General features: G+C 36.6%; 3 protein-coding genes across 3 annotated transcripts; all 3 read left to right on the top strand.

Moving 5' to 3' along the window:
• The first annotated feature begins 41,733 nt into the window (after positions 1-41,733).
• Positions 41,734-42,561, top strand: LOC133780067 (protein FAR-RED ELONGATED HYPOCOTYL 3-like). Its single transcript, XM_062219947.1, has one exon. It carries the CDS (start codon positions 41,734-41,736, stop codon positions 42,559-42,561), a length of 828 nt encoding a protein of 275 aa, XP_062075931.1.
• Positions 42,562-64,656: 22,095 nt separating this feature from the next.
• LOC133778380 (remorin-like) lies at positions 64,657-67,676 on the top strand. Its single transcript, XM_062218277.1, has 5 exons — positions 64,657-65,101; positions 66,346-66,396; positions 66,533-66,620; positions 66,756-66,837; positions 67,295-67,676. Exons 1-5 carry the CDS (start codon positions 64,903-64,905, stop codon positions 67,493-67,495), a joined length of 621 nt encoding a protein of 206 aa, XP_062074261.1. The 5' UTR covers positions 64,657-64,902; the 3' UTR covers positions 67,496-67,676.
• A 545-nt stretch (positions 67,677-68,221) lies between these two features.
• LOC133778379 (LIM domain-containing protein WLIM2a-like) lies at positions 68,222-70,512 on the top strand. The gene is made up of 5 exons (XM_062218276.1): positions 68,222-69,229; positions 69,496-69,592; positions 69,682-69,707; positions 69,837-69,926; positions 70,070-70,512. The coding sequence occupies exons 1-5, from the start codon at positions 69,095-69,097 to the stop codon at positions 70,349-70,351; spliced, it is 630 nt and encodes a 209-aa protein (XP_062074260.1). The 5' UTR covers positions 68,222-69,094; the 3' UTR covers positions 70,352-70,512.
• Positions 70,513-72,089: the final 1,577 nt, after the last annotated feature.

The raw sequence follows: 72,089 nt of genomic DNA, 5'->3' as shown, positions 1-72,089 counted from the left end.
CAGCAGAAGGCATAACGAGTCAGGCTCTGCGGTCAGGGGCCCCCCACGGAAAAATAATGCACATGGACCCAACGACCAACGCAGGCCTCCCCCTGACGCTCGGGAGATGCCAGCCCGAGGAGGAAACAACGTGATTAGCTGGTCGCACCATAGTCGACCACAGTTTAGAGACGGCCCTGACTATAATGAGGCCGATTCTGGCCGAAAGAATGCTGATCGGGGAATGAAGAAAGAGGTGGAGACAGAAACCCCCCACCTAGAGAAAATAGGCCTGCAAGCCATAACGCTGGGGGGGGACCCCGGCAACACAACGTCTTTGATCGGCTCGGTGCCAGCAAGCAAAGGCGCAGGGATGATGACTTGAGGGACGCACTCAACGACCGACGTGAAAGGCATGATGAGTACGCTCCTCCGGCACCGGCTGCCCCAGCAATCCCAGATGCGGTTCAGGCTCCAATTGATGCTCTGAACCAGGCAGTACAACAGCTAGTTGGGAGTCAAACATCCCACATAGAGTACGACCGAAGGAGAGGCACTTCGTTTGTGCAGAGGATTGTTGTGGTAGAAACCCCCAGCAAATTCAAAATGCCAGTACTGCCAAAATTTGATGGGTACGGAGACTCAGTATCTTATGTCAACAAATTTCAGATACAAATGGATATTCAGAAGGTGTCGGGCGATGCCTGCTGCAGGATCTTCCTCGCCACACTATCTGACACCGCCCAGGAGTGGTTCTTTAAATACCCTCCTGCTAGTATAGTATCCTCGGAATTTTTTGTGAAGGAATTTTACGGACAATTCTATGCGGGTCGCGTACACCCCACTAAGACCAACCAGCTGGTCGAGATACGCCAAAAGGAGGGAGAGCCCTTAAATGAGTATGTCTAGCGCTTTATGCGAGCCACAGCTGGAGCCAAAACAGTAGGCGATGAGGGAAATATGATGGCCCTAACTGCCGGGGTCAGACGCCATTCTTCCCTCTGGAACAACCTAAGAAAGAACGGAGTAAATAGTACCCAGGAGTTTTTGGATCGAGTTGATCGATACATCAAGCTGTAGGACGAGATTGCCAACGAGAGGAAATCGCCTACGAAAGATAAGGGATCGAAGGAAGAACCCGCCAAGGCCGCCAACGGGTTGGATAAAACCAATGGCAATGCTAAAGGCAACGGGAATGGAAATGGCAGGAATGGTGGGAAAAGGGCGGGTAATGAGCCGTCAACGTCTGACAATAAATGCCCCAAAGGCAATATATATGAGTTGAGATTCACCAACTATACGACCTTTGTCGAAAGTCGAGCAGAGGTCTACCAGACAACCAATGCCAATGTCCTTTATAAGCGACCAACGCTTATAAGGAAGGATATCTCCAAGAGGGATACCTCAAAATTCTATCGATTTCACAACGACTACGGGAATGACACCAATGAGTGCAACCAGTTGAAGGACAAGATTGAGTTAATAATCAGGCAGGGACATCTAAGGAGATACGTGCGAGTCGCAAGAGGGTCTCAGCGAAAGGCTTAAGGTGGCAACGAGCAGGCACCTGCACGCCAACGCTCGCCACCTTTACAGCCAGCTACTGTGGCAAGTACATTACTCACCATCTGTGGCGGCCCACACCTTGCAGGGGACAGTGGGAAGGCAAGGGAGCAATATGCTCGAACCTTATGCCACAACCAAGACATCGAGATGATGAGTGTGGAGAATCGAGCACCAAAGAAATCTCGAACAGAGGAGGAATTGATAACTTTCTCTGAGGACGATGCCTAGCACGTACGATTCCCACACTCCGATCCGCTGGTCGTTGACATTCAAATCGCCAACATGATTATTAAGAGGGTGTTGGCTGACACAGGAAGCTCGGTCAACATCTTATACAAGTCTTCACTGGAAAGAATGAAATTGTCTGTCAAAGACTTGGAGCCATGCAGCCAAACCATTTATGGTTTTTCTAGCAAAGGGCTCGCCCTAACTGGGTCGATTAGGCTCCCAGTTACAGCAGGGACTGCACCTACAAACAAGACATTACTCACTACTTTCATAGTAGTTGATTGTCCTTCAGTGTATAATGCTGTAATTGGAAGGCCAATTTTGGTCGACCTGCGAGCCGTTACCACGATATGGCACATTGCCATGAAATTCCCAACCGACGCAGGGGTAGGATGCATGTTGGGAAATCAACGGGAAGTGAGGGAGTGCTACAATGCCTCGATATCTAAGGCAAAGAAAGGTGTATCGAGGGAAGTTGCCAGAAAAGAGTTGCAAACGACTATTGATGTACAAGCCCAATCAGGTGATTGTGTCACCAAATAGGGTGTTGCCCAAAGTGAGGACATGGATTTGGATCCTCACTTTGGGGATTTTGATGAAGAGATATGACCCATTGAGGACCTTGAGGAGGTCCAACTTGATGAAGAAGATCCAACCAGGGTTGTGAAAGTCGGTAAAAACTTAGAGACAAAAATGAAGTAAGCACTGATGGAATTTTTGAGGAAAAACCAGGAAGTCCTTGCCTGGTCGCATAAAGACATGGTTGGAATAGACCCTCTAGTCATTATCCATGTCCTGAACATAGATAAGAGTTTTCCACCAGTACAACAGAAAAGGAGGTTGCTCGACAAAGACAGATCAAAAGCTCTAAAGGAAGAAGTCGAGAAGCTAAAGGAGAATGGATTCGTCAGGGTAGCGTTTTATCCATCATGGGTCTCTAATCCCATGTTTGTTCCCAAGCGAAATGGCAAGTGGCGAACATGCGTGGATTTCACAGACCTTAATAAAGCTTGCCCTAAAGATTGTTTCCCACTCCCTAGAATCGACCAGCTGGTCAATGCCACTGCAGGGCATGAGATTCTTTCATTCATGGATGCATACTCAGATCAGTATGCATCCCCCTGATGAGGATCACACCAGCTTTCAGACTGATACAAGGCTCTACTGTTACAAGGTAATGCCCTTCGGTTTGAAAAACGCTGGTGCGACTTACCAGCATCTAGTCAATCACATGTTCAGGGAACTGATCGGAACTAACATGGAGGTATACGTCGATGACATGCTGGTTAAGTCGAAGAAGGAAAAAGGACACATAGGGGATTTGCAAGAGTGCTTCAATGTCTTGAACAAATATCAGATGAAGCTGAATCCCCTAAAGTGCTCCTTCGGAGTTGGATCAGGGAAATTCTTGGGATTTATAGTAAACTCGCGAGGAATTGATGCCAATCCCGAGAAGATCAAAGCCCCGGTCGATATGAAATCGCCAACAAATATTAAAGATGTTCAAAGCCTGACCAGAAGAATTGCTGCTCTCAGTAAATTTATTTCCAAATCGACAAACAAATGCGTCCCATATTTTAATATACTCAGAGGCAACAAGAAATTCGAATGGACAGAGGAGTGCGAACAGGCTTTTCAAGCCTTAAAGACTCACATGTTGCAACCACCGATTCTATCAAAGTCAGTTGATAAAGAAACTTTGTTCATCTACTTGGCGATCACATAATACGTTGCTAGTGTTGTCCTAGTAAGAGAAGAGGAAGGCGTGCAAAAGGTTGTTTACTATGTAAGCAAGAGGCTAATAGGAGCGGAGCAACGCTGTCCACCTATTGAAAAATTAGCTTATTGACTGATCTTGGCCTCCAGAAAATTGCGGCCATACTTCCAAGCTCACCCAATCACAGTTTTGACCGACCAACCTCTACGGCAAGTTTTGTAGAAACCAGAAGCCGCTCGACGATTATTAAAGTGGGCGGTCAAACTTGGATAGTTTGATATCTCTTACTTGCCACGAGCAGCAATAAAAGGACAGGCTCTGGCCGATTTCGTTGCAGAACTTACTCGGCTTCCAGACAGCGAGCATCCAGAAGGGCCTAAAGAGCCCGAGTCTCAAAGCCAAACTCATTCTTGGAAGTTGTTTACAGATGGTTCTTCTAATGAGCACCATGCAGGAGCAGGAGTGATTTTGATAACGCCTGAGGGGCATCAATTTCACTGCGCTATCAATTTGACTTCACTGCCTCTAACAACAAAGCCGAATATGAAGAACTGCTCGCAAGATTATGGTTAGCCAGAAGCATGAACATAAAGTCACTTAAAATCTACAGTGACTCTCAGCTAGTGGTCAATCAAATTATTGGATAATATCAGACCTGATGCTTAAAAATGGTTGTTTACTTAAATAAAGCAAAGGATCTATTGGTGCAGTTTGATAAGTACACCCTCCAGCAAGTACCTCGCGACCAAAATTCAAACGCTGATGCTTTGGCCAAGTTAGCAAGTGTTAGAGAATATATATTATTGCTCAATGGAATTATGGAAAAACCAAATACAACTCTATGCAAAAATACAATGGACAATATAATATTGATTAAATAAATATTACAACTCAATTGCTCAAAATACAAGTAAGTAGAAAGATGTAGAAGAAGAAGATTACAAACTCAATACTATAACAATACAAGTAAATAAGATCAACAAGATCAAAAGAATGAAAACACAAACAAACTCTCACACAACCAAAGTGTAGAGTAGTGGGGATCACCAACTTGAACAAGGTTCAAGACCTTTGTCCAAAAGCTTATTTCCCCCTATTCTCTAAGCACTAAGGGATCTCTCTAGGAAATAGCTCTCTGGAATTATCAAGCCTTTTAGTGTATTTTCCAGCCAAGTGCTTTGTGGATGGAAAATGGTGTGTCATACAAGTGAGTATTAGGCTCCTATTTATAGAGTTTGAGATACCCCTTTGAATTTCAAATTCCACCAACCCCCATGGCTGTTACCAATGTTTAATTGGATGTTTATGGAATTAAAATGGAGATTTGGGAGTTATTTGGGATGTTAGAACCGTTCAATTTGGAAAAAACTAAAAATTCACATAGGCTGTCAGCCTCACTGGCCGCGGCCACTGGCTTCTGTCCCCCAGGCCGTGGCCACTGAAAGCCAGTGGCCGCGGCCACAGGCCATTTTCAGCACAAAAAAGTCATTTTTCCAAAACGTCCCAAATCATTTCCCACATGATTTTGTAACTTCCAAACACCTATTGGGAGTTAAAAACATGTCTCCAACAGTCATATATCATCATGACTTTGTGAAATCCAATCTGAAATGTGTAACATATAATATACACATTATTGGGTAATATTTGGGAGTTACAAATTTGTAATTGATTTTGTAACTCCAAAATATGTCACATTTGGGCACACACATGTGTCTAATTTTGTGACTCTCAATAATATGTTACAAGGTGTGACAAATCACATTGGTGTGACAAATCACATTTTGTCACATTATTTAATCTAATATTATATTATATGAAATAATATAACAGCAAGTATCAAGGATGCTGACACCCTAAACATAGTTCCAGTTGAACGACTACCTGCACCAAGCATCCGAGCAGAAAATACCTCTTTGGTGATTCAGGTGGCAGATACATGGATGGCACCTTACATAGAGTACCTAACGAAGGGTGTGTTGCCAACAGACAGAAACAAAGCCTGGACACTTCAGCGGCAGGCTGCTAGGTATATCCTGGCGGATGTAATTTTGTACCGAAGGGGATACTCAATGCCACTCCTCAGGTGTATTTCAAAAGAGAAGGCCAAAGAATTGATGAGAGAGGTCCACGATGGTTTTTGTGAGGACCATGCTGGGGGGGGGGGGGGGTGGGGGCAGAGTTTATCAAAAAAGATCCTAAGGCAAGGATACTTCTGGCCAACAATGAATGAAGACTCGATGGAATTTGTACGGAGGTGTGACAAATGCCAGAGGTTCTCCAAAATTCCATGAGCAGCCCCCAATGAGCTAAAATAGATGCAGAGTCAGTGGTCGTTCGCAGTCTTGGGTATAGATCTAATCGGATCTCTGCCCACAGGAAAGGGCGGTGTCAAGTACGCTGTAGTGGTCATCGATTACTTCACTAAGTGGGCCGAAGCTGAACCACTTGCAACCATAACGACCAAGAAAGTGCTAGATTTCGTAGTCAAAAACATCGTGTGTCGCTATGGATTGCAGAAAAAAATTGTCTAAGACAACGGCACCCAGTTTGATAGTGATATGTTCACAGATTTTTGCGAGCGGCATGGAATTATCAAGAGTTTTTCTTCATTTGCTCACCCTCAAGCAAACAGACAAGTCGAGGCAGTCAATAAAATGTGAAAAGATACTTTGAAGAAAATACTTGAAGAAGCAAAAGGGGCATGGCCAGAGCAATTTCCTGAAGTCTTTTGGTCATACAAAACGTCCCATCGCACAGCAACAGGCCATACCCCATTTTTTTTAGCTTATGGATATGAGGCTATGTTGCATGTTAAGTTAGATCTGCCATCACATCGAAGAATAATGTACGATCAAGGCTCTAATAGCCAGCTATTGATGGAATCTCTAGATTTGGTCGATGAAAAGCGAGAGCAATCCCAACTTCGAGTAGCAGCTTACCAGCAAATGGTTGCCCGGTATTTCAATTCTAAAGTACGCGAAAGGAAATTCAATGTTGGAGTTCTAGTACTTCGAAGGATTTTCCTCAACACCCGCGACCAGGCTGTTGGAGTACTAGGACTTAATAGGGAAAGATCGTACCAAATGGAAGAATTCCTCCATCCAGGCACTTACAAACTTGCTCGCTTAAATGGAGATCTCATTCCTCAATATTGGAATGGAGAACACCTGCGCAAGTACTATCAATAAACAATTCTTCTTAAAGAATTGGCATGTATTAATTTTACTTTTTACAAGTTATGAAAAAGGGTTGGTCATTTTATGTGACTGATCACTTATAAGTGTAAGATCATTTTGTTGATCACTAGTACATACATGTTTTGTCCATTTATTACGAGAAATAAAAGGGATTGTGCGCAGCCAGTCATTCTTGCCAACTATTGTATTTATTACAAGTATATGCTCATTACGTGTGTTATTTTGCTGTATTATCATTTTTACAAGTCTTTATTACGAGCAGAAATGTTCGAACAGGTTTTGGTCAAGGCAAGTGACCGAGGACCTAAAGCTCCCCAATCACTTGGGGGGCATATAAGGCATCTAGTAAGCAAAACATATCAACAGGTATGTAAACACACGAGCAAAATAAGTGAAAGCATGCTACGGTACTTAGAGTATTTTTCAAAAACTTTGTATTTTGTTAAATCAAACCAAAGTACTATGCTAAGTTCGGTCATGCAAATAGATGTTATTATAAAATATGAGTATTATAATATCAAAAAGGAAACCTTTTACATCGCGAGCAGTTACTGCTCGAATGTAATTGTCTGATTAAAAATTAAAGATGCCCGTGCAGCAATAAATATAATTGTCTTGAAATACAAATATATATATAATCATGCGGCAGGAGGGTCTTGTGGATTTTCCTGGTCGACTGCAGCTTCAGCTTCGTTCTCTGCGCCTTCAACGCCAGTAGCCAAGGAGATATCGGACGAGGCTGGGTTTTCGCTCTCTCTTCTTCTTCCAAGCGAGCAACGCACCGGGCTATTTATGTTTGCCTCATGCGCTCCGAGAGATAGCTAAAATTGGCCCCTTGGTTGTGTTTCCAAAAATCATAGAAGCACTTGAACGTGGCACCCTTGTACCTCTCTAGATTGCTGGCGTTGGTTTTTTTGAGATCCTTGATGCGAGCCTCCAACATATCAGCCTCTTGCCTGCTCTCAATCAGGTTCACCTCAAGTCTTTTGGCTTCACGAAAATTGATGAGGTAGGACTCCTTGTACTTCTCCTTTGCCTCAAGGGATTTGTTCAGAGTAGCTTGCTTTTGCTCCACTTCCTCGACCAATTTATTTTTCTCCTCGAGCAATGCCGTGTTTGCCTTCTGAGCCGCCTCAAGATACTCTTTATATTTCGCTTCAACGACCTAACTCTCCTCAGCGTGTTGTTGCTCGGACGCCTTGGATTGCTCGGTGATGACCCCCGAGCGGAGCCGGCTGGTAGTCACGGTCAGCATTGCCTGCGATCAGAACAAAAGTTAAAATGATTATAATAGATAAAAAGATTGAGTCTTAACAAGAAGAGACAACTTACACTGGCAAGCTCATTTAATGCACGGTTCAAGATCTGGTCGACATCCATCGACTTTGTCCCAGCCATGGCTTCTCGGCTGCACTCGTGCCTCAGGATCCTTGTCGTCTTGTCCTTGGTTAATCTTAGAGCGCGGCTTGATAAGTCATCCCCTGTTTGAACAGGGGTTGCTGGTTGTGTTTGATCGACAGAAGCCGGTGGAGAAAGGGTCGACTCGACCGGTGCAGGTGGAGTTTGCGGCTTGTGGGGAGATGGAGGTGGTGTTGTATTTTTCGAAAGACCTGCTGCTGTAGGGTCCTCAATGCGGGTTTTCTTGGCCGGAGGCTCTTCGCTGCACTCCCCGCTATGCCGCCTACTCGCTTTCTTCTTGCTCGCAGGAGCGTCAGGGGCACTGTAAAGATCGAACATCTCTTCGGATGGCATGTCTGCAAGAAGGAAAATACACAAACAGTTAGACAGTATAAATAAGTGAGCGTGCTATGTCAAAAAAGGAAACATAGGCGATTGTAAGTAAAATACCCGAGCTATAATTACTGGTCGCTACATTATATACTTTACTAGTGTTACACTCACTCTCTGGCATGAAGAAGTCTGAATCTAAAGTGGGAGTGTACTTAAAGTTGTCGCCCCCGTCAAATAAGTGGCAGGGAATAAGCAAACTATCTAAAAGTGATAGATCGGTACCGTTCTCATCCGAAGACTCGTCGATAGGTGTAAGGGATTCGGAAGCTTTCTTTTTTCCCTTTCCCGAAGGGGCAGGGGGCACAACCGCTCGCGGGGTGCTGGAGGGTTCCCTGATTGTCACTCCAATTGGTCTCCTCCTTTGAGGTTGCGACACATTTGGGTGGTGCTCAGGAATTTCCTCGCTAGTGGCACTCCCCGCCTTTGACTCCCTCACGTCCTGGTGAGGTGCCAGAAGCCCAACCAGTCTTAGGTTGGCTTCATTAACCAGCTGTTTGACACTCTTCTGTACGTCATTCATGCTGGCCAGTAGTGCTGCTCGGACCCCCATTTCTGGAGTAAGATCCGGTCGCAGCCATGGACCTGAAATATGCTAATTCTCTAAGGGGAATGTGGATAAAATACAAGGAAAATAAACGACCAGAAAAACGAAGAAGTTACCTGCTTGGGTGAAGGCTAGGTTGTTGGCGACCATGTCGGTAGTCAAAAAGTACTCTAGATGGTACTTCCCCACATTGGATTTGAAGGTGGTCTCACTCAGGAAAGTGTGGGTCGTTTCCTGGTGTCAAAGATGAAAAAAATCCCATATTTTCTTGGTTGGGGTTGGATTTGAGGTTGAACAGGTAGTTGACCTCGTATGGCGTAGGAACAGGCCACTTTTTATGACTGTAAATGATATATAGTGCGGAGAGCATTCTATACCCATTTGGGGTTATTTAGAAAGGAGTGACCCCAAAATAATTGGCCACTCCTTGGAAGAAAGGATGGAGAGGCAGGATCGCTCCTGCCTCAATATGATACCTCGACTAGGCACTGAAGGCGCCTCCAGGCAGGTTTGCCTGCTAGTCTCTGGTGGGTTGGACTAAGGTTACCCCAGGAAGTCCGTACTTCCTGATATTATTGGCTATCATCCTAACTGGGATTTGGCTATGAGGAACAACATACCATTCGACATCTGGTCGATGGACGTTTCGGAGTTGGGCTTGATTTTGGATTTCTGGATCAGGGGTATTTTCATCTCGACCACTGGTCGAAGGAATTTCAACCCAAGGAGCAGGCTGATTTGAAGGAGGATTGGGTGATTTCTTTTTCTGGGCTGTAGACTTTACTCGACCCATGTTTTGAGGTGAGGTCGAAGGATTATTTGGGGTGTTTCGAGAAAAAGGGATCTCTGGAACTAGCAGCAACTGTTGTTCTTTGTCCTCGAGCAGTTGGGCCAGCAGATCATCTTCAATTGGCCTCACCTCCCCACGGATCTTGCATGAAAGTCTGCGAATAGAAAAGGGGATATGAGAATCTAATGGCCAAGAGGATCAAGATGTTTAAAAGTTGGAATAATGTTGCTCATGTATAAAAGTTAAGCTTTTATACGACCAACAACCTTCTGACAAAAAGCACTACATTTCAAGCGAGCAGTTTGGTAAATGGATTAAAAAGCAGAAGTGAGAAGTTTTTCAGAAAAAACTTTTCGACTCTGAAAGGGCGGGAAAAACCCAGTTTTCTACAAGCTTAGAAATCAAATTTTCACTTCGATTTCGCGCCCTAAAGTTATAATCCTAACTACCCAACTAATTCATCATCCTAGAAAAATGTCATTTTCCTACCAAACTTAGTGCAAATCAATATGCCCATTTACCCCAAACAAGTTCCTTTCAAGAACATTCAAGAACTCAGGATATGAAACAGATATAAAATAGATATTGTATGGCATTTCAACGACTGAAAAGGTCGATAAACTTACTTGAATAAAGGTTGGAGCAAGTTTCTGAGACACTAAGTTGGTTGGCTGGGCAGAAATTCCGTGAATCGTCAAGGTTGCCTGGGTTTTTGAGTTTTCTACGCCTTGTTCTTCAGTGTTCTTGAGGAGAAAGTGAAAAGTAAAAAGTAAAAAGTAAAAAATGATCCTGAGGGGTTATTTATATTAATCGAGGATCAGTTACCAAGGTAATCATAAGAGGTAATAATGAGATTAACTTTTCAAGGCATGGGGAAACACAATAGCCGTCAGACAACTTTTGGGAAGCTGAAAAGACATGATTGGTTGCCTTTTTCGAGAAAGCATGGGCGGCTCTGACAAATTCGATGGGGTATGTGAAGGGTCAGTCTCTTAAGTTTACTTTATGCTGGTCGCAATAAAATAAACTTGGGGGGCAAATGTTTACCTAAAAATGGCTCCTGATGACATGGCAAGAATTTATTACACATGGTTGGCACGTGGCAATGTCATAATGAAAGAATGTTGTTCGCCTATCGACCAGGTGTCTGTTGCCTCATCAAAATTTCACGATTAGATGCAACCAATATGGTCGCATGCTTTGGTTTATTTCCTTTAAAGATATGCAATCATGTAATAACTACATTTATTATATTTTCTCTTTATTGCCTTAATACATTGATATTAAGGATAATTAAGGCCCATTGGCCCATGTAACCCCCTTGAGCCTATAAATATGAATGCGAAGGCTCAAGGAAGGGACTTTTGAACCTTGAATCTGAATACTCGTAGAAAGAGCATAGTGTGATTATCCACTGAAAAGTTGTAATTCTCCTAAGGCTGGTGAAACTCAAGAACCTTAGTTCTTTGATCACGACATTAGGATTCAACATCAATAATAACACTAAGTGGACATAGGTTATTACCACACTGTTGGGGCCGAACCCCTATAAATCATTTGTGTCACCTCTTTACTGTTTGATTTTACTATTGATTTCTGTTAGTTTCATTGTCGTTATTTTGACTCCGTGTCATTGGCCAAATCAAGGGTCAACAGTTGGCAGCATCCTCGTACCTGGATCGGGCAACCAGTTGCGCATAAGTTACATAAACACAGTGTACAATTCTTGTAGAATTCCTTATCAGAACTAGGCCACCCATAGCATCTGATGCCTTATGAAATCTATTAGAAAGTACCAAGCCGGTAACTTGTTCCACTTGAATGGATGCACTGCTTTCCTTCAGGTACTTATTCTTTCTGTTACTTTAAATTTGTTTAAAGGATTATTTTAATATGAAAGGGACAAATAAATTGTTGTTTTGTTTTATACTATGGCAGTTCATGTAATTTAACCACATACAAGTCCCCAGCACGTATGTTGACTGATTTGTTCCAACCATCACCTTTTGGACTGATGAACAGTGTAAAAAAGTAAAGGGCTACATATGCCAACGTGGAGGTTTTAGTAACTACAAAACTATATGTGAATTATTTATTTTTATGTAAGTTGTACATTACACACCTTTCTTGGTGGACTAATTAGTAGCTTGTCGATTCTTATCTTTTTTAATAGGTTCGCGTTGTCACTGAACTTAGTATTGGCCCTCAGCAAGGATGATCTGGCCATAGTGGGGACTATAAGGAAAGTAACATACTGATGGAGAAGCTTACAAAAGTTGGCCATCAAGTGGAGGGGTTGATGGCCCTAGTTGTTGCTTTACCAAATAAGTTGAGGGTTATGGTCACTCAGGAGGTAACTAAACTATAAGGGCAAAAATCTGTTGGAGAGGAGAATGTCAATCAGGGAGGAGGGGATCCAGTTGATGGAGAAAAACACAATGATGTTGCAATGAATTTTTCACAAGAGTTGCTAGATGTGGTTGTTGAGGCAAGGAAGTCAATTGCTAAACCTAAAGAGCCAAATCCTTGGGGTGACACTGGGCTGGAACATTTTCGTTCTAGTGAAGGGATTGTAGTAGACTCATTCATACTTGCAAACCCTACATCCCTACAGACATACAAGATGACAAATTATATTTTCAACCATGACTTTGAATATTAGTATGTATAAGTTATTTAAGTATACTATTCAGCTATGATTTTAAGATTTATTAATGTTAATTAATTTTTTATGCAGCGCTCTGATTTGTGAATATGATAGATTGGTTATTGATCGCGAGTGCATGCGGTCATTGGAACCTAGGAGATGGGTTCGGGGAGAGGCAAGTATTAAATTTAACTGGCTGGCATTTTTAATATGAAATCCAATTTATCTAACTCGGATAATGAACTTGTTATGCAGATTGTTTCCGCATATGCCAGGATATTGACTAAAGCTGAGCGTAAGAAACAACTAGACGAAAATGCAGCCGTATGGTTTATACCTATGAATGTATCAATGAGTTGGATTTGTATAAACTTTTGATCATGTTTATTTATATTCACCGCGTTGAAATTACAATGTTATATGACTGGTTTAGTGAAGTGTTTTTATATTAAAACTATTTGCAGGAAAAACAGTTTGGTAAAGGGTATTCAATTAATTGTGCTGCACGAGAAAACAAATGGAGAAAATACCATTTTTCTGATTTTGGGAAGTGCCAAGAGGTGATTTATATTGCAATTTGTTTAGTTAGACTTATTTATTGACTATGTGTTTCATTACCAATACAACCTTGTATGAGTTTTTCATAATTATTCTTTGTATATTTTAGATGGTGGTTCGGATAATGAAAGATGGAGATCCGGGAGCTAGACACATGTTCGTGGTTCGATTAAATCTTCTATGCAGAACCGTTGTGCTCTGGGATTCTTTTGTAGCAAATGGGGATATGGATGATAAATTCGGTTTTACTACAGAAATGGTATGAGATTTAGTTTATTCAAAATGGATTGCATGATTGACTGCCCAATACTTTGTCATATGTGGATATAGTTGGAGACCTTGGACACTGTATTTGCATTTGATATTAATTCCATTCAAGAAAGCGGATGGAAATTTGCTGGGTTTGAGATTTCTGTAGAAAAAAGTTTGCCTCAGCAAGCTAATAGCTACGACTGCGAAGTGTTTGTTTTGAAATACATGGAGGTCCTTAGTGATGGAACTGCCACTGCGTACGAGGTATGTAAACTTTAGTTTAAGGGATGTGTGGTTCTATTTATTTTTTCCATCGTACTGTTATTTATGAAATTGACACAAAAATTATATACATAGTTTGATGTAATTGCGGAGCGTTTTCAATTTGGATTTGGTATGTGATGAATTCAACAAAGGCGAAATTGAGGATAATTATAATATATTAATCAGCGTGGATGACAGTGGTGAAATTGTTCAAAATTGGGAATAACAATGGTGAAAGTTCCCAGCCACTTCTGAGCCCTGTTAAGCCATAGTCTGATAGTCGTTTTTCAACCATGAATGCTAAACGTGCAAACATGATTCCAACTGTGTCTTCTCGAACTAGGAGTGCTAGTCATAATGCAATTGCTCGAAAGCTTCAAGCTTAGGTTGTTAGAAGTCTTGGCTATCATATCTAGCTTTATACATTTTCAATTGCATCTTAAACAGTTGAATTTTAATTTTGAGTCTTCCTCTTTGTGGTAATCTTCAATGTTTTGATGATGGAAGAATGAACTATGTCTATATACGTTCTTGATGGGTTGGTTTACTAAAAACCAATACATGTAAGATGACTACCTTTTTTATGCCAGGCCAATGGACATTGTTCCACTTTGGATCATAGACTTGGACATTAATGGTAAATACTTTGGTTATGCTAGATGGATTGGAGGTATGAAGAAGCAGATAATATCATTTCCTATTTTTGAATTGGATTTTACTTTGAATCTATAATTTTAAAAAAGAACCTCTAAATTTGACAAAACTTGGTATTTGTAATGTTAAGCCATTGAGGAATGTTAAAATTTTGTATTTCAATGGCCAAGTACATGAGTTATAGTTTAAGATTACTTGAAAAAAAAAATAGTAGCAGTAAAACACATATTGGTATTTATAAACAATATCTTCAAACCATTACTATACTTATCGACTAAGTGATCACCAAAAGGCTTGATCAAATTCTTTAATCTTAAAAATAAAACCCAATATTTATTTCAAACAGTACTTATTTGATTGACAAAAACGAGCATAGTTTATGGTTTTGATTGGAACCAAGTTTTAGCAAAGCTTGTGCACAAATTAGAACATAACCATTACACAAAAGAATACAATAGACAAACATATAATAAATAGTCTAAGCCTCATGCATTCTTTCTTATTGTTTGCATAATTTTCCTCTACCACTTTCAGACGCTCGATTAAGATGCACATTGCTTCGGTCGACCTGTTAGAAAATTTAGGTTCACACCAACTGAAGTGGCCACAACCAACTTGATCCAGGGTGGTCTGTTCAGACCATCATAATTTGTAGAAGATTGTGTTAAAACCGAAGAAACAAAAAATATAAACTTGTAACAAATAAAAGAGAAAGATAGCAAAAGGAAAGCTTACATAATTGGGACAACCATAGAACCGTCTGCCTGGATTTTTCGTGGTCCATGATACTCGGATCACAGAATCCTCTCAACAACGACATTTTCTTACATTATCTGAGAAGTTTCTAGATCCCATACTAAGTGAGCCTTCAATGTTCATCTCGCTGTGATATTTCACATTATTTTCATATTGCACACCTCCCTGGTGGCCAACACATCGTAAGTTTAAAGGGTCAATGTTTTTTGAATGTTCGATGATATTTTGAAGGAGAACCACTACAAGTTAAAGTTGCGAATGGTAAATTTATAAGTGGTGAATTCATATAAATTCATAGGCAGAGTTTGATGGAGGGAAATTGAAATTTTGGAGGGGTTGTCGATAAATGTGCATCTCAGACTAGGGAGTAGGGATTTGGTAGGAGTAGTCAATTGTTATAGTTTGGTAATTGATTGGACTGCATAGTAAAACTTTATCTCTTTTGGTACTTTGAATCTAATGCACTATGTAAACCCATTGGTCAAGAAGCAGAGATATAAAAAAAATTCACATTATAAAAATGTATAGCCATAATCTTAGGGATATCACACATTTTATCCCATGATGATAAGTCCTCACCTACCTCTCGCATAAAGTAAGGCCTTTTGCGAAATACTCGTTAAAACTATACTGCTACCATTTCAATAAATAACATTGTTAATGTTTAATTAATTTAATTCATTTGGATGATAAAGTTTTTAATACTTTTACGTTATGATTTAAATTTTATTCTATTCTAACATTTTTAATAATTCAAAATTACCTCTTGACTCATAAAAGTGTGTGTGATTTGGATAATTTTTATTTCAGTGACCAATATATGGTAATTTTTCATATCAATACATGAGGCCCATCATTGGAGGCCCAGTCCACTATATAGATGGAAGAACTGAGCCATCTTATTAAAAATCAGGCACTTCGAAAACAACGTTTGAATACTGTTCATGTCAGACGCATGGGGTATGCTGGAAGTACCTCTCTACTATGACCCATTCCCCAAGAATTAAGAATGACTACTTTGGATACTTCACGCCTACCCTACCATGTTTACGTCTGCCATTTGCATGTCATTTTTTTGCAAATAGGTTGTCATTATTCAAACTACGTGTCAGCTCCATACAACCATGCAAGATACAAACCAGCTAATAAAACTCATAGCTCTGAGTCTTGTTATATCATTTTTTAAAAAGTGAAATAATCGAATTAAAAAATAATACTTTGACCAAGGTATATAAAGTTGACAGTGTCATGGTATCACGTGAATATGATGAACTATGAACAACATATACAAATTTAATTGGACCATGATGCCACTATATAAGACCACAAACTACATCACTCTTAAATTTTTGGAAGAGGGTAGGCAAGTTCATGCCTCGCTGTTAGTTTGAACCATCAAGATGGAAACCACTAATGGAAGTGGGTATGACCAACCATGTGGAGTAATTAACATATTAATTAAATTATATGAAGGTAAGGGAGAAGCACGTCAACTTCCAAGGTACGTGAAGGAGACCGAGAGAAAGGTTAAAGAACTTGGGAAAATCATTGATGATGTAACTAAATATCTCGACCAGGTTGGTTCCACTAAACTAGGCGAATATAAAGGTCCTCGTGATTCAAATCTTGATGGCAATCATTGTGAAACTTGCAAAGATATGGCTGCTAAATTAAAGAAGGCAGAGAGATATATAATGGAGACTAGGAAACTATAATAAATTTTTAAGATAAAGGAAATGGGTGTTCTAAGACATGTTGATGGTTTCAAGGAGACATTTAATGCTTTTCTTTCTAGTTTCAGGGTCTTAGAGGAAGTTGTGATAGCCACTAGCAATGGAGTTGACTGTACTGAGTAATTATCAGAACTTTGGCCTGGTCGTATACACAATCTTATAATGTCTTTGTGATTGGTGTTTTTTGTAATGGGCATGCTTTTTTAATTTTTATTAAATCATGCGATATATTTTGTTTTGGTTTGATTGTTCCTACACATAATACACGATATTATTGGTGACATGCAATAATCTTCCAATAATGTAAATGCATGATACAAACATGGATCCTCGAGTCGCGTTGTAATTCCCCAAAATCCTTAATGCGGTTTAGTGGTTGGATTAGTAGGTCAGGAGGGCCATAATTTATTTATTATGCCATTAGATGATTAAGTGCATGTTTATGTGAATTATATTATAATATGATGTTAAATGCATGCATATGGGCCCACATTTAATTATAGGGGCATTTTGGTAATTTGGCTCGTTGAGGGTGTAATTGTATATCTTCATGCATGTTGGTGAATTATTGATAAGGCCACATTATAATGTGGATTTGTTCGAGCCATTTGGCATGAGATGATCTTTGAGTGCAAGTTAGCGATTTGGTCATAACGGGATTAAGTTCGAAGCTCGGGGTGAGTCTCGAGGTAATTTGGTGATTAGAGCGTTGCCGGGAATTAAAGAGTAACGGGATATGAATTATTGATATTTGAGAATTTTGGGAATAACGGGAATCGGAGAGTGTTAATTATGATTAACAAAATAGGCAAAAAATGACGATTTTACCCTTGGGAACCTTTAGAAAAATTTATTTGACCTAGGGGCAAGAAGGTCTTTTAACCTTAAGTCATATTTAAGCCATTTAAGGAAGTAGAAGTTGGCCAAAACAGATCATAAGCACTTCTCTCTCCCGTACATCTTTCCTTCTCTTTTTCCTTTGGATTTTTGAGCTTTTCTTGAGGATTCAAGCTAGGAAAGTGGATCTTGAGGGCTTAGGATTGTGTTCCACCATTGAAGAGGATCCAAAACTGAGCTTGAGGTAAGATTCTAGCCATTAAAACTCTGGTTTGCTCTGTTTTTGTTTTGAAATTCAGCTTGGATTTCTAGGTTGGTTAAAGGGAATTGATGGGAGTTTTTGGCTAGGGTTACTTGGGTTATGATGCCTAGGACATATGTAGATGGATTTTGGGTTCAGTTGGGACTTAAAATGAGGTTTGGAAGCTTTTGGTTCAGGTTGGAAATGGTGGTGTCGAAGGGGGAAAGATTCAGGGAAAATCTACCTGGTTGTAGCGCTACAGCGCTACTCAGGGGGCATCCTTCTCTGCATAGGGCGATGGGGTGCTAGGGGAGTAGCGCTACAGCGCTACCCTGCTCTTTCAAAATCATGTTTTGGGCATTTTTAAGGGTTTTTTGCTTGAGGTTTCAATTCCTAAGGCTTGGGATCGAATCTACTCACCGTTTGGGTACAATTCGGGGTCCCAGGAGTGAGGTTTAGGTCAAGACCCTTTTATTGTTGATTTTCATTATTGGAAGTTATAATTGGTTATGACTAGGTAACCGCTAAGGAATCAAAAGGTCAATCGTTCCCAAGGGTTGTTCTTTTACTATTTCTCGCTCTAACCGGAGGTAAGAAAACTACACCCCATATGTGACATGCATGGTTATTATTGAGGCATGTTGAGTGTTTAAATGTGGTCATTGATTGCATATCAAATGCTTAGAAAATCTTGCTTACTTGTGAATGGTACTGACTCATTAGTCAGAATCGGCAATGGTGTCAGAACTGACTGTGAAGTTGTGACTTACTAGTCAAGTTCGACAGTAATACTGAGCACTGGTCATATGTTATTGACCTATGACTCAGGAGCAGCATAAGCATCATGAACGCAAAGCCAAAAAGAATGGATCTAATTGATACCAGCATTGAATTACTCACCATCAGCATTAATGCCGGACCGACCCCAAGTTCAATGAAAACTAAAAGCGCTTGCCTAGTTCCATGACTAGTCACTTAGAGCCAGGGCCAGATGGCCTAGGTGACTCCATCGTCACATGGCTAAGGGTACGAAACCCACACTAGTGACTCCATGGTCACTCAATTGGTTCACATTAGTGACTCGTTCATCAGTCACTCATTCGGTTTAAGCTAGTGACTCATTCACTCATTTGTAAAGGGTACGGAACCCACAATAGTGACTTACAACATCAGTCACTCATTTGTTTGGGGCTATAAGCTCTGGATGATTATCATGATCATCATTTGATATTATATAAATGCAGTAATGAGTTTTCTTACTGGGCTTTGGCTCATGGGTGCTATGTGGTGCAAGTAAAGGGAAAGAAAAGCTCACCCAACCTTGAGTGGAGAGCTTAGGTGGTGATGTATACATATGCGGCCGCTTGACCACTACGGCCAAGGAGTTTCTCAGAGGAACTAGGGGGTTAACCCTATTTTTGCTGCTTACGTAAGCGGGTTGTAAATTTTGTACTGTAATGACCATTTTGTATTGTAAATAACTTGTAAACGTTTTTATTGGCCCATGAACACTTTTATGTTTTAAATAAAATATATCCTTTCATTTTTTATTGGTTTTTCACCTTAACCTATTAATAACATCTAGATGCACGTTTATAACCAAATAACTCGATTAGCGAGTTAAGCACGATTCAAAGTTCACAGTAACAGTCTTGGAATAACCAGGGCTTTACAACTTGGTATCAGAGCGTGCCAAGGTTTAGGGTTCCTATATACTGGCTCGGCATGTACACTCACCACTGAAGACAAGCTCGACTCATGGTTTGGTAATTATTTATGTAGTTATATATTTAACTGCTTAAATAAAGTATAAATGCTTTACCTGTTTACATGAGATACCTTGATAAGGATGTGCCTTGAATACTGCATCATCAGCAAGAACATGCTTATTAGTACTGATATTGCTAGAACATGCTTATTAGTATTGTTCATTGTGAATTATTATTTGATACATATCAATGCTAAATGCTATAATCATGTATCCATCTGTATATTTGTATAACTGTGGAATATGATAATTATCTGCTTGTTCTTGGACCGTGAAGCGGCAAGAGGTTTAGTTATCACTGCCTGACTGGCCGTATTGACTATTGCAGCAAGGTTTAAGTTGATAAGAATGATTCCAAGAAAGACAAATTCATCAGCTGGCCAGGGTGATCAATGCCAGAATAACAATCAGGGTCAAAAGAATTAACCAGAATCAGATTCTACAGCATGCTCTTGAGAACTGGCAGTAATTATTTAATGATCTGTAGGCTACAGTATTGAGGCAGGGAGAAGAACTTTGCCTCCTGAGACAACAGCAGGTTCCTGCAGTAGCCAGTGTACCTGAGGCACCTCCTGTTGGGAAGAGTTTCAGACTCCGTTCAACGAGAAGTACTATAACAATGCCATCAGGGCGGCAAAAGCTGAGGAATTTATCAGGTTACTTCAAGGGAGTTTATCAGTGACTGAGTATGCCCTGAAGTTTGATCGATTGGCAAAGTTTTCCATGGAGCTGGTACCCGCTGACGGGACCAGAAGGGAGAGGTTTCTCCAGGGGCTACAACCTAGATTAGCCTGGGATATTCACATTGTTATATTATTTTATAATATAATGCAATATTATATTATATTATAATATAATATTTTAGATTAAATAAATGTGACAACGAGTGTCACATATTGTAACATATTATAGAGAGTTACAATATTTAGATATATGAGAAATATCCAAATATGTAACATATTTGGTGTTACAAATTCAGCTACAAATTTGTAACTTCCAAATATTACCCTTTATTGTGTAAATTTGGTGTTACACAATATTTAGATGAATTTCATAAAGCCATATGTGAAATGACTGTTAGAGATATGATTTTAACCACAATAATGTGTTTTGGGGGTTACAAAATCATTTGGGAGGGTTTGGAACCGTTTGGAAAAACAGCACAAAATTTTGGGATGAAAATGGTCAGTGGTCGCAGCCTATGGGACAGAGAGCAGTGGCCGCGGCCACTAATGTCCCTGGTCGCGGCCACATGCAAAAAACTGACCATTTTTCAGATTTTTCAATCTTTGTTGAACGGCTCAAAAAACCCGAATAACTCCCAAGTCTCATTTTTAATTCCATAATAATATAATTAATCATTGTTAACAACCATGGGGGTTGATGGAATTTGAAATTCAAAGGGTGTCTCCAAACTTTATAAATAGGAGCCTATTGCTCACTCTAAAGACACAATTTTTCTATCCATTAGAGCACTTGGCTAGAAACACCTTAAGGCTTGATTATTCCATAAAGAATTTCCTATAATCTGTGAGAGATCCCTTAGTGCTTGAGTTAGGGAGAAATAAGCTTTTGGACAAAGATTTTTGTAACACCCTGGTTACCCCAGAACAGTTACGGTGAACCAAAAATTTGACCCACTACCCGAGTCCTTTGGTTAAAAACGTTCATCTAAGTGTTATTACAAGGCTAAGGTGAAAAACCAATAAAAAGGAAAGGATATATTTTATTAAATACATACAACTGCTCATGGGCCCATCAAAAACTTTTACAAGTTATTTACAACTCAAAATGGTCACTACTATTTCAAATTTACAAACCTGCCGACATAAGTGACAAACATAGGGTAAACCCCTAGTTCCTCTGAGAACTCCTTGGCCGTGGTGGTCAAGCGGCCGCATATGTACACATCACCACCTAAGCTCTCCACTCAAGGTTGGGTGAGCTTTTCTTTCCCTTTACCTGCACCACATAGCACCCATGAGCCAAGGCCCAACAAGAAAACACAATAATGCATATAGATATTATCAATTGATTATCATTATAATCACACGGAGCTTAGAGCTCTTAAACAGATGAATGAATATCACTTGAGGTTCTGGTAAACCATAATGAGTAACTGACAAGCAAATCACTAATTTAAACAGATGAGTGACTGTTGGGTAAGTCACTAGCTTAAACAGTTGAGTGATTGTTGGGTAAGTCACTAGCTTAACAGATGAGAGACTGATGGGTAAGTCTGTAACTTAACAGATGAGTGACTGATGGGTAAGTCACACAAGCGCTTTTAGTTTTCATCGGTCTTGAGGTCGGTCCAGCATTAACGCTCTTCTGAGTCATTTAATGTAGATGACAATTAGATCTAATCTTTATTGGCTTGCGTTGAACACGCTAAGACCATCCTGACTTATAAGTCAGCACTGTGTGAACAGTGCCCAATACCACTGCTGAACTTGACTAATAAGTCCCAGCTTCACAGTTGATACTAACACATTTGCCAATTCTGACTAATTAGTCAGTGCCATGCACAAGTGAGCAAGATTTTGTAAGCATTCAATAATCAATCCATGTCCACATTTACACATTCAAAATGCCTCATGAATAACCATGCATGTCACATATGGGATGTAGTTTTCTGACCTCTGATTCGAGCTAGAATGAATAAAAGAACGACCCTTGAGAACGATCTGACTTTTAGTCCTTTAGCGGGTCATAACAAAATATGGGACACCATCAATAAAATGATAAACAAGGGTTCCCAAACCAAGATCTAGCCTCTGGGACATCAATCCCCACTAATCCGGGTAGTAGGAACGATCCCGGGCCTAAACCCATGTTCCCGGGGCCAAAACACTCAAACGAGCTCAACCCTGCTCAAGAGTTGCGGCCCTAACACCTTGGGCCGCGGCCCCCACCCACTCCAGGAGGAAGGGCCGCAGCACCCAGCAAAGGAAAAATAGCTACACCTGCTTCTTCGAGCTAGGGCCAAGGCGCCCAAGAACAGGGTCGCGGCCCCCAACCCAGAGCCATCCCCAAACACGTTCTCCTACATCCCAAACCCTCCAAAAACATACCTAAACACTTCCAAATCATCAAATCAAAGTTCCCAAGCTTCCCAATGATCCAAAACCATCAAATCCCAAGGCTCGAACAAACCAAAAATTCAACGATTCACTAAATCCAATTCTAAGCTTAGAAACTCTAAAAACTCAAAACTTAAAACTTAGATTACCTTTGATTAGGTTGTTTCTCGTCAAATCCTTCGGTCAAGAAGCTTCTAATCTTTCCTAGGATCGCTATGCCTCGATCCTCGCTTAATTCGGACTCCTAGAACTCGAGATTTCTTCAAGAATGCTTCGAACAGTAAAAATGAACTAACAAGAAGAACGAGAGGTTTTCTAACGTACGTTCTATCTGACAAGCTACTTCAAGCTTAAGTAACCTCAAATAAAACCTAGTGCTCGAGGTCCCAAAAACACCCCCAGGGACATTATAGTCAAAACTTCAAGAATTTCCTCCTGATCTCAATAACTCCCAATTTATCATCAAATAACATTCTCATAACTCAATATCCCAATAAAAGACCCCCGTTATGACAAAACCGCTAATCCATAATATAAGACCGTCTCATGCTAAATAGATCGAATATATCTCCATAATAATGGGATCTCATCCATAAATCACAATATGCACCCAAATATACAAATATGCCCTCAACAGGCCAAATTACCAAAATATCATAATAATCAAATGTGGACCCACATGCATGCATATAACATCATACTATAATATAATTCATATAAACATGCATAGATTCATTTAATGGCATAATTAAACAATTATGGCCCTCCCGGCCTACTAATACAGCCATTAAATTTCAATCCTTGTTCAAGTTGGTGATCACCAACACTCTTCTCTTTGATTGTGTGAGTGAAAGTTTCTTATTATTTTTTTCTTGTTCTTATTTTATTCTATTGCTTTCTTCTTATCATTCTTTTTATATTTACTTGTATCTTTGCTTAGAGTTGTAATCTCATCTACATCTTTCTTTTACTACCTCAAGTTTATTTGTATCTTTTTATCAAAAGTTGTATTTTCTATTTCAATCATCTTCTTCTTCTTTATCTATATTTATTTGTATTTTCAGTTACAGAGTTGTAACACTCTTTTTAATCAATCATTATTTATTTGTAATATATTGCATAGAGTTGTATTTTCTTACCATTTCCATTGAGGCAAATACATATTTTCCTAACATTCAAAAGCTTAATTTTGTTTGTTTCAATGGAAGGTGAAACCATCAAGATAATGAATCAAGACCTAGTGAGGTTGGATAGGTTTGATGGATCCAATTTCACTAGGTGGCAAGACAAGGTGAGATGCCTTTTGACCACTCACAAAATCACCTACATTTTGGAATCCACTCTAGAATCTCTCCCAACGCCATCCGACAAGGACACTCCTGAGGAGGTGAAGAAGAGAAGGAAGAGGGAGGAGGATAATCTCCTTTGCAGGGGTCATATCCTCAACGCCTTTTTTGATAGGCTCTATGACTTCTACACCGAGACCAAATCGGCCAAGGAGATATGGGATGCACTTGAGACAAATTTCAAGGCGGAAGAGGAAGGTACCAAAAAGTTTTTGGTATCTCAATACTTTGATTTCAAATTTTTTTGTGATAAACCTATTCTTCCTCAAATTCATGAATTGCAAATAATTGTTAACAAATAAAGATTGAGCTTCCCGAGGCTTTTCAAGTTGGTGCTATAGTGGCTAAATTACCACCAACTTGGAAGAGCTATAGGAAAAGAATCCTTCAAAAAAATGAGGATTATTCTTTGGAGGAAATTAAAAACATATTCAAATTGAGGAGGAATCGATATGTAGAGATAAAATTGTGGAGGGGTCTAATGGAGAGACTTCCAAAGCAAATGCGGTGTCACAACCAAAACATCCCAAAAACAAAGGGAAAAAGGGTAATGAGAAATCATTGGGTCCAAAAACCAACCCAAACAAGTTTAAGGGCAAGAAAGGTCCTTGTTTTGTGTATGGGAAAATGGTCACTATGCTAGAGAGTGCAAGCATAGAAAATACCAACAAGGACCTAAGGTGAATGCAACTCAAGAGGAAAATATAGTTGCTACCCTTAGTGAGGTGAATGCGGTCCAAGGCAAGGTGAAAGGATGGTGGTATGATATATGTGCCACCGTCCATGTCACCTATGACAAATCATTGTTCAAGACCTTTGAAGACTCAAAGGGCAACCATGAGATTCAAATGGGCAATGAGGGCAAATCCAAGGTACTTGGCAAATGTACCATTGAAGTCTTTTTCACCTCCGGCAAGAAGTTACATTAGTGAATGTACTTTATGTTCCCGAAATGAGTAGAAACTTGGTAAGTGGTGATTTTCTTGGCAAGCCTGGCATTAAATCCGTTTTTGAGTTCGGTAAACTTATACTTACCAAATCAAATGTATTTTTGGGAAAAGGGGTACTCTTGTGAGGGTATGGTTAAATTGTGCACCAATGATGTAACTTTCAATGTTATCAATAAAAATGCTAATTCCGCCTATATTGTTGAGTATGATTCTTTATTTTTGTGGCATCTTAGACTATCGCATATGGGGTTTTCAACCATGAAAAGAGTAGTAAAATGTGGTATGATTACATGCAATATGAAAAACTATGGTAAATGTGAAACATGTGTTAAGGCAAAAATGATTAAGAAACCATTTCCTAATGTAGAAAGATCATCTAATTTACTAGATTTAATCCATAGTGATCTTTGTGAATTAAATAGTGTTTTAACTAGAGGTGGTAAAAGGTATTTTCTTACTTTTATAGATGATTTTAGTAGATATACCAATGTGTTTCTTTTAAAGCATAAAGATGAAACTTTTGATGCTTTTAAATTATATAAATTAGAAGTTGAAAATCAACTAAATAAAAAGATTAAGGTGCTAAGAAGTGATAGAGGGGGAGAGTACTTCTCTAATGAATTCAATACATGGTATAATTCATGAGTGCACCGCACCTTATACACCACAACACAATGGTGTTGCCGAAAGGAAAAATAGGACTTATCTAGAGATGATAAATTCTATGTTGGTGTTTTCTAAGTTGAATTTCAACTTATGGGGTGAAACGTTATTAGCTGCTTGTCACATTCTTAATCGAATACCGATGAAGAAAACTGAGATATCTCCATATGAGTTATGGAAAGGAAGAAAACTCAACATAGGGTACTTCAAAGTGTGGGGGTGTCTTGCATATTGCAAGAAAAAAAACCTAATAGAACAAAGTTAGGTTCAAGAGCCATAAAGTCTGCTTTTGTTTGTTATGCCAACAATAGTAAAGCTTATAGGCTATTAGACTTAGAGTCTAATATTGTGATTGTATCTAGAGAAGTTGAATTCTTTGATAACATGTTATGTGACAACAATTCTCAAGCTTCAACATCTCTGAGAGGACGATTCATGTAATGCCCTAAACTCCAGGGACCGTTACAATATGCATTTTAAACAGTGCTAAACTCGTTAATCGAGTCATTTGGCCATAATCGTGTAACTAAGTATGATTAGCGATTTAGGGTTAAATTTTTGGTTAAGATATAATGTTTCACTAAAACATTTACTGTATACATTGGGATCCCAAAAATATAATTTAAAGGTTAATTACAACAAAATATTTACAACCAGCCGACCTAAGCGGCAAAATAGGGTTTAACCCTAGTTCCTCTTTCAACCCTAGCGGTCACCTAGTCATAACCAAATATGAGATTCCATCAATAAAATCAATCATAAAAGGTTCTCGGACCAAAACCTAACCTCCGGGACAACGAATCCTACTAAACCGGGTAGTAGGAACGATCCCGAGGCCTAAGGTTTGATTCCCCAAGCCAAAAACTCAATTTTGGCCGAAAATTCTCTTAAGGGCCGCGACCCTACATCCACCATGCCGCGACCCGCCTCCCAAATAGAGGCGCTAGCCTTAACCTCCTGCACCTTATGTCGCGGCATGCCTCCCAAGCGTCGCGGCCCCATCAGCCAAAAACCCATGTTTTCTCCCATCAAAACCTCATTTTTTTCCTCTTTTATTCCTTCCAAAACTTACTCAAACATCTCCAAATCCAAACCAAGCATCCCCACAACACAATCAACATTCCCACAACAAAACCCAAGCTTTGAACCACCAAAAACCACACCAATTACTCAATTATATAATCAAAAGTTCTAACTCAAAACTAACTTCAAAACAGAGTAAAAACAAGAGATTTCATGGCTGAATCTTACCTCAAGCTCAAGATTAAACCCTCTTCAATGGCTAAACACAAGCCTAGAACCCCAAGCCTTGATTCCCACACTTGAATCCTCAAACTTAGCTTCAAAATTCAAGAAGAAAATGATGAATGGATGAAGAGGAAGAAGGTGAAGGAGATGCTCTGTTTTTGCTTAACTTTCCATAGCCTTCTCAAAGTTATATCTATCCTTAGGGTGAAAATACATAAATGCCCCTAGGCTTATCTTCTTTCCTTAACAACCTCCAAGGGCAAAATTGTCCTTTCCCATCTAATCCTGCTAATCATAATTAACATCCTCCAATTCCCATTACTCCCAATATTCTCAAATGCTAATAAATCACATCCCATTACCCTTTAATTCTCGGCAATGTTCTAATCACCAAATTACCCCGAGACTCACCCCGAGCCCCGAAAATAACCCTGTTATGACCAGACCGATAACTTGCATTCAAAGATCGTCTTATGCCGAATGGCTCGAACAAATCCACATATAATGTGGTATTATTCATAATTCACCCACATGCATGAAAAATGCACAATTACGCCCTCAACAGACCAAATTACCAAAATGCCCTTATAATTAAAAATGGACCCATATGCATGCATTTATCATCATATCATAATATAATTTACATAAACATGCATATAATCATTTAATAATATAATAAATCAATTATGGCCCTCTCGGCCTCTAAATCAAGGTCCTAAACCTTATTAGGGATTTTGGGGCATTACAATTCAGATATTATAAGACATGATGCGAGCATGTGTGCTGGACTTTGGTGGATCTTGGAGTAAGTATCTACCTTTGATAGAGTTTTCCTACAACAACAGTTATCAGTCTATCATTGGGGTTGCACCTTATGAGATGTTGTATTGTAGGAAATGCAAATGTCCCATTCATTGGGATGAGACAGGTGAAAGGAGATACTTGGGTCCTGAGGCAGTTCAGAGGACCAGTGAGGCTATTGAGAAGATTAGAGCTTGGATGCTTGCTTCTCAGAATAGGCAGAAAAGTTATGCAGATCCCAAGCGCAGGAACGTGGAGTTCCAGGTGGGAGACTATGTTTTCCTTAGAGTCTCGCCATGGAAAAGGGTGAGAAGATTTGGTAAGAAGGGCAAGCTGAGCCCTAGATTTGTAGGTCCATTTGAGATCCTAGAGAGGATTGGTCAGGTGGCTTACAGATTGGCCTTACCTCTGGCATTGTCAGCCGTGCATAACGTGTTTCATGTTTCATCTCTTCGGAGATATGTATTTGATGTGAGTCATATTTTGAGCTATGAAGATCTAGAGCTTGAGGCAGATCTCTCCTATGAGGAACAACCAGTCCAGATACATGACAGAAATGACAAGGTCCTCAGAAATAAGACGATACCTTTGGTTAAGGTATTGTGGAGGAACAACAAGGTCGAGGAAGCGACCTGGGAGCTGGAGTCAGATATGCAGAGTCAGTATCTCGAGCTGTTCAGGTAAATTTCGAGGATGAAATTTCTATAAGGAAGGGATAGTTGTAATGCCCCAAAATCCCTAATGCGGTTTAGTGGTAGGATTAGTAGGTCGAGAGGGCCATAATTGATTTATTATGCCATTAAATGATTATGTGCATGTTTATGTGAATTATATTATAATATGATGTTAAATGCATGCATATGGGTCCACATTTAAATATAGGGGAATTTTGGTAATTTGGCTCGTTGAGGACGTAATTGTATATCTTCATGCATGTTGGTGAATTATTGATAAGGCCACATTATAATGTGGATTTGTTCAAGCCATTCGGCATGAGACGATTTTGAGTGCAAGTTAGCGGTGGGATTAAATTCGAGGCTCGAGGTGAGTCTCGGGGTAATTTGGTGATTAGAGGGTTGCTGGGAATTAAAGAATAACGGGATATGAATTATTGGTATTTGAGAATTTTGGGAAAAACGGGAATTGCAGGGTGTTAATTATGATTAACGAAATAGGCGGAAAATGATGGTTTTACCCTTGGGAGCCTTTAGAAAACTTTATTTGACCTAGGGGCAAAAAGGTATTTTCACCTTAATTCATATTTAAGCCATTGAAGGCTCTAGAAGTTGGCCAAAACAAAGCATAAGCACTTCTCTCTCCCGTACATCTTTCCTTCTCTTTTTCCTTTGGATTTTTGAGCTTTTCTTGAGGATTCAAGCTAGGAAAGTGGATCTTGAGGTCTTAGGATTGTGTTCCACCATTTAAGAGGATCCAAAACTGAGCTTGAGGTAAGGTTCTAGCCATTAAAACTCTAGTTTGCTCTGTTTTTGTTTTGAAATTCAACTTGGATTTCTAGGTTGGTTAAAGGGAATTGATGGGAGTTTTTGGCTAGGGTTACTTGGGTTATGATGCCTAGGACATATGTAGATGGGGTTCATTTGGGACTTAAAATGAGGCTTGGAATCTTTTGGTTTAGGTTGGAAATGGTGGTGTCGAAGGGGGAAAGATTCAGGGCAAATCTGCTTGGTTGTAGCGCTACAGCGCCCATCATTGGGTGCTACAACGCTACTCAAGGGGCATCCTTCTCTGCTTAGGGCGATGGGATGGTAGGGGGGTAGCACTACAGTGCTACCCTGCTCTTTCAGAATCCTATTTTGGGCATTTTTAAGGGTTTTTGGCTCGGGGTTTCAATTCCTAAGGCTCAGGATCGAATCTACTCACCATTTGGGTACAATTCGGGGTCCCAGGAGTGAGGTTTAGGTCAAGACCCTTTTATTGTTGATTTTCATTAATGGAAGTTATAATTGGTTATGACTAGGTAACTGCTACGGAATCAAAAGGTTGATCGTTCCCAAGGGTCGTTCTTTTACTATTTCTCGCTCGAACCGGAGGTAACAAAACTACACCCCATATGTGACATGCATGGTTATTATTGAGGCATGTTGAGTGTTTAAATGTGGTCATTGATTGCATATCAAATGCTTAGAAAATCTTGCTTACTTGTGAATGGCACTGACTTATTAGTCATAATCGGCAATGGTGTCAGAACTAATTGTGAAGTTGTGACTTACTAGTCAAGTTCAACAGTAGTACTGAGCACTGGTCGTATGTTATTGACCTATGAGTCAAGAGCGGCATAAGCGTCATGAACGCAGAGCTGAAAGATTAGATCTAATCGATACCAGCATTGAATGACTCATCATCAGCATTAATGCCGGACCGACCCCAAGTTCAATGAAAACTAAAAGCGCTTGCCTAGTTCCATGACTAGTCACTTAGAGCCAGGTCCAGAAGGCCCAGGTTACTCCATCGTCACATGGCTAAGGGTATGAAACCCACACTAGTGACTCCATGGTCACTCAATTGGTTCACATTAGTGACTCGTTCATCAGTCACTCATCCGGTTTAAGCTAGTGACTCAGTCACTCATTTGTAAAGGTTGCGGAACCCACATTAGTGAGTTACAACATCAGTCACTCATTTGTTTGGGGCTATAATCTCTGGATGATTATCGTGATCATCATTTGATATTATAAAAATGCAGTAATGAGTTTTCTTATTGGGCTTTGGCTCATGGGTGCTATGTGGTGCAGGTTTGGGGCTATAAGCTCTGGATGATTATCATGATCACCATTTGATATTATATAAATGCAGTAATGAGTTTTCTTGCTGGACTTTAGCTCATGGGTGCTATGTGGTGCAAGTAAAGGGAAAGAAAAGCTCACCCAACCTTGAGGGGAGGGCTTAGGTGGTGATGTGTACATATGTGGCCGCTTGACCACCACGGTCAAGGAGTTTCTCAGAGGAACTAGGGGGTTAACCCTATTTTTGCTGCTTAGGTCAGCGGGTTGTAACTTTTGTACTGTAATGAGAATTTTGTATTGTAAATAACTTGTAAACGTTTTATGGGCCCATGAAATTTTTTATGTTTTAAATAAAATATATCCTTTCATTTTTTATTTGTTTTTCACCTTAACCTATTAATAACACCTAGATGCACGTTTATAACCAAAGAACTCGATTAGCGAGTTAAGCACTATTCAAAGTTCACAATAACGGTCTTAGAGTAACCAGGGCGTTACACGCGTAATGCCTATATTGGCTAGAGTTAATGCATCTTTCTTTTGAACATGACATGAACATGTCCGATAATTAATGAGGCATGTATAAATTAAGTCATCCATACTGGACAATAAGAAACATGGAAAAAATAATTTAATACTCATAAAAGTGATCATCCTTTGGAGGAACATGACCCACCAATATAAATTGGCTTGTGTTTAGGGCTGACAATTCGTGTAAACGTGTCAGATTCGTGTCGACACGATTATGACACGGCAACACGATTAGATAAACACGAACACGACACAAACACGATAACACGATTATGACACGATTAATAATAACTATATGAAAAAAATCATAAAACCTATGCAAATTATTCGTGTTATCGTGTCTGACACGATTATGACATGACACAATTATTAAATGCATCAACACGATTAAGGTAAACATGAACACGACACGATTATTAAACGTGTCAAAAACTCAAACAAGAACACAACACGATTCTTAAACATGTCGTGTTCGTGTTTACCTTAATCGTGTCGTGTCGTGTCGTGTCGTGTCATCGTGTCGTGACCCAAATTGCCACCCTCACTTGTGTTAGTCATCTTTTGCACAGTAATACAATATTAAGCTTTTTTTCCTTTCTAAAACTCCAGTTCATTCTCCATTACTCGAGTCAAGATGTCCTCTAAAGAATTCACTACTCCCACCCGAACCCGCACAATCACCCTGAACAGTCCAAGCCGCTCCGGAACCGGTCGTCGAGCCACTCCAGGATTCGTCCGTAGCCGTCGTCTGCAATCAGCTTCTATAGCTGGATGTACCAACTGCGTGGTGCAGGAGTCTCTCTACACTAGGGAGAGGCGTCTTCATCTGCGTGCTGCTAGAAAATCATTGGAGGCAAATCGTTTGTGCCTGCGTCTCGCCACCGTGTTGTATCGTCTACTCCAAGGGCAACAAGAGGCAATCAATATTCTGAGGGAGGTGGGTGATCTAACTAAGACTGCTGCAAACGTCCACGACATGGATGATGAAGGCCCAGATGTTATTCACATTGACTGAGCAGTGTGTGATATGGATTTCCCTACCTATTATATATTTTACATGGCCATATATATTATAAAAAGAAGGATTCTAGATGTGATCATTTGAAGGTGGGCTTTATTTATGTTATTTTTTTTACTGTCCACGATGGTATTCGATGAATCCATAGTTATATTATGGCTACAAATCAATGTATGGTGGGGAATTATTTTGAGTGTCTATGTATTAATCAGTACAAGTTAATGAAGTATAAATTGTAACACCATGTTGGTAATGATGATGTTATTAATGAATGCAAGTCAGATCATTTATAATGTAAATCTAAAATAGATTACACATAACAACTATGTTAATAATAATATAAGAGACCTCTTTACCAAAATAACATTAGAACAGTCAAATAACAAACCACTGGTGAAAAAAATGTCTCCATGCATAACAATTTCCAATGGAAAACCTACAGAGTAGCTAATAATTTATATCTAATTTTTAGAATTTTCGGATTTGTTTTCCACGCCAGCGTCATGATCATCTCCTGCATCTTCTTTGGTTGCAACCACGTCGTTAGCAACGGTAGACGATTCACCCTTGTCAAATGGCACTTCCTGCTTGTTCTCCTCCAAGTCGCTGTCGTCAAACTCAAAAAGGGTGTTGCTATGGAAAGAATAAGTGCCAATGATACAATTACAAGGATTAAATATGTCTGTCAGAGGATTAAAAGACCCATCTTTGTTCCCATTGAACGCAGTAATAGCTTGGAACAAGCATTTATAAGGAACTAGGATATTGTCCTTACTCTTCTTGAACTCCTCGTATGCAGCTCTCCATTCATAGTAAATGTCTGATTCATCTCCCTGGAATAACACATAGAACAAATTTCCTGATTCTATTTTTCTTGTATTCATACGAATTTCAAGTGACTAACATTGCCACTACTTTTTTTAAAGAGTTATATGGAGACAATAGACTTAAAAGGTCATATTAACCCATTAATATTTTATTGTTTTTGTCAGGATCATTTAATGAGGCGATTGTGATTAGGGTTTTCTGTAATTTTTTACACTATCTATTTAAATCACTAGTTCCATTACGGTAAGAACCAGTAAATCTTTTACATGGTACTAGACAATGATCCTTAAAAAAGGGTTTGTTGATAAGACATTACAAACCCCTAGTGAAGCTAATATGATGTTGCAGACAAATAACACCAATTTAATAGGGTCTTTTATCGTTGTATGCTTCCATATCGTAATTGTTTCAAGGAAAATCTTCAGCTAATAAAAAAAGGTTTAATATAAGGTCTCATTTGTTAAGTTCTAGGTCAACGGGTGCAATATTAAAGACTTGTAACTTACTGCTAAACCTTCCTTCCACTAAGTAACATTTTATTGAAACTAGTATAAATGAACAACGTAAGTTAATTGTTGGGACTAACTTTCAACAGCCAATACACTCTAAATCTTCTTATGATTTGTGAGAAAAACAAAATCGAGTGGCGTTCGTCGTTGCCAAGCAATTTCGTTTTAGTGATCTGTCCAGTTTCAAAATATTTGGTGGTAAGTACCTTGACAATCAAAATTATTTAAAGAAAAAACACTCGATCAACACCCAAGAAATTATGTTTTTTTTAAATATCTTGTTAATCTTACAGATACACGTAGGAAGTTGCTGAATCAGTAGAGGTAAAGGAGACAAGTTTTGAACACTACAAGATATAGTAGAGACCAACCAGCTCAAAGTGCTATGGTATATCCACGACTTGTAAGGTTAATTGTTGATATTGATTTTATTAACTTAAACGTTAATAGTCCAACATGAAATGGGCTTACTGAAAAGATTAGCCCAATATATTAGCACCTTCATAATAGGTCTAGTGTCCAACTCACCGTTTAAGAAATAATTAAGGCCCATAATGGAATTTTTGAGAATGATAAAACGTGTGGACTACAACAATTAAATACATAAATTAATAAAAAAAAAGTATTTTTAGGGGAGGTGTGACTATGTACATACCGAACACATAACTGTTCCTTAACTTATAAATGGTAGACATAGACCTGGTCTCCAACCTAGAGTGGACAAAATTAATAGGAGAACTGCAAATCACAAAAACTATCAAAGAAATTGAAAGTAGTGATATTAAGGGGAAGTATCTAGATTCAGTTGACAAGTGGGAGAAATTTTACAAAATATATTCAAAGTGGATGGGTTTTGGCAAGAGGCCAAACGACGTTAAGAGAAGAGATGGGAATGCGTCAATGAGACGGTGGGTTTGTTCAAATGAAGGATTAAGACGGGAGAAATATATCAACATGCCCAATCGTAAGAAGCGACCAAAACCAATTACAAGAACCGATTGTCAGGCATCTCTACGAGTGGTTAATATGCAAGGCAACAACCTATGGTTGGCAAAGGAGTTTGCCCACACGCATAATCATGAGATGGTATCTGTCGCAGAGTTACAGTTCCTAAGATCAAATCATGAAGTGTCTGATGTTTTGCTAGCACAAGTTTGTTCTATGAACTTAGTTGGTATAAAACACCTAAAATAATGTCGCACATTTCCATGCAATCCGGGGGTCACGAGAGAACACCATGCCAAATAAGAGATGTGTACAACAGGGTTTCCATTTGATGAGTACCGAATTTTTCTATTTTTAATTCATTATTCTTCTATTATTATGCACTTGATTATTTATTTATATATGTTTAATTAGTTTATTTTGTGTTTTTAGGATTTTCAAGACATTTGGGTGAAAGTGAATGAATTTGGGATGTTTTACAAGCAATGGTTAAGCTCAGAATTACAAGTCTGAAACTTCACACTTGATTTTGATAACTTTCAAATAATTTTTTGGAAATATACCTAGATATAAAAGTTTTATATATTTTTCTTATCTTTCTATATCTTTTTGAATCGTCCAATTCTGAGTTATATGGAGGAAGTTATGCTTAAAATACTTTCAGTCACTGCAGTAGAAGAAAACCGAGAAACGGGAAAACTTGCTATGGCCGCGGCCAGCCTTATTCCAGGCCACGGCCTAGGGGACAGAACGTATAGGCCGCGGCCAGCAATGTCCCAGGTCGCGGCCGGAGCCCGATTTTCTAGAAAATACATTTTTCTAGTGGCCGCGGCCACCAAGAATCACTGGCCGCGGCCGGCAATCGATTTTTTCTTAAATTTCAATTTTTAAATGTAATTTTTGGGGGGCTATAAAAGGGATTAGGGTTAACTTTTATTATAACTTTGGATTGCAATTTTTAGAGGCTAGAGCAGCAGAGGAGGAGGAAAAAACATCATCATCTATATTCTTCAATCTAGTTTTTCTTTCTTCTCAAAACTCTTTTATTTTCATTGAATATTTATGTTTATGAATATGAATATGAATATGAATATGAATATGAATATGATTATGGAGTAGTTTTCTTTATAGTTAAGTGTTATTTCAAAACCTTAGATGTGAGATCATGAATGCATTGATGAATTTTATTCATTTTATTCCCTTTTATTAAATTGCTTCTATTTTTCTATTTGAATGTCATGGATCTTGTAAAATCTTGTTTAGATGGTCACTAATTAAGGTTTTGAATTGTTCTACTATCATCTTAGGGTTTCTATTCACCTAATAGTTTAGGATTCTGAGTAAAGTGATAAATTTCAATTAAGGTATTGTGATGGGTATTTTAATTGTGATGAGAAATAGAACCTAGGTTAAATGAATTACATGCTTAATGAACTTGTTGCCTAGATCAACATGTTTCCACAAAGTGTAATGCTTTTACTAGGTTAAATAGATTGCATGCTTAATGGATTTATTGCTGGGTAAAAAGGGTTAATTAAGAGCGCTTAGCTTTAATTATTTATATTAGGGAAACTGGGATAATTGACTGTTTAAGTGTTATCTGCGGGGTTAATAGTTTAATTGGGAATGGGGAATATTATTCATCATTGTTGATAAATTGATTGTTGAAGGTGGAGAGTAATTCTTGACTATTTCTTTAATATCGTTATATCCTTAGTTATTCAATCGTTGATATTTATTTCATTTTATGTTTTCAGCTATTAAAACTAGAACCCCTTTTTAATTTCAATCTAGTATTATTTTGAATAATAATTTGATTGTAGTCCTCGTGGGTTCGACCCTTATTTATTGCTATACTGAAGTAGCTGGTACAAGTGAAAAAATATATATATGTATTTAAATTTGATACGGCATACGACACGCATCAAATTTTTGGCGCCGTTGCCGGGGACTATTACAAGTCATTTTTATTATTCAATTCAATTAACCACATACTCACTAGTTTAAATTTCTTGATTGTAGGTGTGTATATGTCTGACGACGATACTCAAGAAAGACTACAAGCCATAAAACAATATCTTGAGACATCGTCGTCCCGCTCTTCAAGGACTATCACTGACAATCAACTCTTTCAACCTTCAAAGAGAGTCAATCCAGTACAAATATCATTACCATCTGACGACGATTCTGACTCTGAAACATCAGTTAAGTCTCAGATGGCGCTAGAAAGGACGTTGAAAGACTTGGCAGCGCCGAATCTAGACCACCAACCTCTGTGTATTCAATATCCGGCGTTGGACGTTAACTTTGAACTCAAATTAAGATCATTTCCATTTTCTTTGAAGGATGGTGCAAAGGAATGGCTCTATTACCTTCCTCCTGGAACTTTTAATACCTGGAATGAAATGAAGACATTATTCTTGGAGTGTTACTTCCCAGCATCTAAGGTTAGTAGTATAAGGAAGGAAACATGTGGCATTCGCCAACAGACTGGGGAGTCATTATATGAGTATTGGGAGAGATTTAAGAGGCTATGTGCTAGTTGCCCCCACCACCAAATAATTGAACACTCCTAATCCAATACTTTTATGAAGGACTATTTCCAGTGGATAGGAGTATGATTGATGCAGCAAGTGGGGGAGCACTGGTGGACAAAACTCTTGCTGCAGCTAGGAGCTTAATTTCTAATATGGCAGCTAATTCTCAACAGTTTGGAGTTCGTCAAGAAGTTTCAGTTAAGGGATTAAATGAGACAAACTCTAAAGTAGAATAGTAGCTAGCGCAATTAACTAGTATGGTTCAGCAGATGGCTTTAGGTCATCAAGTGAGACCTTGTGGCATATTTAAATTGGTGGGCATCCTACTGATGCATGTCCCACACTTCAAGAGGATATCAATGAGCATGTAAATTCAATAGGGGGATTCCCAGGGTAACCTAGGCAAAGGTATGACCCTTATGCTATAACTTATAACAAAGGATGGAAGGAACATACTAATCTTCGATATGGGAACCAACAACAAACTGTTCCTACCAGACCACCAGGGTTTAATTCCCAACAAAGGCCTCAATAAGCCTATGTACCTTGTCATCAACAACCTCCTACTAGAGTCCCACAAGCTCAAGAACCATCAATGTTAGACATGCTTAAAACTTTGGTAGCTTCCAATATACAAACTCAAGTAATTCTTCAGAGTACTCAAGTGTCTCTCAAGAACTTGGAGAACACAATGGGACAGATTGCTACTTCTCTGAGCAAGCTTGAAACTCAAAATTTGGAACGTTTACCTCCCCAACTAGAGAGGAACCCAAGAGCAAATGTAAGTGCACTGCAAAGTGGTATACAATATGAGCCACCCTCATAACCTTTATCGACAACTCCAGTGCAAAAGCGAGTAGTAGACAACTTCATCTATGATGAACCATCAACGCAGAAAACATTACATAAACCAACTATGCCAACGTACGTCCCTCGTCCACCTTTTCCAAGCAGATTGAAAAAGTTTAAGAAAGAGGAAGCTGACAATGAAATTCTTGAGACTTTTCGAAAAGTTGAGGCAAACATTCCATTACTTGATGCTATTAAACAATTGCCACGTTATGCTAAATTTTTTAAGGATTTGTGCACGAATAAGAAGAAATTGAAGGGTGATGAGAAGATAAGTGTGGGGGAGAATGTTTCTGCCGTTCTCCAAAAGAAGCTACTACCAAAATGCAAGGATCCTGGAACCTTTACAATTCCTTGTATGATTGGGAATAAAAGGATTGAGAGGTGTATGATTGATTTGGGAGCATCGATTAATGTCATGCCATATTCAACATATGCTTCTTTAAATCTTGGGTCACTAAAGGAGACAAGAGTTATTATTCAACTGGTTGATCGCACTAATGCTTATCCTTTAGGGGTAGTTGAAGATGTGCTGGTGAAGGTTGATGGACTTGTCTTTCCAGCATATTTCTATATACTTGAAGTGGGGGATGCATCAATACCCAATCTGACACCAGTTTTATTTGGGAGGTCATTCTTGATGACAACAAATACAAAGCTAGATGTTAGAGCTGGAACACTGACAATGGAATTTGATGGTGACGTTATCAAATTCAACGTGTTTGATTCTCCTGGTAAGATCAAGGGGAAGGAGAATTCATTGAAAGACCCAACATAAAGATCATGACCACACCATTCAGTCGAGCTAACGACATTAAACAAAGCAAACTTGCAGGAGTTTTTCTTACCTTTATCTTTTTATGTTGCATTAATTTTTTTATTTAGTATATGCCTTGAGGAAAATGCATAAATTAAGTGTGGGGGAAGGGAAAACTATCTGTTCAATTTTTATTTGTCATTTCTTTAGTTGTTATTTGTGTTTGTATTGTTTAGTTGTTTATAGTGTCTTTTTTTTTTAAAAAAAAAAGGTTGTTATAAGCATGGTTATGTTGAAAGTTGTCTATCAATAATAAAACTTCTGATTGAGATAAGAATATGTTTAGGAAATTGATGAATTCTGCATGAATTGTGTGCTTAACTCTTGTCTAGTTGTTACTTAAGCTTGATCTTTAACTTTTAAACATAATGTGTTCAATTAGATTTACTTTTTCACTATTGTTTGGAGATATTTATGCATGTTATCATCTATATATATATATATAATCTCGACCACTCTAGAAACCATTGATTAATTGTTTGAGGCGAAATCCTAAGTACACATGATTAAGGCATGTTATTTGGATCGTTTGAGCCTTTCAAGCTTACCTATGAAATTGAATATCCTAGTTTCCCATTTTTGAGCCGTAATGACTAATCTTTTTCTTTTATAAGCCAATATCTAAACCTTTTGCAGCTTAAATTTTTTATCATTTTTGTGACCCATTACACCATAGTTTTATATGATTGTTTGATTTGGTGAGTTGGATTATGGATTGTAAGAATGTGAAGTTGTATTGGTTTGTTGGATTATAATGTGAAAGTATATGATCTACTATTTCTTCCAATGCATTGAATTGAAAAAAGAAGAAAAAAAAAACAGAAAAAAATATGCATTGAGAAATATGAAAAAAAAAAAGTATTGCAAAAGTATAAGTGTGGGGGAAGTAGTAAGATCAATGTGGAAAGAAAAAATGGAAAGATTATGTATTTTCTTGAATTGTATGAGAAATTTGTGGGAAGATCTAGAGAATTGAAAAAAGAAAATTATAGGGTATGGTGTGATTTAAGCTTAAATATTCATTTTTCATCTACCTCTAACCTTAGCCTCACATTACAAGCTTTTAAAGACCTTTTGATTCTTGATTATGTGTGTTTACATTAGTGGAAAACAATTGGTTAATATCTATGGAGTGGATGTTTTTCATCAAAATATTATTATAGAAGAGACTTTAAAACATATTAGGGCATGCATAAATTGATTCAAATGATTGTGTTTTGATAGGTTTAATTGTGCATAATCATAAATAGATCGAGTTTAAGTGGTGACTAGACATTGAGTTGAAATTCTGAGGAATGTGGAATTCAAAATTTTCTTATAATGTATTTGGTTGATCAATCTTTGGGACAACAAACGCTTTTGACAAAACCATTGTTTATGTTTTTATTTGCTTATGTGTTTAGATTTTATTTTGTTTGCTCGAGGACGAGCAAATGTCAAGTGTGGGGGAATTTGATAAGTACCGAATTTGTTTATTTTTAATTCATTATTCTTCTATTATTATGCACTTGATTATTTATTTATATATGTTTAATTAGTTTATTTTGTGTTTTTAGGATTTTCAAGACATTTGGGAGAAAGTGAATGAATTTGGGATGTTTTACAAGCAATGGTTATGCTCGAAATTACAAGTATGAAACTTCACACTTGATTTTGATAACTTTCCAATACTTTTGTGGAAATATACCTAAAAATAAAAGTTTTATATCTTTTTCTTATCTTTTTGAATCGTCCAATTCCGAGTTATATGGAGGAAGTTATGCTTAAAATACTTTCGGTCACTGCAGCAGAAGAAAATCGAGAAACGGGAAAACTTTCTATGGCCGCGTCCTGGGGGACAGAATGTAGTGGCCGCTGCCAGCAATGTCCCAGGTCGCGGCCGGAGCCCGATTTTCTGGAAAATACATTTTTCTAGTGGCAGCGGCCACCAAGAATCACTGGCCGCGGCCGGAAATCGATTTTTTTCTTAAATTTCAATTTTTAAATGTAATTTTTGGGGGGCTATAAAAGGGATTAGGGTTAACTTTTATTATAACTTTGGATTGCGATTTTTAGAGGCTAGAGCAGCAGAGGAGGAGGAAAAAACATCATCATCTATATTCTTCAATTTAGTTTTTCTTTCTTCTCAAAACTCTTTTATTTTCATTGAATATTTATGTTTATGAATATGAATATGAATATGATTATGGAGTAGTTTTCTTTATAGTTAAGTGTTATTTCAAAACTTTAGACGTGAGATCTTGAATGCATTGATGAATTTTATTCATTTTATTCCCTTATATTAAATTGCTTCTATTTTTCTATTCGAATGTCATGGATCTTGTAAAATCTTGTTTAGATGGTCACTAATTAAGGTTTTGCATTGTTCTACTATCATCTTAGGTTTTCTATTCACCTAATAGTTTAGGATTCTGAGTAAAGTGATAAATTGCAATTAAGGTATTGTGACGGGTATTTTAATTGTGATGAGAAATAGAACCTAGGTTAAATGAATTACATGCTTAATGAATTTGTTGCCTAGATCAACTTGTTTCCACAAAGTGTAATGCTTTTACTAGGTTAAATAGATTGCATGCTTAATGGGTTTATTGCTGGGTAAAAAGGGTTAATTAAGAGCGCTTAGCTTTAATTAATTATATTAGGGAAATTGGGATAATTGACTGCTTAAGTGTTATCTGCGGGGTTAATAGTTTGATTGGGAATGGGGAATATTATTTATCATTGTTGATAAATTGATTGTTGAAGGTAGAGAATAATTCTTAACTATTTCTTTAATATCCTTATTTCCTTAGTTATTCAATTGTTGATATTTATTTTATTTTATGTTTTTAGCTATTAAAACTAAAACCCCTTTTTAATTTCAATCTAGTATTATTTTGAATAATAATTTGATCGTAGTCCTCGTGGGTTCGACCCTTATTTACCGCTATACTGAAGTAGCTAGTGTAAGTGAAAATATATATATTTAAATTTGATACGGCATACGACACGCATCACCAGTGTAGCTCGAGAAGAAAAACTAGAAATAGATGTCGAAGGCGCATTAGGATTCCTCGATTGTTTATCAGCACGAGATCCAAATTTTTTTGTGTACCACCAGGCAGACACAAAAAATAGACTTGCCAATGTTTTTTGGCCTAATGGACCCGCAAGAAGAAACTACATGGCTTTCAGAGATGTCATAGCTTTTGACGCAACGTACATGACAAACACCTACAACAAGCCGCTTGCGATCTTAATGGGAGTGAATCACCACTTCTCCACTTGCATTTTTGGGTTTGCCCTGCTGATCGATGAGAAAATTCCTTCTTACACTTGGATGTTACGAGTATTCCTACAATGTCACCATCAAAAAAGACCCTTGGTTGTAGTCACAGAAGGGATAATGCCATGCGGGAGGCAATAAAAGAGGTTATGCCAAAATCATCACATCGTTTATGTGCTTGGAATCTAAGCATAAATGCTTCTAGAAATGGCAATGGTCCAGAGTTTACAAAAGGTTTTGTTCATTTAATGTACACTTACTACACCGAAGAAATCTTTGAAAGAAAATGGAAAGAATTGCTAAAGAATTTTGAAATGGAAAGTAACGAGTGGTGCCAACTCCAATACAACAAAAGGCACACGTGGGCAGAAACCTTCCTCCATGGTCAATTTGTGGCTGGAATGAGGACAACACAAAGGTGTGAGTCTATGAACTTTTGTTTGAAGAGATTTCTCTTAAAGAGAAACAGTTTACCCGAGTTTGTTACAGCAATTGACATTGGAGTTACTAAGTTGCGTCACACTGAGAGTGAAAATGACTACCTCAGCAAGCACACACTCCCCCAAATCCCACCCCAATCGGATGCACTGCGGACCTACTACGATCCGAGTGTGAAATTTTACACGAGAGCTATGTATGACAAAGTGGTCGAACAGATCAAAAAGAAGAATGGATATTTCATTAGTAGCCACGAAGACCACCTTAATTGCACTATATTTGGGGTGGGAAACTTTCGAGACGGTCAAACAAGATATAGGGTCACTCGTACCTTAAGAACCGACCATTTTACATGTAGTTGCTTATTCTATGAGACCAATGGCTACCCATGCAGGCACATATGGGCTGTTATGAAGTCTTGTTGTGTGAGAATAATTCCAAATTCACTTCTCCTGAAGCGGTGAAGCATTCATGCAAAATTCGAAGATGAGAATACAGAGGAAACTCAAGCAACAGATGAACACACAGTGCAATGTGAGATGTCAAGATTTGGCGCACTCAATTCAAATGCAACAATGATGAACTTTTATGCCTCAAAATCACCAATCTACTTTCAAACTGCAAAGAACAAAATTGTTCAACTCACAACAATTTTCAAGGAAGGTTTCAAGATCCACGGAGACGCAAATAATGCCCATGGAACACGTACCTATCGGGACAACCCAAACATAATACAGGACCCTATTCGGGTGAGAATAAAGGGTCAAGGGAACACAGGACCACGCAGGGATGTCGGGCCATATATTCCATCAGATGGAACAAGCTATAGACAAATAGTATGTGGACAATGCGGCGAGCTAGGCCATAACAGCCGCACATGCCCCAATCGGGGTGCACGATTGGGATGGGGAAGAGGGGCAACTACTAGCAGCCAAGGAGTAGCACGATACATAGAATCAGGGAATGAATTCATGGAGCATGACAATGATGTGCATTATTCAATGCAAGAATCATTTGGGAATGATTACAATTTCCTGGGCTCTTCCTTTCTAATCTTAGGGCAATCCTGCCTAAGATGACTCACTGCTCCACATGAGAAGTAGGCCCTTGCCCTACACTCTCCCAAATGATGCCTCTTGCATCTAGGGCATTCGGGATAAGACTTTCAGGCTTCATTACCACCTGGACGACCCATTGAAACACCACAAGGGCGCCTATCAGGACCTAAAACTGGGAAGGTGTCAGGAACCTTCCTCTTCTGCTCACTAAGGCCTCCACCCTTACTTGAACCCACAAATGGAGGACCTATCCTCCTGAACTCTTTTTGGCTGCACTGTCTCGCCACATCTTATTCTCTGCACTCTCAACTGTGAGTGCCTTCTCAACCACCTGCGCATAGGTAGTAACCCCAGCCACAAGGGTAATACGTACATCACGGGCTAATCTGGGCTATAGCCCTGAAGAAATCTCTCTTTTCTGGTCCCATCCGTGGGCACCAGCTCCATGGAAAATTTTGCCAAACGATCAAATTTCAAGGCATACTCAGTGACTGACAAACTTCCCAGAAGTAGCCTAATAAATTCCTGAGTTTTTGCTGCCCTGATGGCATCATTATAATATTTCTCGTTGAACAGAGTCTGAAACTCTTCCCAACTCAGGGCATTAACATTTCTGGTCTGGGTAATAACCTCCCACCAGATTCGAGCATCCTCCCAAAACATATAAGTGGCACAAGCCACCCTCTCATTACCATTCACCCTCATGAAATCCAGGATGGTGGTAATCATACTCATCCACTGCTCTACCTTGGCAAGATCTGCAGTGCCCTAAAAAACTGAAGGTTGTTGCCTCCTGAACCTTTCATAGAGAGGCTCCCATTTATTACCAACCTCAGGCAGCTACCCAGCTGCTGGCACCGACACATGAGGTGCCTCTAATATACTGGCCACTGCAGGTGCTTGTTGTTGTCTCAGGAGACGAAGTTCCTCTCCCTGTCTCAACCATGTAGCGTGCAAACTGCTAATTATCTGCTGCCAGTTTACAGGAGCTGGCTGTGGAATCTGTCATTGGTCATTCTCTTGACCCTGATTGTTATTATTCTGGCCTTGATCACTCTGGCCAGCTGACATATTTGTCTGCCCTGGATTCATTCTTAATAGCTTATACCTTGTTGAAACAATGATCAATACGGCCAGTCAGGTAGTAATAACTAAACATCTTGCCACCTTACGGTCCAAGAATAAATAGACAATTATCATATTCCACAGTCATACAAATATACAATAGATACATGATTATAGCATTTAGCACTTAGCATGTATCACATAATAATTCACAATCAACAATACTAATAAGTATCCGCCAACAATTTTAGTACTATTTAGCACACGGTTGCTGAAGATGCAATATTCAGGGCACAGGTTTAACATGGTGTCTCATGCATACAGGTAAAGCATTTATAATATATTTAAGCAGTTATACAAATAACTACATAAATAGTTACCAAACCATGAGTCGAGCTTGACTTCAGTGATGAGTGTACATGCCCATCCAATCTACAAGAACCCTAACCTTGGCACGCTCTGATACCAAGTTGTAACGCCCTGGATACCCCAAGATCATTACGGTGATCGGTGAACCGTGAATTTAACTCACTACCCGAGTTCTTTGGTTAAAAACGTGATTCTAGGTATTATTAACAGGCTAAGGTGGAAATCAATCAAAAAGGAAAAGAAATATTTTATTTAAAACATAAAACTATTCATGGGCCCATCAAAACGTTTACAAGTTATGTACAATTCAAAATGGTCATTACTGTTTAAATTTACAACTCGCCGACCTAAGTGGCAAAAATAGGGTAAACCCCCTAGTTCCTCTAAGAACTCCTTGGTCGTGGTGGTTAAGCGGCCACATATGTACACAACATCACCTAAGCTCTCCACTCAAGGCTGGGTGAGCTTTTCTTTTCCTTTACCTGCACCACATAGCACCCATGAGCCAAAGCCCAGCAAGAAAACATAATATTGCATGAATATAATATCAACAATGATCATAATAATCATTCAGGACTTTCAGTCCAAAACAGATGAGTGACAGTCGCAAAAGTCACTAAGATGGGTTTTGTTCCCATTAGCCATGTGACGATAAGGTCACCAGGGTTTATAAATAAGTGAATCTTTCACTAGCTTAAACAGGATAAGTGCTTGATGAACCAGTCACCAACATAACCTACCTCATGACCATAGAGTCATAACCATGGGGTTCCGCTCCCTAGCCATGTGACAAGCAGTCACCTAGGCCTTTGGCCCTGACTCTGAGTAACTAGTCCTAGACTAGTCAAACCCTTATAAGTTTCATCAACCTTAGGGTCGGTCCAGCATTAATGCTCCTAGAGTCATTCAACGTTGATATCGATTAGATCTAATCTTTTATCAGCCCTGCGTTCAGGATGCTTATGCCGTTTCTGACTCTCAAGTCTGTAATATGCGACCAGTGTCGTCCCTGACTAATCAGTGCCATACACAAGTAAGCAAGATCTGCTAAGCATTTAATATGCAATCAATGTCCACATTCTATAACCAACATGCCTCAACACAACCACGCATGTCATATATACAGGGTGCAGTTTTCTTACCTCTGATTCGAGCAAGAATTAATAAAAGAACGACCCTTGAGAACGATCAACCTTTAAGTCCTTTAGCGGTCATCTAGTCATAACCAAATATGGGACACCATCAATAAAATGAATAACAAAGGTTCCCACACCAAGATCTAGCCTCCGGGACATCAAACCCCACTAATCCCGGTAGTAGGAACGATCCCGAGGCCTAAAACCAAGTTCCTGAGGTCAAAACACTCAAATGGCCTCGAAACCCTTCCTGAGCCGCGACCCTAGCACCTTGAGCCGCGGCCTCCAGCCACACCAGGAGCAAGGGCCGCAGCGCCCACTACCCAGTGCCGCGGCGCCCAGCATGCCCAAATGCCTCCACCAGCTTCTTCAAGCTTAGGCTGTGGCGCCCAAGAACAAGGTCGCGGCCCCCACCTGAGGACCTGCCATAAACTCAATTTCTCCCATCCTAAACCTTCCAAAAACATACCTAAACACTTCCAAATCCAAAAATCAAAGCTCACAAACATCCCAATGATCCAAAATCATTAAATCCCGAGGCTCAAATGAATCAAAAACTTAACAATTCAAAAATCCAATTCAATGCTTAGAAACTCTAAAAACTCAAGACTTAAAACTTATATTACCTTTGATTGGGTTGTTTCTCGTTAAATCCTTGGGTCAAGGAGCTTCTAATCTTTCCTAGGATCATTATGCCTTGATCCTCGCTTGATTCCGACTCCTAGAACTCAAGATTTCTTCGAAATTGCCTCAAACGGTAAAAAGAACTAACAGGATGAGAGAAAAGTGTTTTAAACGTACGGTTCTATCTGACGAGCTACTTCAAGCTTAAATAACCTCAAATAAAACCTAGTGCTCGGGGTCCCAAAAACACCCCCGGGAACATAATAGTCAAAACTTCCAGAATTTCCTCCTGATCTCAATAACTCCCAATTTATCATCAAATAACATTCTCATTACTCAATATCCCAATAAATGATCATGTTGTGACAAAACCGCTAATTTACAATATAAGATCGTCTCATGCCAAATAGCTCGAATATATCTCCATAATAATGGGATCTTATCCATAAACCACATTATGCACCAAAATACACAAATATGCCATCAACGGGCCAAATTACCAAAAGATCCTAATAATCAAATGTGAACCCACATGCATGCATTTAATATCATATTATAATATAACTCACATACCATGCATATTATCATTTAATGGCATAATTAAACAATTATGGCTCTCCCAGCCTACTAATCTAGCCATTAAACTGCATTAGGGATTTCAGGGCATTACATTAACCCCGATGAAATATTAGAAATTGTCGGTCCTGAGAAATAGTGTGTACAATAAAGGAATTTCAAATATTCGGTACATAAATGGTAAGGTATACGTCGTGAATGAGGTGGGACTATATGTGCTGTATGAGGATGTGATTTATACTCGGCATGACGACGAAGACTATACGGTGACAAGTGAAGCACTTAGCATATGTGATATCTTTGAAGGTCAACTACTCATTTCACCAAATATTTAATCAAGTGCACTGGCATCATAGTTACGTCAACTTGCGATCGACCTTTTTGGTTCACCAACAGACTTAATTAAGCAGACCAACCAATCCCTTTATTACCACCTAAGTGAAACTCTATTACATAAGTAACTAGGACAACTTTATTAGTATAAACTTGTCTACTAGATAATTATTCTCTTTTTCACGATCTTGCATTATGTTGTATTATTTAAAATTTTTAATTTTAATCACTAAATTCTTATAATATAAAAGTTTTGTAAACTTCTAAGAAACACATTGCATTCATGAACTTTTGGACAAGGTTCAATAAGTATAAATTCATAAAAACACTAAACATTTTAATTAACAATCATTCAATAAAAATGATTTCAATATCAAATATAAATGAGTCAAAACACGTTTAATGAATTTGTCACACTAGTTCTAAAAAGTCCAATTAATAGCCTTAAACCTATATGACCAAAAATAAATTTGGTAAAATCACAAAAAATCACGATTTGTATTTTAAAGAAATCAATATAATTAACGCGAATCGTAGTTTAACTAATGTGTTAAAAACAAGGAAGTCAATGTGTATTACTGTTTTATGTTACTTACTTGCATGTGTCTCACTAATTTATAACCTACAAAAAAAACTATTTTAATAATATAAAAAGCACTGAAGAAGACAAAGTCAATAATACACTTGTAACAATTATAAATTAATCCAATTAAATTAAAACCGGTCATCAAAACCGGCTATAGTAAGTTTCTTTTGGGGTTTTTTATTTCTTGATGGGTTATGTACCTATAAACCATCTGTACAAAAGTACCATGCGGTCCATTAAATTCAGAATTTTGTCAATTAAAGGGTCTTGGTTTGTCCGTGCAATATGTAAAATATGCACATGTTGGGTGTATGAATCATCCCGCAGCCGTACAAAGCAGGATGAAATCGAACTCCTATATATATATATTTTGTATAAGTTATATAATTGTGAGATTTAATAAAAATACTAATTTTACACACGCATGCTTGGCAGCAATTGGCTCAGTGCTTATTTTTATTTACTCGCCCCTTTCTTCCACTCAAGTTTCTTTTACGTAATATACTACAACTTTATTTTTTTTTTCGGCAAACCATGCCTATATCCACTTGTTTTGTTTTAGAGTTAAGTGATTTATATATAATATAGATTTATCCAGTATATGTATACACTATTACTTTAATCAACATAAACAATATATTTGTGTTTCCTTGCATACTTTTTTTTTTTTTTTACAAAATCGTACTATTTTGTTTTTCTTAGAAGATAAGGTAATAATCTGGTATATGTGTTTTTGCAAAATATCAATTTAGTATTCTGTATTTACAAATAATGTTTATTTGATATTTTGCATTTTGAAATCGTACATATTTGATACCCTAAACTCAAATTTAATTAATAAAATTTTACCAACTTAATCAAATTACTCTCAATCATACGAGTTACAAATTATTTATAATTGCTGACAGTTTTGTTATATTGAAAAAAAATTATCAATTAGGATACAAAATATCTATGTTTTCAAAATACAGGGTACCATATGAGCATTATTGAAAATAGAAGATACTGGCCCTGTGATTATGCTCTTTATAAGAATGTGGAATATGAGTTTAGAAGTAGAATATGGTGCATGGTAAGAAGTATAGGGTTCCATCTTAAAAACAATTGGTGATGAGTAGAGTAATCTATGTTCTTATGTATTGTTGAATGTAGTCACACACTTTCCATGTGGGATATTCTCTCCAACATCCCCTCAAAATAGTGACTATTTTTTCTCACCAATCTTGGACGGCTCGATCACAAGTGGCTATTTGACTATTTTTTAGTCACTATCCCTGAACCACACGTGTCTCTTTTGACACTCATTTTGAACCGGTTTTGGATTTGGCTCATAATACCATGACAAGAAGCATGAGGTTCCAATGATGAGTGAAGTAATTCATGCTTTATGTATTATTGAATGTACATACTTTCTATGTGGGATATTTTCTCTAACAATGCCTCTCGTAGATGGAAGTTTTGGCTCTCCCACTAGCCATATGAATTATATATTTTGTGATTAAATTTTTTAATCATAAACTTTTTAATTACGACAAATTGTAATAACATTTTGTAATCATAAATTATTCATTTTTAATGGCGAATTAGAGTGTAAAAAAATGTAGTGCGTGGTACTATTACTGTAATAGCACAACAACAAAAATCACTATTACCGGCGGAGGATCCTGCCGGTAATACATGGTGTATCCGCCAGTAAAGTCCCGCCATTAATAAACGGTCGGTATTATCACCATTACTGACCGAGTGACACCACCCGCCGGTATTGCACTATTACCGGCAGATTAATAGAGGCGGGAGTCCGCCGATGATGTGCAACGCTGACCCCGTTTTGACCGGTTTATTACCGGTGGGTTCCGCCGGTATTAAAATACTAATATTAAAATAAAACAATTAATTTTATTTTATTTCTTAATAAATATACATATAATACTTATTTAAAAATAATAATATTTAACATATATTATAATTAATAACACAATTAATATTCATCAAACAAAACTAACATTGTAATTAATCATAAAATTAACATAAGAAAATACAAATTGTCTCATTTTAATTACATATAAAGTAATTATAACATAAACATAATAAAATTTCAATTGTCTTAATATAATTAAAAAACATAATCTAATTATTATTGTTTTGATCAGGCCAACTTGATGTAAAATACTCATTAAGATCAATATCTTGATCACTAGTATTAGGGCGCGGCAACGGTGGTGAAGCAAACTGTGGTGCTTGTGTAGAGTGATGCTGCGAAGATGATCTAAATTGTCGAGCATGTGGTCGCGGCGAGGGAGACTGATGCAAAAAACTTTCAAACTGACCATACCTCTGCTGCTGCGACGGACTCACAAATTGACCATACATCTGCTGTGGATGCTGCTGCTGCGATGAATCCCCGAAGTCACGACGCCTAGGATGTGACGTCTGAGATCAGGTAGCGACGTCGGGGTAATATAAAGGAGGGGACTGGGAGGAACGTCCGTACGTGTTTGGATAATTCTGTTGAGGTGGATACACATGTTGTTGTTGTTGTTGTTGTGGCATCGACCAAGGAGGTGGACTTTGAGAAGATATACCACATTCAGGTTGTGATGGTAAATATCGTTGGAGTTAGTCCGCGGGTAATATTTCCGCCTCTAAAAATTATTTTTCTTGTAGTGTAGTAGGACTCAACTAACAAAATTATTTTAGATTTAAAGTATTAAAAATCATTTAAAACGTAGTGCAAATCAAATAGAAAGGAATAGAATATCAATTTACACAAAAACATTCTTTAAAATAAATTTATAATTTTTTTAAGCTGCCTTAATTATTCTGCTGGTTATTTATTTAGTACAAGCGGTAAAAATAGGACTAAAGGCTTATTTATCTATTTATTTTGATTTCATTACATGTTACATATAGCGTAGATACTCATTTGACACTTTCTGTTTTGTCAAAATATGAACTTGTACCTTAAGTTTTTAATAATGTTTATTTGGTACCATGTAACTTGAAATCGTACATATTTGGTACCCTGGACCCTAATTTGATCGATAAAATTTTCTCAATATGACTAAACTGTCATTAATTATATGTAATTAAGTAATTAAGTAATTAAATTTGAATTTAAAACACATATAATTAATGATAGTTTGATCATATTGACAAAATTTTATCGATTAAATTTGAGCCCAGTGTACCAAATATTTATGATTTCAAATTACATGATACAAAATAAATATTATTGAAAACACAAAATATCAAATTTGTGTATAAGATTGTAGCTCAGAACATGTTTATAATCCCTATAATCTATTTGTAAACTCAATTTGACACAGCCCGCTATAACACATACATATTAAAATGATTTACACGAAAACATTCTTTCAAACAAATTCATAATTTTTAAGCTGCCTTAATTATTCTTATTCCCCTAGTTATTCCATATAAGTGGTAAGATTGAATAGGACTAAAAAGGCTTATTTATTATTATTATTATATAATTACATGTTATATATTATGTGTAGTAAATGATTATAATTCTAAACTTATTTATAAACTCTAACCCGACACAGCCCACCGTAGGATATACAAGTGGTGAACATACAAGTATATTTTTTGGGGAAAGAGTATCGAACCTCGCCACAAAGAGGGGGACAGTAACACCATAATCATTACCACGTGGGGACCAACAATGCTACCATTTGGGGTACAAATCTATACATATAAATATATACAATTTTTGCTTTAGGTTATCCCATAGTTACAAAGTTATTGCACCTCCACCGCACCAAACCACTTATTTATTGAAATGAAAGAATCTAATCACATTTATCTGATCAAATATTAGTAAATTTAATAAAAAAAATTCAATTATGAAAGAAACAGTATATATTTAGACAAGGGAATATACTCACTTGTTACCTTGTGTTTTTGTAAAATATCATTTTGGTACCCTCTGTTTTCAATAATACTCATATGGTATCCTGTATTTTAAAATCGTAATTTAATCAAACTGTTGTCAATTATGTAAGTTACAAATTTAAATTTAATTACATAATTACATATAACTGATGACAGTTTGATCATACTGACAAAATTTTATCTATCAAATTTGAGTTTAGGGTACCAAATATGTACGATTTTAAAATACAGGGTACTATATGAGCATTATTGAAAACAGAGGGTACCAAAATGATATTTTGCAAAAACATAAGGTAACAAATGAGTATATTCCCTTTAGACAATAACTCCTTTTCGAACACAATTTACAACTTTCATCGTCCTCCGTTTTCCAAAAAGCAACTTTTCAAAATCTTTCATTTTAATAATATGGCACTGTAATAGCCCAAAATTGACTAAGGCAATTAATTATTAGCAGATGAGTAAATATTGAGTACACAAAAATTATAAATTACACATGTGATATGAGTGATATAATTCTGTTTAAAAATATTAATGATGTATCATTATATTCCTTGTTTTATATTATTCGTAGCATCTAATACTCATGTATATATCATTCAAATCTAAAATCCACATTTTTTGTATGAAAAATGATAAAATATTTTATCGTGTTTTAAAAATGATACAAATTCTGATTTAGGATCAACCATTTTAGTTTTGAAAAATATTCTAAAAATTTAATCAAATGGGAATTTCAATACAAATGACAACATTACACCTAATTTAAACATGTAATTGAACAAACATTTACTAAAACAAAAACATAATCATAATGGTGGTAATGAAATAAAAAGAATACGAGAAGTATGAAGTAAACTACTATTACATATTATTATTATTATTAATTTTTCCAACCCAAATCTTTGTTATTTATATTACATGAACATGAACATACATTCATAGGGATATGATTTTGTCTTCAAAATCCATTAAAAAAATAAAGGCAAATGACCTAACATTCCAGCATTTCTGACTTTATTCTTATGCCAATGATGATAGATAATCGAACAAACAGAAGAAGAGCTCCCAAAATCGGGAATTACAAAACAACGGAGATAGAGCACTCCTAATGGAGGAGGTAAAATATCTAATTCTTTATAATATAGAGAAAAAATGGTTAAATAATCTTCCAATAGGTAATGTAAACTTATATTTTTTGACCTAAATGAATAGTATTTGTTTATATGTAGTGAAACACTATTCATCAAGCTATAAATATTTTTTTATTTTTTTATAAGCTTTTGTATATATATATATATATATATGAGTGTGATACTATTATATTTAATTATTTTATTTCTTAAAATGAATAAAATATTTAAAAATATATATAATATTTAAATGATGTAGAGAAAAAATAAAGAAATTGTTGTATGGTATAATGTAAAAATTTGAGGTAAATTATAAAAAAAAAATATGTTTTGGTGATTTATTTTGTAATACACTTTTTCTATAATATTTAGCTAAAACTCACAAAAACATCTTTCATCAGCTCATTTATACATATATTTATAATAGCTATGCACAAAGTCTAATTAATCTATATCTACATTTACATATCATTTATATAATATTTTATTATTATTATTTTTCTTTATAAGCTTTCTCTCTCCCATTTAGTATATATTTATTTTTTATTTTTTATTTTTCAATTATTTTATTTTACTTTAATTAATAAAATATGTTTAAAGATATAATATTTAAATGATGTAGAGAAATATATAGAGAAGTTGATGTATGATATAATGTAAAACTTAGAGGTAAAATAGAAAAATATGTGTTCTGGAGAGCTATTTTAAATGATGGAGTAGAATATCTATTGGAGCTGCTCTTACAAGGCTAAAACAAAACACGTCGACTAGAGGTAGTTGCCTAACAACAAACAACAAAAGGGAACAAACAAACTCTGCAAATGCAGCAGCAAACCAAAGACGAACAACATAGACCAAGTAAGACACCAAGCAACACCACTAATAGATGAAACCAAGAACTAGAATTAGAACTAGGAAACTAGATATAACAACAGAACAATAACAATAACAATGAACTAGGCCAACCCTTCCGACCATCAAGACAAGAGTGGACTTAAGGCGTATACCAAGCTTTGTAGTTGTTGAGGACAATGTTACCACAAGACCTCCAGTCAATCTCCCCTTCAATGCCATAGTGGAGAGCATACTTAGCCAAGTTGTGAGCCAAATAGTTAGCCTCACTATCAATTTCTGAGAGCTCCCAATGATGTATACCCAAGCATAGGGGAAGGAATATCTTCCTTATATCTTCCAAGATTGTTACTTCAATTGGATTCTGGTTGGCCAATGCTTGGATCGCCACATCACAATTACTTTGGAATAAGACTGAGTTGTGTGAATGTGACCCTGCCAATTGAGCTGCTAGCACCAACGGCATACTGTAATGCCCCAAATTTCCTAATAAGGTTTAGGACCTTGATTAGGAGGCCGGGAGGGCCATAATTGCTTTATTATGCTATTTAATGATAATATGCATGTTTAGGTGTATTAAATATGCATGTGAACCCATTTGTGATTGATTTGGTGATTTTCATATTTTGGCCATTTCGGGCATTTTTGGCATATATGTGAAATGGGCGTGGTGCTTTGTTATTATCTGGTTATGCCAGGGTTACCCAGCACAAGACGATCCTAGGAGGTAAGCTAGTGGGAAAGTCACAACGGGATTTAAGCTTGACTTGGAGTAAGTCAAGGGGTATTTATAGCATTACCGGGTTATTGGGTAATGGGAATTAACATTTGGTGATAAATTGGGAGTTAGTAAGACCAGGGGGAAGTTCTGGAAGTTTTGACTATAATGTCCCCGGGGGGTGTTTTCGGGACCCCGAGCATTAGGTTTTATTGGAAGCTACTTAAGCTTGAAGTAACCTTTTAAGAAAATAAAAAGAACGTTCTGAACGTTCTCTCTCCCAAAAGTTCCCTTTTCGTTCCCGATCGCATTTTCGAAGGTATCTTGAGTTCTAGGACTCGGAATCAAGCGAGGATCGAGGCATAGCAATCCTAAGGAGAATTAGAAGCTTATTAGCCGGAGGATTTAGTTGGAAACAACTCAATCGGAGGTAATTCAAGTTTAAGTTTTAAGTTTTTTAAAAGTTTTTAAGCTTGAATTGAGCTTTGTGAATCGTTGAGCTTTTAGGTTGTTTGAACCTCGGGTTTTGGTGGTTTTGGACCATTGGGGAGTTTGGGAACTTTGATTTAATGATTTGGGAATGTTTAGACATGTTTTTGGGAGGTTTTAAAAGGTTAAAACGAAGGAAAAATGGCTGCCCCGAAGTTGGGCCGCGGCCCTGTTCTTGGGCGCCGCGGCCCTTGCTCGAAGAAGCAGGTGCCAGGATTTGGCCTTGCTGGGCGCCGCGGCCCTAGCCTCAGAGAACCCTGGGGGCCGCGGCCCAAGGTGCTAGGGCCGCAGCCCTTGCCCTGTTTTGACCCCGGAAACATGGTTTTGGGCCTCGGGATCATTCCTACTACCCGGATTAGTGAGGATTGATGTCTTGGAGGCTAAGTGTTAGTTCAAGGGTTGGTTTTAGAACTTGAACTCATTGGATCACCATTTGTGGTTGTGACTAGGTTTACACTAGAGGCTTGGATCAGGATCGTGCTTGTGGCTCATTTGTTGGTAACCTGTGCTTGGACCCAAGGTAAGAAAACTGCACCCCATATGTGACATGCATGGTTATGATTGATGCATGTTGAATGTTTAAATGTAAACATTGATAGCATAATGAATGCTTGGCAATCTTGCCCATTTGCATATGATTATTGTTGAGGCATGCTGGATGGTTAAGTGTGATGCATGTGATGCACGAGAAACATGTGATTAGGGCATGCCATGAATGTAGAATATGAGATTGGTCAGAGCTTGAGTCTCTGTGTTTGTGCATGATCATTATTATGCTCGCAACTGTTAAGTAAGCATGTTGAATGCCTCATCTTTGGATAATTGGCATATGATACACATTGATAGCATTGCTTACTTGTGCATGGTACTGACTAATTAGTCAGATTTGGCAAAGGTGCTGGTATCAGCTGTGAAGCTGTGACTCATTAGTCAGGTTCGGCAGTGGTACTGGGCACTGGTCACACAGGGCTGACTCATTAGTCAGAATTGGCAAAGGTGTTAGTATCAGCTGTGAAGCTGTGACTTATTAGTCAGGTTCGGCAGTGGTACTGGGCACTGGTCACATTGCGCTAAATCACTAGTCATGACAACCCTGGTGTGTAGTGCAAGCTTTGTCGATTGGATCTAATCGACCCTCTGCATTGAATGACTCAAAGAGCATTAATGCAGGACCGAACTCAAGTTCGATGAATATAAACAAGCATTTATCTAGCCAAGGGCTAGCCATGTAGAGCCATTGCGGGAAATGGGCACTGGGCCCCTAGTGACCTGGTTGTCAGTCACTCAGTATGGTTTACCAGAACCTCAAGTGATATTCACTCATCTGATCAGAGCTATGGGCTCTGCATGATCATTTCGATCATCATATGCATGGCTTGGGCACTGAGGCCCCTAGTGGCTTGCTTGTTGGTCACTCAGCATGGTTTATCGGAACCTTTAGTGTTACGACACTCATCTGATTAGGATTGACTTGATAGTCCTCCAATCAGAAGGCCAGGATTTCTTATCCTGGATACCCCAGCATCTGTTTGAATTCATTTGCATGCTGAGTAGAGCTATGAATGCTAGGCATGCCAGATATGATTTGATATCATGATATGACTGTTTATGAGCATATGAGTTTTCTTGCTGGGCTTCGGCTCACGGGTGCTTTGTGGTGCAGGTAGAGGCAAAAGGAAGCTGGACCATCCTTGAGTTGGAGAGCTTAGGTGATGATGTGTACATATGCAGCTGCTCGACCAATACTTGGGCGAGGTTTGAAAGTGGAACTAGGGCTGAACCCTGTTTTGCCGCTTAGTACGGCTTGTTGTAAATAATCTTTTGTAATAAACTCTGAAATTATATTTTTGGGATCCCAATGTATACAGTAAACGTTCTAGTGAAACGTTATATCTTAACCAAAGTTTTTAACCCCTAAACCGCTAATCACACTTAGTTACACGTTTATGGCCAAATGACTCGATTAGCGAGTTTAGCACTGTTTGCAATGTGCACTGTAGCGGTCCCTGGAGTTGGGGCGTTACACATACCTTCTCCAGGTAAAGGATCTGATACTAGCACTTTTTTTATAATGATGGAGGTAATTTCTCCTGAGTTGTCTCGGCTCACTGCTGATAATATGGTACCTTTGTCCGAGATGGCAATATCAATTGTGATACAATGCCAACCCGGGGGGTGGAAGCCAATTGGGGGCCTCGTGAGGACTAGGCTCAGATGATAACCTTCCTTCTATGAGTCTCTCGTTAAAGAGAGTGCGGAGGGTGGGAAAAGACTTGGCTGGGAGACTGTGGGCGATTCCATTCCTTTCTCTCCACATTATCTCAATAAGGACTGAAGCTTGAAGGAAGAAATCATCAAAGGAGATTTGGTTTGGAATGTTTTTGGTGTTGGTATAAAATTAGAAAAATATCAAAATACGCAGCAGAATGTATAGGGAGGGGATTTTAAAAAATTACTAATACTAGTCATAATCATACATATTGTAACATCCCAAATTTCCTAATGTGGCTTAGTGCCTGGATTAGGGGGTCGGGAGGCAATAATTATGTTATTATATGAATTATATTATAATGTTATTATATGAATTATATTATAATATAATTATGCTTGCATGTTAGAATTATTAAATATGTGTATGTGGCTCGTTTCTTATAAGAATGGTATTTTAGTAATTTGACCCGTTCAAAGTATAAATGCAAATATGTTTTTGTGTAATTAAGACCACATTATTATGTGGATATATTATGGTTACTCGGCATGAGACGATCCTGATGAGCAAGTTAGCGGAAGAGTCACAACGGGGTTTAATACCCAGCTCGAGGTGAGCTTGGGGGTATTTTAGTAATTTAGTATATTACCGGGATTTAGTGGGTAATGGGAAATTATTTGGTAATCATGTGAGAATATTGGAAGTAATGGGAATTATAGGACGTAAATTGTGAATAGCAGGGTATAAGACAAATGGCAAAATTTCCCTTGAGAGCATTTGATGAATAGGTTAAGGGCAAAGGGACAATTTGGTCATTTTTGTCCAAGTTTAGGACTTGGTTGGCTGGGAACCCCTTAGATGACTTAGAAAACTTAAGGAAAGAAGAATTTCAACATCTCACTCCTTCTCTCTTACGTTCTATTCTTCACCTCTTGGAGTTTTGGTGGGTTGAGTCAAATTGAAAGAGAATTGGCTTGGAAGGGAGGCTTGAAACCAGGGAATTGTTAGGAGCAGATTAAAACTTGAGTCATACAGTTAAGGGTTTTAAACTGAAGTTCTTATGTTAGTTCTGTTAATTTATTGAGAGCTATGGTATTTTGCATGCTTGATAGTTGGAAGGATGAGTTTTGAGATTATTGATGAGTTTTAATCTGGTAATTAGTTGGGTTTTGTTGCTAGAAAGGGTTGTGTTGATTGTGTGAATTGAGTTGGAAGATTTGGTGTATAATTAGGTTGTTTCTGGTTGGGTTCGGCTAAAGAAAAACTCAGAAATTCTGGGTTCGAGGGGCTGGGCCGCGACTCTGTTCTTGGTGAGTCGCGACCCTCTAAGGAAAATGGGAGCCAGGTTGGCTCAGAGGCAAGGGGCGGGCCGCGACGCGTGTCTGGAGATCAAGGAGGCCGAGCCTCTGATTAGAGGCGGGCCGCGACCCTTAAGGGGAATTTTGGCCCTAATGAGATTTTTAGGTTGGGAACTTAACCTTTTGAGCTCGGGATCGATTCTACTTCCTTGTTGAGTGGAATTCGACGTCCCGGAGGCTAGGATTTGGTCTGGAAGCTTTTATTCTCCTGTTGTTGATGGAATCCTTATTATGGTTGTGACTAGGTCTACACTAAGGGCTCAAATGAGGGATCGTACTCTAAGGGTGTTGCTAGTAACTTGCATTCGGATCGAATGTACGAAAACTGCACCCAGCATGTGAATGCGTGATTAGGGCTTAGTTCAATGGTTAAATATAAACATGATTAAGGCTTTGGCCCTGTTAATGAGCATGATTAGAATTATATTTGTGAATATCTAGTTAAGCACATTGGAATGCGCATAATTATGGTTATGCCTATGATTGTTGTTTGAGTGTATTATAATGCATTGTGACTGTAGGTATGTATGTTAAATGAAATAAGTGATTGTCTGTTGTGACTAGATAGCCCGGTTTATAAACCAGAGGATTGTCAGGATGTTAATTGGGGATCGACTTATTAGTCGAGGGAATATTGGACTTTGAGAGACTCGTCTTATAAGTCGAGGGTCGTAAAGCTTTGACTTACAAGTCGAGGGCATGTAAGGCTTGACTTATAAGTCAAGGACTTGAAGGACTCAGTTTATAAGCTGAGATTGGCATTGTGCACGTGGAATGCAAGCCACCATGGCTGGGCCACCCTGGGAGTGCAACACGCACTTGACTGGCTCGGATGCCAACAAATTGAAAGGAAATGCGCCACGCACTTGTGTGACCCTATGGTTGCTGATTTGTATAATGAATACACCTAATTTAGTTATTATTGTTCGACAGATATATTACTCTGTGAATTATTTAATATGTTTTCTTGCTGAGTCTTTTGGCTCACAGGTGCTTTGTGGTACATGTAAAGATAAAGAGAAGCTCAACCAGCCATGAGTCGGAGGGAAATAGCAGTGACATGTACATATGCGGTCCGCTCGACCACCACGGCCGAGATGCTCAAGGAAACTAGGGTTAAACCTAACTTTTGCCGCCTAGGTCGGCTTATTATGTAACTTGAATGTTATAACCAGTTTTTAAACTGATGTTTTTGGGATCCCGTGTAAAGAACATGCTTTTGATCTAATGGAAATGTTTATGACTTAACCAAAAGTTTTTAATACCTAAACCTTTAGTGGTTTAATCACACGTTTAGTCCAAATGACTTGTTTAGCAAGTCCATCACTGATTTTAAACACACTTGGAAACGGACCCTAAGTAGCAGGGCGTTACACATATATAGATATATTAAATTAACATATATAAGGAATAGAGATTACCTCTCGTAGCCTATCAAGTGTCCTTGAGTCTTTTAGTCAAAATCAACGATCTTCATATCCTTATGAAAGCTCACACCTTAGCCTTCCAAGTCATTCCTTGAATTGTATTAATTATTATTTTTTATTTATTATAAACATTTTTTTTAGATTGCACATTTATTTTTTTAAATCCTGGATAAGGTAACCAATTGCATGATTGATGTTTAACAATTCTGTAAAAAAAAAAATCTTAGAGCTAGGTTAAATAACATGTGTCAGGAGGGGTAACTAGCTACCCTGAGAGAAGTAACATTTTGCCATAAGAGGGATAACCAGTTACCATAAGAGCGGTGATAGGTTACTCATATTAAATATGAAAAGAAACATCAAATTTGATGGAAAAAAGAAGAACAATTCATTTAAAAAGGAGGAATAAGTAACTATGATTTTAGCAACATAGGTAACCAGTTACCATAAAGAACTCAAAAATATACACACATCAGAACGTGAAGGTAACTAGTTGCCCCCACAAATATACACACAAAGAACGGGAAGGTAACCAATTACCACAAACCTGAAGATAGAGAGAAAAAAAAAGATCCACTCCCTTTCTCTCTCTCCCATCTTCTTCTCTTCCCTCACCAAGCACCCTAGCCATCGTATGCCTCTCATTGCCGACCCTTCACTCCAACGACCTCCTTGCATCACCTTGAAAATAGAAAAATATTCAAATTTGAAAAAAAATTCAGATCTAAGAATGGCCAGCAGTCGAGGTTGAGACTCGCTTGGGTACGATGAGGCTAGGGTGGAGCTTTCAAGTTCTTGGTTCTCGACTTGGAGTGCTAGGTTCGGGGTCAGGTTGTAGAGGGGTGGCGATGGATCTCGAGATCAACGACGGAAATGGAGATGAGGAGGGTGGTTTGCGTCTAGGTGTGGGTTGCATATACAAATAAGCAAAAATATAATCCTCATATTTTTGCACAATAATGGCATAAAAGCCATATTTTTAAAAAAAAATCTCAAAACAAAAATCTAGGGGAAACATTTTTATTACAAATTAGAAGGAATATATTATTTTAGAAAAATATTCAAGTCTAAAATCAATTAGTATTTTATAAGATTATTGTCTTTCTAGTAAGGTAATTATTATTATGTATATTTAATTTGAAAGTATTGAAATTAGTCCAGCACAAAGATTTATTCATCATTCATATCAATCTAAAAATAATGATCCCCTAAAAAAACCGAACCTAAAGTAAAAATTGTACATACATATATAAATTTGTACCTCAAATGGTAGCCTTGCTAGTCATTTGTTTGGTAGTGGTTATGGTGATGTTGTTTCCTCTTTTTTTTCGTGATGAGGTTCGATACTCTTTTTTTTTTCCAAGAGTATACATGTATGTTGCTATGTTGGATTGAATTGAGGACTGTAAATAAATTTTGAAGATCATTCTAAGATGAATATATGTAACATGTAATGCAAAAAAGAAAAAGTTTATTTTCCTTGATTGAAAAATTGCAGATTTTTAAAGCGTGTGACTGAATATGAACAGTACATCATTACAACAACAGCCTTGAAAAGTAAAGTACAACCTGGTTAAGCAGGCCTACCTTTTTCCGTGGGCCAGGTTAACTCAGCCCATTAAGGATTTATTATGTGCCAGCTGATAGAATAAGGTGGTTTTATTCGATTAAATATAATAATTAAGAAGGTTATTCCTTAAAAAGAATTTTATTCAAGGAATAATAAGAAATAAGTAAAGAATTTCCAAAGGTTTAATGAACAATTAGAGCTATAAGTTAATATTTTATACTCGGATCCTCTTGCGTTTGTATGTGCAAACAAAGGGTCCCAAATTTATAATTTATATTAAAGAAATTGTTTATACCTTTTTGGACCTTGTATGTTTTTTCATTACTTATTTGGACTTTGTGTTTTGACAAATTATTTTTTGGACCCTATATTTTGTAAAATTGTTAAAATAGAACCCTAAACTCAATTTTGATGAAGAAAAAATTGAATATAACAATACGGTTTTTAAGCAAAATAATTTTATTTTTGTTCTGAATTGTTAGTTTGGTAAATTATTTGTGATTTTAGTTGAGAAAATATTGACCAAAATCGGTTTTAGGGTCCTATTTTAACATTTTACAAACACATAGAGTCCAAAAAGTAATTTGTCAAAACATAGGATCTAAACAGATAATGAAAAAAAATACAGGGTCAAAAAATGTGTAAACCCTCACAGAAATGATGAGTAATAATTGATTTACATAAATAAAACAAATAGAAGAAACATAATGACTTTTACAATAATGGAAAGAGTAGTACTAAAACTTTCACTATTGGCACAAAGAAAATTACACCATAGTTCCTTTTCCTTTTTTGTGTATGTGTTATTTACATAAATATATATATATAATGTCATTATAAAGCACACCATTATAATTTTTCTCTTAATGTATGATATTCCATGATTTGGAATATTGACACTATGTGACAGTGGGTGGTTTAAAGTTGCTATCAAATGAGGAAACTTCGCTTGAGGAACTGTAATATCCAACGACACCATAAAATTCAATATCTCCAAATTACCAAGTTTTATCTTTTTTTTCTATTCATAAAATAATAATGTATATTTCTAATCATCCAATTTCGCTATAGAAGGAAAAATATAATAAGGTTAAAAGGCTTCAACATTACTCAATATCACATTAATATATACCAAGAGACTCATATAATGTTGAGTTCGTCCATCGCACTGTTAAAAAATAGCAATTTTTTTTCCATGGAGACAGGAGAGGGTCTTGCTTCTAATGTGACAAGAACTTCTTGTCCTAACGGGAAATGGGGGTATTTTCCATCCTTAATGGTGCAGGGTCGGGGTGGCATTCCTCGCTCCATATCCGTCCTAGTTAAATTTTTATAAAATACATACATTTTATACATATTGGGGCTGTTTGGTAACACTGAAAAAAATAGTTTTTTATTTAATTAATTAGAAATTTAAAAATTAAACATAAAATGTGTTTGATAACTCTATTTTTATTTATTAGTTTTTAAAATTTTACCTAAAATTTATTAAATTTTGAAAATAAAAAATTTTCACTTTCAAAATTTTCTTAAACAGTTTTCATTTTTTCTTCTCTTCTTCAAATCAACACCTTATATTATTAAACAAAAAATAAAAATAAAATTTATCAAACACGTTTATTATTTTTTGTTTTTAAAAACAAAAACAAAAATAGTTACCAAACATATTTTTAATTTTTAAAAATAAAAAAACAAAAATAAAATAATATTTTCATTTTTGTGTTTAAAAAATTCAAAAACAAAAATTTTACCAAACACAACCATTATGTTTTAAATTTATGTTCTTAGTGTGTATATATTTGAGTAATAATATGTGCACCCAAAATATACATCAAATATTACATACAGTGATGTGGCAGTTTAGTCTCACTGTTTTAAAAAGCAGTGACATGTCACTGTGTGTAATGTTTGGGTGCATATTTTGGAATTACTCTATATATTTATTGTGTTGTGCTAGTTTTAATTAATTCTATTTATTTAGTTTTATATAAATAGATTTTTTGTCGAGATTCCCTTCCTTGATGAAGATTCTCATCACTACTCCTACTCAAGAATCAAGATTAAGCAGGACAGGGATGAAGATGAGAGAAGCTTAAATGAGAAACGAGGATCGGACAAGGAAGATGACAAGAGAGGCATTCCCCACCTAATCTTCATCCCATTTCTTTTTTTGAAAGAAAAGATTTGGGCTCGTTAAAACCTCAAGAGTAAAACTTTTTTGGGAAAAAGTTCAAGAGGAAAAATAATGTCAAGGGATATCATTGATAATAGTCATCAGCTTGAATATAAGAGTCAATACAATTAATGTGCCCTAGATGCTATAACATATGCTCATCCTTAGACAAAGCTAACTTAGCTAAGGAATAGACCATATTGTTTGAGACCCAAAATCAATATTTGAATAAAACAACGATAAACTCATTACAAAATGGCAATGATATCTCTCGTAATAGAACTAAGGTAAGAATGGTCTAGCATCTTGATATCTTTAGAAAATTGGATAATACCTTCCCAATTGATTGAATTGAATATTTAATAAAGGAAAATCTTATTCAGCTCCTTACCCTTGTAACATGTATAGTCATACATTTTAATGAGTTGTAACTTTAATATTGGTTGTGTGATTTAGGAGTTTATAGAATTTTATACTCCTTAAATGTGATTAATTAAATACTTTTTTTTTATTTAAATTTACTTATCATCCTAATTCTTAAGTAACACTAACTCTATAATAAATAATTCCACCTATAGAACCTCAACAGTCATTACCCTAAGATGACAACTCATCATAGAATGTCCTAAGCATGGAGGAGCTGGCACCAACCGTGAAGTGCCACGTAGCAGCCCATGATTGGACCAGCAAAATAGGAAGAGAAAGTGATGTTCATTTTATTCTAAATTTACTTATCCATCATATTAAAATCTTCATTTAAAGGTCAAAAGAAACTGATTAAGCGACCGACTTTTGGCTTTAGCTGTTTACGAGAAAGAAAGAAAGAAAAGAAAAACGTCTAAAGAAGGACCATATATTATAAATTATGATCACAAAAACATATATTGATATAAATATATTTCTTTTTTTGTCCCAATCCAACTTTTCTGTTTCCTTTTATACCCACCACCAACAACATTACCAGCTCTACTTACTCTACAACCTTCTTTTCTAGTTCAAGCTTTCTATCTCCTCTTAACTAAAAATTCCATAGTAACAATCATTTCATTTCTCCAACACATAGTTTTGGTTCCAAATTCAATTGGGTTATAATTTTTGGTCACTGTACTTATAGTGGTCTAGTCTAGCCTACTTGAGAAGTGTAGCCACCAAAGCCGTTTTTTCTCTAATTTGTTTGTTGGGTGTTTAAAACTGTGGCTAAGTTAAAAGAATACGTTATGGCTGAGGAAGAAGCCAAGAGGGCTGAGCCTCAACCGCCGGAAAATCCACCTCCGGTAGCGGCGGAGGAGGAGAAGAAGAAGAAAGAAGAAGAAGAAGAAAAAGCTGAGAACACTAAGGATGTTTGTGCTTCTGAGGAGAAGAGTTTGAGCCCAGTTCCATCAGAGAAGCCTCTTCCTGCCCCTGCAATTGTTCAAAGTACACATTTTTTATTCTTGTTTTATTTTTATTCTAAGAAAATCTCAGTGTGTTCATATAATATATATATATATATATTCATTTGGTTTTATATTTTTGAGCTGAAATTCCATGCAACTTCTTCTTCTTCTTTTTTTTTTTTAAAATATATATTTATATGATGTTTGTTGTTGTTTTGCAAAAAGGTGGAAGAATCTAGTTTTAAAAGTTTTTGTTTTTATTTCTTTTGTAATTGTTTGAATTTTTATTTGAGTGAGAGGCCAGAAAGAAATTTTTGAAACTGCGTTGAGGTAGAAATCAGAATCAATTACTTATTACTGATATTATTGCTTTCATGAGTATTATTTTGTTGCTCTCTCTCAAATTAATATAAGGTGAAATAAGCTCATAATTATGAGTGGAGCCCAAGAGCATAGAAATGAGAGAATAAAGATGATTTGTTAAGAACTATAAGAAAAAGGTTTTTATTCTCAAGGAAAAAGAAAAGGATTCTTATCTCTTTCCAAAAATTGGATCCAAATTCTCACACTGAATAAGGCTTCCCTGTGATTATTTGAGTAGAACTAAAGTGACTTTATCAAAGATAAAGATGGGCTGCACTTGTTTTAGTAATTTGGTTGTGCATTGTCTCACATATGTCAGAACTTATTTTTTTTGTTTTGTTTTTCCTTTTTGCATACAATAATCATAATTAGGGACAATTACCGCGAAACTCCTAAATAGTTCATTTTGTAACGCTTAACTTCCTATGTAAAATATTTGACAGCAAAACTCACTACTGTTAAGAATTTGTTGAAGTCTCACTCCTTACTATTAAGTTAAGTGTTAAGTTTGACTAAAATCATAATAAGAGACATGTGTCAGCATCATATTGGTCAAAAAAATAGTTTAATTTAATGCCTCATCTATTATTATTATATATTTTTTTAATAAATTATTACAATATTTTTAATGTTATTGCTTAGAAGAATTGTTTTTTTAGATTTTTTTTAAAGGATATTGCTTAGAAGTTTACTATGCTTGAAAGATAAAGCTTTTCTAGTTTAGAACATTTCTCATTTTGTAATTAGGTGATAAAAATAATAGCATATGTTAAAAAAATATTGTGTGATAATAAATTGTGATATCAGAGCCATTAAACTTGTGCTAGTGTATTATTTGGTAATTAGCAATAAAGCTTGTCCCTCAAAAAGTGGGTGAGTGATTTGTTGTTCTTCATTGACACTGGTTTTTCATCATCACAGAAATTGCTGATCCTCCTATTGAGAAAAACACAGAAGTTGCAGTTGACAGGGGTATGTATATGTTTGATCTTTGTTTTTCTTCCATTCATTCATTGATTTCAATTTTTGGTGTTTTTTTTTTCTTTAAATAAAAACACACATATATATCATGGTCATATGTATAAGAATTGGTCTTTTCTCCTTTTAGATGCAGTGCTTGCAAGAGTAGAAACAGAGAAAAGATTGGCCTTAATCAAAGCATGGGAAGATAGTGAGAAGACAAAGGCAGATAACAAGTAAGGGTTATGTGAATTCAATTATGTGGCCTTAATATACTATAATTTTAGTTAATGGATTGTTGTTGTTAATTTTGCATTAGTAACTGTTATTTATTTTAATCTTAATGATATTACAATTTGGTTTGTTTATAGGGCATACAAAAAATTATCTGCTGTTGAATCATGGGAGAATAGCAAGAGAGCGGCTGTGGAGGCCGAACTCAAACAAATTGAGGTATACATAATTATTTAGAGTTAATTCGGTAATTATTTAGAGTTAATTCGGTTATTAAAATTTTGAAGATAAAATACTGTATTTCATCTTTGATTTTTTTATTTCATTTTCTGTAAGTTACATCCAAAAAGTATAACAATAAACATATTTCTTATTCAATCTAAATTTAGCCATTGATTAAACAACAATCTTATAATTGAACAAACAACAAACTACTCTTATGTCACACAGATGTGGGACTCTACAAAACTTTATAATATTTTTTTCTAAATAGTGAATTCATTTCATACTCTGTAATATTATGATTATTAAGTTTTTGTGGTATGTTGAGTGTATGTAGATAATAGATGAGAAGACTCAAATATTTCATTACAAAATTACAAAATCAGCTAAAAGCATGTTGATTTTGTGTTATAAGATATATTTTTTATTTAATAATAGTAATAATATATAACAGGAAAAGTTTGAAAAGAAGAGGGCAGAATACACAGAGAAAATGAAGAACAAAGTGGTGGAATTACACAAGGTAGCAGAAGAAAAGAGGGCATTGGTTGAAGCCAATAGACAAGAAGAATTTCTCAAGGTTGAAGAGACTGCTGCAAAGTTCAGAGCTTCTGGCTATTCACCTAAGAAATTCTTTGCATGCTTCTCTGCCTAATCTAATAGTAAACTTGTTCTTAAACAAACTTCTTTAAAGTTTAGTTTTGTTGTGTGTGATCAATTAAATAACTTTCTTTTATTTGATTTGGATGTTTAAACCTTGTTTCTCTTCTCATATAATTTTGTGTATAACGTGGATATTGGTTTTCACTTTTAAAGTACATGTTATGTTTATGTGACATCATGTGTAATAAACAACACATCCCTTTCTAGTTTTCACAAATGAACATTATTTTTTATTTTAACTTCTTATTCAAATGTTTACTAAACTTGTATAATTTTTTTTAAAAAAAAATATGCCCTTTCACATTAGAAAATGATATATTTTTAATCATTCCCTTCATTTATTTTCTTTACCTTTGTTTATTTTTCCACAAAAAAAATGAACAATTTAATAAATTTGCTTTTAAAAGTATATTTCTTTTAGGAGCTGTTTGGATCATATATACTTTAGAATAATTTTTCAAAAAAATAAAAGGAACTTTTGAATTGCTTATGAAACGAAATAACCATTCTTATCCAAGGATAATTTATTCTTTATAATTTAAATAACGAAAAATTTAATACAATACTTATTCCAATATTAATTTATATATTCACGCAAACAACAAAATATTATGCTCATTAATCATTATCATTCTTATTTCATTTCATTACTATATTTTCTTATTTCATTTCATTACTATATTTATTTTAAGAGTAATGATATGTTCACCCAAAATATGCATTCAAACATTACACACAATGACGTGTCACTGCTTTTTAAAATAATGGGTCTTAATTTTAATAAATGTGATTAACGAAGCTAAACTGCCACATCACTGTGTGTAATGTTTGAGTGTATATTTTTAGTACATATATCATTACTCCTTAATTCTAATTTTAATATCTGAAACAAACGTCACCTAAATGTTTATATTTCGACACTATAGTGCTGGCATGCAATTTTGTTTCAAAATTTGCGAGATAATAGGCTATATGGCCAGATGAACAATATACTCATAGCTCACAAACTAAAGATTTTGTCACATATCTGAGTTGGTGATTTGTATATGTTAGCAACATATATGCCTAAGCCATTTTTTTGGCTTCTTATCTGGTCTATAAATGGTCATTCACCTTAAATATATACTACCATTAAGCATATGAGAAAATCACCCCCAAAAAAGGAAGGCAGTTACATTGGTTTAGCCTCTATATTATTTCTAAAGATCTGGTCAAACAACTAATATGGTTCTCTAACTTGTCTTTTTGCCTTAAACTATCCAAAAAAATGTTCCAAAAGAGATGGAAACCCCATCACGTGTCCTAAAAATACAATACCATTAACCTTTTCCACTCATTAATTTATTTCATTTTGAGCCTTTAATCTTTATTCAACTTGACCTGTACAAGTACAGGGCAAAGGGTGGCTAAATTTTGTAGAGTTCATCATCATATCTCAATTTTCTGAGATATAGAGAGAAAGAACTCCTCCTGTGGTTTCTCACTGAACGTTTCATCATCTCTTGTATTTTGATATTATATTATCATTATTGATCTTTCTCTGTTGAGCTTCTGAGGTTTAACAGCACAAAGAAAGACAAACCACAAAAAAATGGCGTTCAGTGGAACCCAACAGAAATGTAAGGCTTGTGATAAGACTGTTCATTTCATTGACATGTTATCAGCTGATGGAGTTATCTATCACAAGACTTGCTTCAAATGCAGTCACTGCACTGGCCTTCTTGTGGTATGTTTTCAATCATAATTAAGCCTTTTTGTTGCTCTTTTCTTTTACTTGTTTTTGGAGAGGAAAGATCCTTAAGGGACAATATTATCCAACTAAAAAGTTTTTAACAGATTTGAAATCTGTTATTCACATGGCAATCTTAAGAGAAACTCACAAAAGTTAAAGTAAAAGAAGATAAGGGTAAAGTAGTGATTATATTGAGATGATGATGATGATGATGATGATGATCAAGCACTTATCTGATATATGGCATCTTCTTTATGCAGATAAGCAATTACTCCTCTATGGATGGAGTCTTGTATTGCAAGCCTCACTTTGAGCAACTCTTCAGGAAAACTGGTAGTTTCACCAAGAAATTTCAATGTAAGAATACCCTCTTTCACCTTTTAAGATTGACAGATCTTATTTCCTTCATTTCTGCTAACAAATGTTTCTTCATCATGTCTGATCAGCTGGAAAGCCACCAACCGAACAACTGGTACATCCAAATCCTTTACATGCATCTTGGCTTATTCTCATTTGCATGATAGGTCTTTCCTTCTGGGAAATCTATAAATATGCTATATTCATTCAATATCTCAAAATCTTTCATGTCATACTTTCACAGGCCAGGGCCCCTAGCAAGCTCTCATCCATGTTCTCTGGAACTCAAGACAAATGTGCAGTCTGCAGCAAAACAGTATACCCACTGGAAAAGGTAGGCAAACAGCACGATATAATCCAATCCCAATTGTATTTTCAGGCTTTGGAGTTCAGTATACAAGCCAATTATGAGAATATATAAAAAAAAATTTCCATTGAGCCAAATTATCAAACATCTGGGCGACATTTGTTTTACAGGTCACTGTGGAGGGAGAATTTTACCACAAGTCATGCTTCAGGTGCAATCATGGGGGTTGCTTCCTGTCAACATCATCCTATGCTGCTTTGGATGGAATCCTTTACTGCAAGCACCACTTTGCCCAGTTATTCAAGGAGAAGGGAAGCTATAATCACCTCATTAAAACTGCTTCAATGAAGAAAAATGGAGTTTTATTAGCAGAAAATAACCCTGAGATAATAGCAAAAACAAAAGCTGAAGCAGCAGAAGTAAACCCCAATGAGGATTCAGTCCAAACATGAAATCAATCCAATAAAAAAAAAAAGGAAGACAATCAGCTTGGTTTAATAATTTTGGTTTGATATTTTCCCATATGTAGCAATGTTTTCCCATTTTGTTTTGTACAAGTTGTTGCTATATGAATGGGTCCTGGGCTTCACTTCCATTTAGCTTGAATTTTCAATTGACATGTGCAGTTTCTTTTTCATATTTCATAAAATAAAAACACTAATATCATATACTAATATTGAACAAAAAGAATTATAATATCTAATATATGATAAAATACAATATTAAGAAAAAACTTGTTACTAAGAGGACTCTCAATGGATGTTCTACTCAATTTTTTAAAATACATTATCAAAATACACATTTTTCTATTTTATCTCTAAGTCTTATATTATACCATACATCAACTTTTCTATATATTTCTCTACATCATTTAAATATTATATATTTTTTAAATATTTTATTCATTTTAAGAAATAAAATAATTAAATATAATAATATCACACTCATATATATACAAAAGTTTATAAAAAAAAATAATAAAATATTTATAGCTTGATGAATAGTATTTCACTACATATAGAGAAATATTATTCATTTAGGTAAAAAAATATAACTTTACATTACTAATTGGAAGACTATTTAACAATTTTTTCTCTATATTATAAAGAATTAAACATTTTACCTCATCCATTAGGAGTGCTCTAACAAAAGTGTGCAGTGTGAAGTATCTTAAAATTAAATATGTCCTAAATAAAATGAAAGTTATAGAATTAAAAAAATATATGCATGTTAGAGGAGTGCTAACAACTTCTTATTTCAATATTTTAGTGAGCATCCGTCTCCACAAACACATGTCAAAGTATTTTTTATTTCTAATTTTTAATAGAAATTGACTAAATTTATGAGTGTTTATTTAGTGTTATTTTTTCAAATGAAAATTGTCACATAAATATTTATATAGTTCGATTTGTTACACTTAAATGTCTAATTAAAATTTTTGGTTGCAAAAATAGCTATTGTTATAAATTTGGTGAGCTTTTGCCAAGTCTAACCAGGACTTACGTTGCGTGGCCGCCACATAACTGCACTTGATTAGTTTAACTTTTTAATTATTAAATATTTTAAACGAATTAAAAATTATTATTTTTTAAATCCAGTTAATTTAAAATAAAAATTTCAATAAATTAAGAATATAAAAACTTTGAATTTAACTAATTAAAAATAATTGAATTAATTAATTTAAGGAGTTTTGGCCAAATTAATATTAATGATAAAAAATGAAAATTGATAGACATCATATATAATAAATATGGGTAAATGTCATTTTAGACCCTGTGTTTTGCAAAAGTTACCAATCAGACTATCTATTTTGATAAATGACAATTTAGACTCAGTATTTTGTAAAATGGAACAAAATAATATCCTTAGCCCAATTTTGATCAAATACTTTTTCAATATGACCAAAATACCCTTGGATTTTATTAAATATTGAATTTAAATTATTTTCAAATATTAAAATTAAATTTACAAAATATAATATTTAAATTTAAAAAAATCAAACACAGATTTGTCAAGAACAAAGGAATAAAAACATATCAAATATGAAAATATCCTAAAAAAACTCACAAATGTGATGCACTATTGAAACCATTCTCCATAGCCATTGAAGCTACCTGTGTACCGTTGAAGCTACAACTAGGTTAAGAAATTCCTTGCTATCGGAGCTAATGGGCAACTGGAGAATGCTTG

Source organism: Humulus lupulus, chromosome 5 (genome assembly GCF_963169125.1).
Source record: "Humulus lupulus chromosome 5, drHumLupu1.1, whole genome shotgun sequence".
NCBI classification, from domain to species: domain Eukaryota; kingdom Viridiplantae; phylum Streptophyta; class Magnoliopsida; order Rosales; family Cannabaceae; genus Humulus; species Humulus lupulus.
This window is presented reverse-complemented; position numbering and strand designations above follow the sequence as displayed.

Coding starts and splice junctions, on each gene's coding strand:
- LOC133778380 (XM_062218277.1), top strand. CDS start 64,903: ATGGCTGAGGAAGAAGCCAAGAGGGCTGAGCCTCAACCGCCGGAAAAT. Junction 66,397..66,532: donor AGAAGTTGCAGTTGACAGGG/GTATGTATATGT, acceptor TTCTCCTTTTAG/ATGCAGTGCTTGCAAGAGTA. Junction 66,838..67,294: donor CCGAACTCAAACAAATTGAG/GTATACATAATT, acceptor AATATATAACAG/GAAAAGTTTGAAAAGAAGAG.
- LOC133780067 (XM_062219947.1), top strand. CDS start 41,734: ATGTCACCATCAAAAAAGACCCTTGGTTGTAGTCACAGAAGGGATAAT.
- LOC133778379 (XM_062218276.1), top strand. CDS start 69,095: ATGGCGTTCAGTGGAACCCAACAGAAATGTAAGGCTTGTGATAAGACT. Junction 69,230..69,495: donor ACTGCACTGGCCTTCTTGTG/GTATGTTTTCAA, acceptor TTCTTTATGCAG/ATAAGCAATTACTCCTCTAT. Junction 69,927..70,069: donor CAGTATACCCACTGGAAAAG/GTAGGCAAACAG, acceptor TTTGTTTTACAG/GTCACTGTGGAGGGAGAATT.